This window comes from Gobio gobio, assembly GCF_949357685.1.
Source record: "Gobio gobio genome assembly, chromosome: 24".
NCBI lineage: Eukaryota > Metazoa > Chordata > Actinopteri > Cypriniformes > Gobionidae > Gobio > Gobio gobio.
In genome coordinates, this window is record NC_137120.1 from 7,606,652 (window position 1) to 7,667,310 (window position 60,659).

Here is a 60,659-nt window from a genome sequence, read left to right on the forward strand (position 1 = left end):
TCCCTCATAAAAGGTTCATCATATTCGGGGGTCCTTGGCATCATAAAGTTTGAAAAACCCTGGCCTAGGGCGCCATCAGCTGAAGGGGCGCCAATGAACGCATATCAGGGGTGTGTGTAAAGGGTGTCACGGCCACTCTGAAATATGATTGCCGCCCCCACTGGTTCCCCTAACACTATTGGAATAGAGCAGTGTTTCCCAACCGGGGTGCCGTCTGACGATAGCAGGGGTGCCGTGTAAAAGTCCTTCAAATAATTTTTTTGTTCATATTTTTCAAATGATTCTCTCTTTGTAAACTTTGTTCAATGCATGCGAGAGCTGCCGTATGTTCGAATATCACCAGTCATTTTCGCCGTCATCACCTGGGTGTAGTGCCTGAACACGCGAATGAGAAGTCGCGCGCTATGAAAAAATTTGTCTCTGCACTCATCTGAAAGCGCGCACACGTCTCACAGCGCGCGCATATTGAGTTCTCTTTCAAGCCTTGCTCTTGAATGGACAAACTCACACAAAAAGTATGTCAACATGTCCATCTTGATGAGTATTCTAGCTGACATAGCCTGTATATGCCTTAAAGGTGAACTATGTAGGATTTTTGCAGTAAAATATCCAGAAACCACTAGGCCAGTGTTATATATTTGTTCATTTGAGTACTTAGAATATCCCAAATGTTTCCAACTATTTGTAAATCGTGAGAAATTGCTATTTTAACCAAGGAACCGGGACGTGTGAGCTATGCGTGTGAGGGAGTCGCCTGTCGATTGCGTCATATCTACGTTACCCTCGGTTTCCGGTTTTATTCAGTGAAACACTTTACTCTCACTGCATTGTGAACAAGTGTCATAGCAGCCGCAGAGCGAACGTCATAACTTCCTTTTCAACACACTCAGATATATCTAATACGATAAACAGAGTTGCGTTACCTCATACTCATGACTGGAAAAGAGGAAGTGGCGCCGGCAACCGTGTCATAATAAAAGTCCCGCCGGCGACTATGCCATAATAACAGTCCCGCTCTTCAATCGCTCCTGCGGCCTTGCTCAGCTCCACAACACTCGGTCCTGCTCTGCTTCACTACAGTAATGTTAATAATCGCATCCATCAACATGATTTCTGCCCGAGTCCTATCCTGACTGTTTTCCACCGGCCCATGTCCCAAGATTCTGCGCTCAAACATGGCGTCATCAAACTATGCCTTTGTTTTGAACAGGCGACCTCTAGTGGACGGAAAAGTTACATAGTGTAGCTTTAAGTAAACTTTATACAGTCGAGAAAGACGACGCATATCCGAGCATGAGGTCTTAAAGGGGCAGTAGCCTTTACTGCTGTCTGTTTAATGTCAAACAACAAAAGACAAGGACATCACTCACTGTTCTTGATTGGATTGCTTTTGTAAGTTTAATAGGATTAATCTTTAATTTATACAGTCAAATATGCAATGTTATTTTACATTTGATCAATTTCTGTACCTGAAAACTAATGTTAGACGTACCTGAAAAACCTGAAAAGCATAGTTTATTTTATTAGTATCTTTGCTCAATAGTATTTATTTGTGCTGCTGATTGTATTTAAATTATTTGTTCTTATCATTTTCTTTATTTTTATTTGACAGTAGTCCTTTTTTCCCTGAACATAGCAAATACTGAACCGTACCGAAACCGTGAACCTAAAACCGTGATAGAAACCGAACCGTGAGCAATCTGTACCGTTACACCCCTAGCGTAACATATGTGAGGGGGTGCCACAAAATGGAGAACCTTTTCAAAGGGTGCCATGACTGAAAAAAGGTTGGGAAACACTGGAATAGAGGACTGTCAATCAGACGATTCCTATATTGGATCAGAGTGTACTGTCAATTACTGTCTGAATGTTGCATGTAAAGTTTGCATTTGGAGCACTCAACACCATTAGATCAAGGAGCTTGGTCAAAGCTTTGGCAAGGTAACGCTTTTTTTAACCACACAATAAAGCTAAATTCAAAGGCCAATTAAAAAAACAGGTACAATAAAAAGTGCACAAATCTATATTTTGTTAGGGCCGTATTTGTGGCAGTCAAGAAATCACGCTGTGAAATGGGCAGATAGTGTAATATTGCTCGGTGTGTATTATAGAGGCAAGATATAGGCTAACCACACTCACTTTAGCATTTCATGATATTATTATATTTTGACTCTACGTATGAAGCTTTCTTCTCTTACTTGCACCTCCAAAAGGTGTGGGTTTTTGCGCTAATGCACTGTTAAAGGACCAGTGTGTAATTGTCCCGTATAAAAATTTAACGGCCAATTAAAAAAAATAGTATAATAAAATGTGATAATTCACAATATTTATTACATCTTTTATTAAACCGCTTTGTCGAATTTAATGCATCTTTACGGATGGTTTTGAATGCTGAATCGATTCATTCAGTTCTAATAGGCTAGTGTCGTACAGGGCATAGCGTCGCGTTATTTAAAGGGGAAGTTCAAGCGTCAATGAGAAACAAAGACCGCACTGAATCAATATTTATTCTTGTTACTTTCATGTGACTGGTCAAGCTTTTATACGTAGTTTCCACATTGTATTTGTATATATTTGTTAATAAAGATTACAGTTCCAAAATGGTATGTGTTTATGTATTTATTAATAAGGATTAAAATTAATACCAGTAATACCATTTTGCTTTTTAAGATATGGCCAATAATAAGGATTTCGCCTAGGGCGTCAAAATGGCTAGAAACGGCCCTGTAACTGATGACAATATTACACTAAATAATAAAAGGCCGGATTTGTGCCTAATCTTAACTGTTGCTGATAAGTCTTTGCCGTGGGAAAGGCACCGGCAGCAATAAATGCATTCCCTCTTCTGTACTTTCGAGTGGAGTGGGATCTGAAAGGAAACACATGAGACAGATGACATTAATGAAAATCTTTGCTTTTGTTTGGAGGATGACCAATGAAATGTGCAGCACAAATATATGATTAATATAAAATCTAAACCATCTGAAGTCAGTGTGTTTAAAGAGGACATATTCTGCTTTTTTACATCTTTCTTTAGTGTGTAATGTTGCTGTATGAGCATGAAAAAGCTCTACAAAGTAGCAAAGCACTCGGTCACTCCAGCGTGAGTTCTTCTCTATGTCAGAGTCAGCGTTTCTGAACTTCCTGAAACGCTTCCATTATAGTCTAGAGTTTTCGTCTGGGAACAAACACGTCTCATTCAAATAATTCATACGTCGAATAAAGGGGCGGGCCTGTTTGAGTTAGTTATGCCGCGTTCCAGGCAACCCGTAACCCGTGTTTTTCCAACCTTCTACCCGTGAAAGTGCACTGGAACGGCAGCCAAACCCGTGACTTCCCACCCGTGAACTCGTACTAGATCGATGTACTCCCAGTTACGAGTTTTGACGTCACATAGCCCGCGAAGCAACAATGGCAGCCCCTACAGATGCAGTGTTTATGAAACAAATATACAAATAACGTAAAATAAAAGGTATAACAGCTTTTCTTGCAGTCTGCGCCATTTTTCTCCTCCATTTCCCTCAAATAAGCAAGGAGTAAGCACCTTTGGCGATAGAAATGATTGTAAATGAGCAAACACCCCGTACGGTCCGCTATGCTTTGTTTACATCAAACTACCACACAATTCCTTGCGCTCACGCTCAGGCATTTTGGTGTGACTTTGCATCTTTTCTTACGCATCTAAACCCAAGCCTCCGTTTCTAATTCCAAAACGTAATTTTAGAGATAGTATATGAATATATTAAAGGGTTAGTTCACCCAAAAATGAAAATTCTGTCATTAATTACTCACCCTCATGTCGTTCGACACCCGTAAGACCTCCGTTCATATTCGGAACACAAATTAAGATATTTTAGTTGAAAGCTGATGGCTGAGAAAGGCCTCAGATAGGCCTCCATTGGCATTCAGTACATTTACACTCCCAAGACGCATAAAAGGCACTTAAAACGTCGTTACAAAGTCCATCTCACCACAGTGACTCTACAATAATTTTACGATGCGACGACAATAGTTTTTGTGCGCAAAAGAAAATCAAAATAACACCTTTATCCAACTTGTTATTGTCTTCCGTGTGTGCCTCCGCGACGCATGCGCGAGAATATGACGCAGATCCGGCGTTCGGACACATGACCCAGAAGCGATTTGTTTACGAGCAGAGGAAGACGCGCGTATCTAAGCTGTTGAATTCTACATTGATCGTGCTTTAGGTCTCGGCGTAGTTCTCAAAATCGGGCTAAAGTGTGCATTTTAATGGATTCCCGAACGCTGGCGCTACGTCATATTCTCGCGCATGCGTCGTGGAGGCACACACGGAAGACAAGAACAAGTTGGATAAAGGTGTTATTTTGATTTTTTTTGCGCACAAAAACTATTGTCGTCGCATCGTAAGATTATTGTAGAGTCACAGTGGTGAGATGGACTTTGTAACGATGTTTTAAGTGCCTTTTATGGGTCTTGTGAGTGTAAATGTACTGAATGCCAATGGAGGCCTATCTGAAACCTTTCTCAGCATCAGCTTTCAACTAAAATATCTTCATTTGTGTTCCGAATATGAACGGAGGTCTTACGGGTGTCGAACGACATGAGGGTGAGTAATTAATGACAGAATTTTCATTTTTGGGTGAACTAACCCTTTAATATATAGTATATATTACCAGGGTCTGTGCATCTCAGTGTTCGGCAGCAGCGTCTAATAGCGAAACTGTAAGTTTATCTGCTTCAGGAACAGCACCGTTATACCTCGCTACTGAGAAATGTCATGTAGGTTTTCAGTTGTTTTACTATTTTACTGATACAATCGTCAGAGCAGCGCCGGCAACGCGTTTCTGTGTGAGTGTGTCCATAGTGTGTGTGTGTCTGAGTGGGATATAGAGCGGGAGAAAGAGAGTAGAGTATGGCCCTGTCCCAAATGGCACACTTCATGTGCACTTTCGGTCTTGTGGACTCGCGTGTCCGTTAAGTCCATGAGACCGCAGGGTGTCCCATTTGTCATTTTAGGTCTCGGAAGGGTGCTCGCAAGCGCCCCCTTTGAGGTCGATATGCACCCTCGATGCGCACTTCTGGGACTTTTTCCCGGCAGTCAAAGCGGCATTACGTCGTGAAAGTGCAGACTCAGAGGAAGACCGTGAGGGTTTAGGGTGCCATTTGGGACAGGGCCTATGTGTTGCCCCTACATAATGAAACTTAATTTTGTGGCAAAAAAACATGGAATTATTCTTGTGCCTTCATAACATTAAGTCTGAACCACTGGAGTCACATGGACTATTTTAACAATGTCTTTACTACCTTACTGGGCCTTGAAAGTGTTCATTAAATTGCTGTCTATGGAGGGGTCAGAGAGCTCTCGATTTAATCAGAAATATCTTAATTTGTGTTCTGAAGATTACGGGTTTGGAATGACATGAGGGACACACACACATCTGTCAAAGTGCATGACAGTGTATGTTAAATGTTAATGCATTCGCTTGAAGCTTAAAATAAACAATCCTCATATTTTGGGCACTTGGATTACGTACCTTTTCTGAATCAGCTCACTCTGTTTCCACTCCATGAGAAATGACAATCGGAATGAGAATCGTTGTCAATGATTTTTATTATCGATTATTATAGATTTGATCGACTAGTTGTTGCAGCCCTAGCAGTAATAGTGATATTATGTCGAATTGCCATAATAATCGTAATAGAATTGAATCGTGAGACGAGTGACGATTCACACCCCTATCAGCGAGGCATCAGCATTTCTCTCAGGTTGCGTCTTTGAAACGTACTGGTCTGAGACAGAAGGCTGAGGATCCGAATGCAGCTTTAATGAAAGGGTAATCCACTACCGTAGTCAGCAATACAGGCAAGGTCAAAACACAGGTGGGCTGTCCAAACAAACAATCAAAGCAGGGGACAGAGGCAAAAGGGTAATCCGGGAAACCGACAGACATGAAACCAGGGAAACCGCTCAGAAATGCAGTGTAACACTAAACAAGACTTTGCAAAGAATGCCTGAGATAACCAGGTTTATATAGGGTGAGGTAAACAGGGTAATGAGACATGGGAAATGTAGTTTGTGATGGAGTGACAGTCCAGGGTGGAGTGCCCTCTGGTGGTAACCACGGGCACTCACACTTGTGAATTGTGACAGTAGCTGTGTCTCATTTCATTTAATTTTGAAGGCTGCATCCTCTGGAGGACACATCCTATGAAGGATGCGGTATACGGAGAGTCCTTAATCAGAATAAAACGAGACGTCCTCCGTAGGACACACAGGCAGGAAGTATCACGTTGCTATGCCAACACGTTTACCGTGGAGTTGCGCTCTCACACCAGTTATATGAATGAAAATTATTTATAACTTGAAAATGACTATGAAATGTTTTGCCTTGACAGCAAAGTACTGTTCTAAACGTTTAAAAAAAAAATCACAACACTTTTAATCCTGTTTACCACAACTATCTATTTGAGGTATATATACAGCTTAAAAACAAAAACAAGCTTTAAACTACTTAAGTTTAAACACCACATCTTCGCTTGCATGTATATCTGCCGGCGGCGCCATTTTTTCAAATAATATTTAAAAAACATGACGGTTGTTAATGGCGACGCAAAGAATTGTGGGTTATCTGCAGCAACGAAGGATACATCTCATGCACACTCCGAATTCCTGAAAAGAAGGGCGCATTTGAAGGTAGCATTCGGAGTGTCCTACTTACTTTTTTGAAATGAGACAGCCTTCAGACGCATGCAGCCTTCAAATGCGACCTCCGGAGGATGCAGCCTTTCGAAATGAGACACAGCTAGTCTTTGATAGTTCACACTACACGATTGCCTCTCATGTGAACAAGACTGTCGGTGAGTGAAAATCTGGGCTAAAATCATGATTACATTTCTTTTAAACAACTGGGCCCTAGAGATCTATGGCTGAATCTGAAATCGCCCCCTAAACCCTCATTCCCTATCCCCTACGTTAGTCCACTAATACAGCTCACTTGAAGGATTGAATGAAAACGAGTGCGTGAAGTCGGACAGCCATTGTGTGTACATCAGCTGTACACTTGTTATTGCGGTACAATGTGGGATAGAATGAGTGCACTCAATAACGTCCACTATGGTTTCGGACACCACTACAAATGGCTGTCCCCTCAAACAATGCCCTATTTAAGAGTATAGGGAGCGATTTTGATAATAACAAACAAGAGTGTATTTGATTAGGGCTGAAACTGAACTACGCAGAAAGCTAGATTTTCAGGAACGGGACCGTGCAACCCTGATCTAAGTTTTCACAGTTTTGATCTAAAATAAGGTCATTATTACACTGGAATATATGAGTTACTCACCAGAGAGAGAAACATTGAAAAACTTGACTGATGTTTTTCCACTTCTTATGATCTGTAGTTTATACAGTCCAGTCTGTCTCATTGTGATGTTTGCGATGGACAGAGATCCAGTCTGAGGATCCAGCTTCAGTCTGTCTCTGAATTGCTCATCAGGACCATGATCTGTAGTGGTCTTTCTGGTCCCTCCTTTGGTTTCAGCTATGCAAGTGTCTTTGTCTCCAAACATCCATTGGATCACTTCATCCGTCTGTATTTTTGCATCAGTGTTGAGTGTGACGGATTCTCCCTCCATCACTGTCATTGACTCTGTCACAGAAACAGAAAATACAGAAGGTTTAGTCCAGACTGGCACCGGAGATCCTGAATCAATGCCCAGTACAGCTGAAATCAAACTGTACCTTTATATACAGCTTTTTTTTTTTCAATAATTGTGCTGAATGCTGCTTATATAAGCTATAATTGAACCAAATCAAAGAGGAAGGCCAAAAAACAAGACCAAACGTGAGATCTCATCAGCTTTCTATATGAAAACAATCACAGAGCGTGGATGGGGGGAAAGTATTAAAGGTCACATATTGTACACTTTCTGGAGTTTTATTTGAGGTTTTGATGTCCTTAAGAATATAGTTTTGAGGTATAAGTACCAAAAACCATCTCAATATATTTTTACAGCTCCTCTCTCAGGAGCTCTGCTAAGAACAGGTCAATTTTGGCATGTCTAATTCATATTCATGAGCCTCTCTTCTGATTGGCCTGTTGTTTTCTGAGTGACGCATGGCCAGGCCAACCACAGGTAACTAGGGTCATGTATGCTGTATCCTGCTGTGGCTTGGTGATACTCATGTAAGGTAAATAGAAACACCGGTTATGATGGTCACTGCTGAGGGAAATGTTGTCCGGCCTTACATGTTTGAGCCGAACTCAGACCCCGAATCGGCGACGACTGAAGACAACCAACAACCTCCTTAAACGTGCTTACAACAGGATGTTTCAGAATGGTAATGAATTCAATTTTTTATTTTTTGTTAGGATAAGGAACACGTTATCAACACGTTAGCGTTGCATAACCATTTCAAAACTATAATTTCAGATTATGCTGGCTCGATAATGTAACATAAAATGTGTGAGAAGTTTACTTAAGGCTTGCGGATTTGAGGTCGGACCCAACAATGTAGGGACTGCAGCATCTTTGATAAGTAGCTTCTTTGAAAAAACGGCATTGTGCAGTACAGACGGTTAAAGGGTTAGTTCACCCAAAAATGAAAATTCTGTCATTAATTACTTACCCTCATGTCGTTCGACACCCGTAAGACCTCCGTTCGTCTTCGGAACACAAATGACGATATTTTAGTTGAAATCTGCTGGCTCTGAAAGGCCTCTATTGGCACAATGCACTTTACACTCTCAAGACCCTTAAAAGACACTAAAGACGTCGTTACAAAGTCCATCTCACTACAGTGGTTCTACAATAACTTTATGAATTGGCGAGAATAGTTTTTGTGCGCAAAAAAAACCTAAATAACGCCTTATATAGTGATGACGATTTCAAAAAACGGCCTCATGTAGCTTCGAAGCGTTATGAATCAGTGAGTCGAATCATGATTCGGATCGCGTGTCTAACCGCCAAACTGCTGAAATTTGGCAATCCAAACTGCTGATTCGACTCACTGATTCATAACGCTTCGAAGCTTCATGAGGCCGTGTTTTGAAATCGTCATCACTATATAAGTCGTTATTTAGGGTTTTTTTGCGCACAAAAACTATTCTCGCCGATTCATAAAGTTATTTTAGAACCACTGTAGTGAGATGGACTTTGTAACGACGTCTTTAGTACCTTTTAAGGGTCTTGAGAGTGAACCGCGCATTGTGCCAATGGAGGCCTTTCAGAGCCATCAGATTTCAGGCGTGGTTTAACGAGGTCTACGAGGCACGAGCAGGCACGAGCTGCTGCCAGAGAGACGGATGGACCTGAGTTCACTTCACATCAGTTCTCAGCATGTCTGAACTGTTGTAGTTACAGCATATACTTCAGGTTATTAGTCTATTTCTAGTCGGAGGGACTGTCACTCATGTCAGAAAGTTAGTAACTTTAGTAAATTATGGATCAGCGCTGACTGGAGACGCGAACCCTTTAGAACGATTCAGTCCGATTTGGTGAACTGATTCGGTTCACTAAAAAGAACTGGTTCAAAAGAAAGATCGTTCGCGAACCGGACATCACTAATGTACCAGAGACGGAGCTCAGCGATTGCTAACAAAGTTATTTATAGTAACTACTGAGTTATGAGAGCGCTGTCAGTCAGCGCGAGTTTATTGTGTTTGTATCTGAGAGTTCTGAATAAACACGAGTCCCAGTCACACCGAGTCCGTCTTCATCATTATTACCAACTTTGTAACACATGCAAAGTACCATTACAGCTGTCGAGATGAACGAGTTAAAAGTAAGTGTTGATAATAGCATTATTTTAAAAATAAAATAAAAGCGTCAGTGACGCGCGTTGAGTACACAGCGCAAACAAAGACACAACAGCAGTAATCGAATGTAATCCAGTTTATTGTGGGGCTAGGCTGGCTAGCCCGAATATGCTCACTCTTACCCCCCTTCTGCTTAATGTCACGCCGCGTTTGGTGCCTCCGCTGTGGGCCAGATGCAGTACTGGGGGTCGGGGATGTTGAAGGCCACCGGCCAATGCAGCCCGAGCTTCGGCGTGTGTGAGGCCGATGTTGAGCAGAAACTCATGACTGTATGCACATTTTAGAACAGATAGACGCGACGAGGACGTACAAAAACACTGACTCACAAGATAGAAAACAAGAAGACACCGTTCTGTCGGGAGAGAGAGAAGCCGCAGTGTGTGCACGAATAATAAATAATTAGCTACACATAAGAAATCACTGATCACAGATCAGAAGGAACTGAAAAAAGACTTCTGTTTTCATTTGTACATCCAAACACTGAGAAACTGCCAGTGTTCACTCGTTCACAGCCCATGATCTCGCGAGCGTTTGCATGGGCGTGCCAGATTCTCTGGGTGGAGGAAAGGGAGGTAACCGTTCCTGCTTGGACGTCAAACCAGGAGACTTCAGGATTGGCTCGTCTGGCCTGTCATTTTCTCAAAGGTAGAGAGAGACAGCCAGAACTCGGGTTTACACCGATCAACATTTCTATCCACTTGGGGACAATATTCAGGCTAGGGGAACTCAGATTAATGTTGAAAAACCTCATAAAATGAAAATTTCATGCCATGGGACCTTTAAGGTCGAACCAAATGGCTGTGGTATTTCAGAATAAACAAACATTAGACTCTGGTCTCTTATATTAATGTTGTTCGGAAGCCTGTGCAATGATGTAGTTTACGTGTTGTTGTTGCTCAGCAATGGCATGGACACAATGTTGTTTGGAGGTTTGGCAAAAGGAGGGTGGGCCGGTGGGCAGTGCTCAGGGTGGTGAATAAAGGCGGAGTAGTTCTGACGTCACATTTTTAAAGAAGTCACAACGGCTCGTGAAAAGGCACAGCTACTTTATGCAGGCTGTGTGCATTTGACTGTTTTGAAACATATATGGTAGTTACATAGCCCCTAGACCTGAGTTATCATGAAAAAAGCCAGGAAATTTCAGTTTTGACAATATGGGACTTTTAAATGTGACCGCAAACTGTTGAATGTTTCACTGTTCAGATGTCAATAAAACAGCACTGTGCGTTTCACAGCATCACTGAATTAACAAAAAACAGTTACTGTCAAGGATAACTATTTGAATTCACACGATTATTCTGCGAGTCATTTCATTTAAATGATTAACTATTACATTGAGAGATTTGAGTTACTCACCAAAGACAGAAACACAAAATCTCTTGAATGAGTTTTTTCCACTTCCACTGATCTTCAGTTCATAAATTCCAGAGTCTGTTGTTCTGGCGTTTGTGATGGTCAGAGATCCAGTCCAATGATCCAGCTTCAGTCTGCCTATGAATCTCCAATCAAGACCATCAGATGTGGAGTTTTCTGTGGTCCCTCCTTTGATTTCAGCCATAGGAGTGTTTTCATCTCCAAACTTCCACAGGATCTGATCATCTCTCTGTAGTTCAGCATCAGTGGTTAGAGTGATATCATCTCCTTTAATCAATGATAGTCGCGTCACAGCATCTGAATCGGCAGCACACGGAAACAAGAAATGCAGACATTAGAACAAAAATTGGCAAAATCAGCACTGGCCATTCGTTCCAAATTTCCCGCCTACACTGTGATTGATCATTCAATCCTCTAAACACTAAAACTCATTCACACTCGCGCCACAAGATGGCCTAAGCTTGTTAAAAGTGGTCTTCCAGCCTGAACAGCCCAAAAGTGGCCGAATTGACTAAAACCAGCCCACAGACCAGCTGGGAGACCAGTTAAGACCATGTTACCAGTTTCGACAGAATGGGAAAACTTTTGTGCCCCAGAAGACAACATAATAGTCATAAAGTACACACACACAAACACATATACAGTATCTCACTAAAGTGAGTAGACCCCTCACATTTTTGTAAATATTTTATTATATCTTTTCATGGGACAACACTGAAGAAATTACACACTGCTACAATGTAAAGTAGTGAGTGTACAGCTTGTATAACAGTGTAAATTTGCTGTCCCCTCAAAATGACTCAACACACAGCCAATAAAGGGTTAGTTCACCCAAAAATTAAAATTCTGTCATTAATTCCTTACCCTCATGTCGTTGGACACCCTTAAGACCTCCGTTCATCTTCGGAACACAAAGGAAGATATTTTAGTTGAAATCTGATGGCTCAGAAAGGCCTCTATTGGCACAATGCACTTTACACTCTCAAGACCCATAAAAGGCACTAAAGACGTCGTTACAAAGTCCATCTCACTACAGTGGTTCTACAATAACTTTATGAAGCGACGAGAATAGTTTTTGTACGCCAAAAACCCCACAAATAATAAGTGCTTGTCTTCCGTCTAGGCCTCAGACGTGAACTCACGAAGCACCATGACGCATGCGCGAGAATAGAGCTGGCGTTCTGACACATGACCCGGAAGCGAGGAGCTTTGTTTACAAGCAGAGGAAGACGCGCCCTATCTAAGCTGTTGAATTCTACATTGATCGTGCTTTAGGTCTTGGCGTAGTGCTCAAAATGGGGCTAAAGTGTGCATTTCCTGGATGCCGGAACGTTGGCACTACGTCCTATTCTCGCGCATGCGTCGTGGTGCTTCGTGAGTTCATGTCTGAGGCCTAGACGGAAGACAAGCACTTGTTGAATAAAGTCGTTATTTTTTTTTGCACACAAAAACTATTATCGTCGCTTCATAAAATTATTGTAGAACCTGCACTGTAGTGAGATGGACTTTGTAACGACGTCTTTAGTGCCTTTTATGGCTCTTGTGAGTGAAAAATACATTGCTGCCAATGGAGGCCTTTCTGAGCCATCAGATATCAAGAAAAATATCTTCATTTGTGTTCCGAAGATGAACGGAGGTCTTATGGGTGTCGAACGACATGAGGGTAAGGAATTAAAGACAGAATTTAAATTTTTGGGTGAACTAAGTGAAAATGTCCAAATTGGGCCCAAAGTGTCGATATTTTGTGTGGCCACCATTATTTTCTAGCCCTGCCATTAGATCGTTTATAGAGCTCGATAACACCAAGCTTAACACACCGGTAAGACCTTGTAACACAAATGAGTCACATGATACAGAGGAGGGAAAATGGCTAATTGGGCTCAATTTGGACATTTTCACTTACGGTGTCCTCACTTTTGTTGCCAGCGGTTTGGACATTAATAGCTGTGTGTTGAGTTCTTTTGAGGGGACAGCAAATTTACACTGTTATTGAAGTAATGAGGTGGATTGGTTCTAGGTAGATTTGGTCATCGCCATGGTGTGTCGGTAAGGACACGGAGACAGGAACCCCATTTAAATGACTTTAATGTCCATCAAGTTTACTGGTTACATTGGTGTTTTTGTATCATTGACGCACATAAGGAATTTGGAGGAAACAACACACGGACCATCTCTCTATGGGTTCGCGTGGCGTGATCAGTGCATGATCGCTACGTAAGCTCGTCCTATATGGTTGTTGAATGGATAATGGTGTCCAGCAGAGGGCACTGCTTAACTTACTCTTCTACAGTTATACAAGCTGTACACTCACTACTTTCAACCCTCTACGGACACCTTGGCAATAGCATCGCCATTGGCTAGTAAATTTTTTTGTTTACTCGCCAGACTGATATACTATTTTATTTATATTAGTGCTGTTAAACGATTAATCGCGATTAACCACATCCAAAATAATTTGTTTTACATAATATATGTGTGTACTGTGTATAATTATTATATGTATATAAATATGCACACATGCATGTATATATTTAAGAAATGTTTTCTATATTTCTATATAAAATATTTATATATAATATAAATTATAGGTATATATATACACAGTGTATACATGCAAATATTTCTTAAATATATACACGTGTGTATTCAAATATACATCTATATCGAGATTAGATTTACATCTATATTGTACAACCCCAAATCAGAAAAAGTTGGGACAGTATGGAAAACGCAAAAAAAAAAAAGAAGTGATTTCTAAATTTACTTTGACTTGTATTTCATTGCAGACAATATGAACACAAAATATTTCATGTTTTGTCTGGTCAACTTCATGTCATTTGTAAATATGCATCCTTTCCTGTCATTCAGACCTGCAACACATTTCAAAAAAAGTTGGGACAACCTGCGGTGGTCGCTACCATCACTTCCGCTAGAGCTGAGTCTACGCGACGCCTCTATGCGTTGAAGTGGAACCTCTTCATCACATGGTGTTCTTCCCGCCAAGAAGACCCCTGGAAATGCCCGATCGGGTCCGTGCTATCGTTTCTCCAGGAGGGGGTGGAGCGAAGACTGTCTCCCTCCACCCTTAAAGTTTATGTGGCCGCAATATCTGCCTACCACGATCTCCTGGGAGACAAAAAGGTAAGTCAGCACGACCTGATCATCAGGTTCCTGAGGGGGGCGAGGAGACTGAATCCTCCTCGCTCTCCTCTCGTTCCCTCTTGGGACCTCTCAGTAGTCTTAAGTGCTCTGCAGAGGCCTCCCTTTGAGCCTTTGCGGTCGGCTGAGATTAAGTTCTTGTCTATGAAGACGGCTCTGCTGACCGCATTGGCCTCGCTTAAGAGGGTCGGGGACCTGCAAGCATTTTCGGTTGACGAAGCGTGCCTTGAGTTCGGGCCGGCTAACTCTCACGTGATCCTGAGACCCCGGCCCGGATATGTGCCCAAGGTTCCTACCACTCCGTTCCGAGATCAGGTGGTGAACCTGCAAGCGCTGCCTTTGGAGGAGGCAGACCCAGCCTTGGCATTGCTCTGTCCAGTACGCGCTCTCCGCGCCTATGTAGACAGTACGCGATGTTTCAGGACCTCAGACCAGCTCTTTGTCTGTTATGGTGGAGAGCGGAAGGGAAGTGCTCTCTCAAAGCAGAGGTTGTCTCACTGGATAGTGGACACCATTGTTTTGGCTTACCAGCAGCAAGGTCGACCATGTCCCCTTGGTGTGAGGGCACACTCCACCCGGAGTGTGGCCTCCTCTTGGGCTCTAGCGCATGGCGCCTCGCTAACAGACATCTGCAGAGCTGCAGGCTGGGCGACACCCAACACATTCGCCAGATTCTACAATCTCCGAGTGGAGCCAGTGTCCGACTATGTACTCGCCCCTACGCGTGGCCGGTAATGGGCCAGGCTCAGGTGTCTTCGCTTGCTCGCCATTCCACTCCAAGGACTGGATATGTGCGATATTTTCCCTCAGGTGAGCTCCCCGAGAGCCCTGAGCTCCTCCAGCACTGCTTACGCCGACATCAGTTCAGTCTGCCCTTTCGAGCCCAGACCCTCATGTCCGGCCAGGTGCTCCGTGTGCATGGTTCCCCTCCGGCGACCCCCACACGAGTATTTCCACCGTAAGCCTCCTCAGCGAGCAGGTGTCTTTCCCTTGGCAAGTCCCTGCCACCCCTAGGGTTAAAAATCCACCTTCGGCTGGTACCCTAGTGATCTTCCATATGCAGCCCTCAGCGGGTCATATGTGTATTTTCTAAGCCCTCCCTACGGTAGGCATCTTGGCATTCCCTCACTGGGATATGCTTCCCAGTGTACCTTGGTAATCCTGTGATAAGTGGGAGTCCTTCGTCCGTACTAGTCTTACGACAGGGTACTCACACTTACGCAGGGCACTGGATGACAGCTGAGTGGCGTTGTTGTATTGGAACCCCCATTCGTTAGTCACTAACGTACGTCGTAGTGACTGAACGAAAGGGAACGTCTCGGTTACGTATGTAACCCTCGTTCCCTGAGGAGGGAACGGAGACGTACGTTTCCTTTGCCACGTCAGCTGTGCTGCCTGGAACGCGGAGTTCAGTCTTGGCTCCTGCAGCAGTAACATAATGCGATGTTGCCAGCGTACTTCCTTATATACCCACGAGGTGGGGCGGAGTTACGCATGCAAATTCCGCATGCCCATGGCATTGGCACTGCCATTGGGCGCTGTTGAATTCTCGAAGATGATTGGCTTCTAAGCGAAACCCCCATTCGTTAGTCACTAACGTACGTCTCTGTTCCCTCCTCAGGGAACGAGGGTTACATACGTAACCGAGACGATAATAGTAATTATTAATAAGATAATAATACTACTACTAATCCTACTACTAATAACAATATACAATGCACTAAGGATTGATGAGCTGCTGGGTTCATGAATATTAATCACGTTGTCTGCGTTTGCTCGAACTGATTTGCTGAAATCAAAACAGTGAAGGTAATAGATGAGCACCAGCCATTGAGATTGCCGTTTGCGCATTAGTCCCGCCCACTACCGGAGAAACCGCGTATCTTCTGCTGCTTCTTAAAAGCTGAATAATTCCAAATGAAAATACAACAAAGAATATGGTTTACATGTAGCGTCCCAACCACGATCCTGGAGGCCCACCAACACAGCACATTTTGCATGTCTCCCTAATCAAACACACCTGATTCAAATGATAATCTTATTAGTGAACACTCCAAGACCTGAAATGGGTGTGTCAGATAAAGGAGACATAAAAAATGTGCAGTGTTGGGGGGCCTCCAGGATCGTGGTTTGGGAAACACTGCGAGTTTACGGTACGTCAGATACAGGTGCGCACGCATCCGTTGAGCTGAACTGAAATAGACAGAATGCTTGACGGAGAGCGAAACGGTTTCTCTGAGTGTTGAACGAGTGAAAATGTATCTATGGTAAACTTATTCTTAGCCTCTAACACACAAACTGGCAAGTAAAACCTAAGCATTTATTAGCCAATGGCTAATGATAGATATTAGTTAGTCGCCCAGAGTGAATATTTACTCGCATTGTAGAGGGTTGTACTTTACATTGTAGCAAAGTGTCATTTCTTCGGTGTAGTCCCATGAAAAGATATAATACAATATTTACAAAAATGTGAGGGGTGTACTCACTTTTGTGAGATACTGTATATACTGTATACACACAGTTTGATAAAACTATTTGAAACCTGGGGCCAGGACCGGTTGCACCAGCTGTGTGCAAGTTACAACTCAGCCTAATTATGAAGTAAAGAGGCACCAAGTTACAACTTGCACACTACTAAATATTTTTGAGTGGCACCATTAAACTTTGTTAAAAACGTAGCTCTATGATCAGATATTTAAATTAAATAAAAACGGAAGCCTCCGATCAGGAGTAATGGTTGGAATAAAATGGCAGGCTGACTTCAGACTGCATCAATAAGCTTTTACCTGACAGGCTTTAATCCTTATATACAATAATGCTGACATTTACACTCACTTACACTTTAAGAGAGAAAACATTATCCCCCAGTTTCAAAGACAAGGCTTAAGCTCGTCTCAGACTGAAATGCATGTTTGAGGTGTTTTAACTGAAAGCTACTTGCACTGAGATACCTTAAAATATGTCATTACCATTGATTTGTCTCAAGATGCACACCAGTAATGTTTTTAAGGCACATTTATAAAAGCTATTTAAATGCTCTAATTCTAATCCTGGCTTAATCTAAACCATGTCTGTGGAACCAGGCCTATGTGAATAGATTACTTTGTTAACACGAACCTGTCCTAAACAGACTCTGTGTACTTAGATAACATGAGCATATGCCAATGCTGTTATTCTTTCGCAAAACATTAAACACTACTAAATCTCCCACTTAAAGGGACAGTTCACTCAAAAATGAAAATTAGCCCATGATTTACTCACCCTCAAGTCATCCTAGGTGTATATGACATTCTTCTTTCAGACAAATATAATTAGAGTTATCTTAAAAAAGTATATATGCACTGTATAACATTTCATTTTAGCATTTACAAATTTACCAAAATTAGACCAATCAGCCTTTTTATGTAACTGACCTGTCTTGAAGAAAAAAATAGATGACTAACTTGTAAGACTAATTTAAAGCAGTTTATGCAACCGGCAACCTGAATTTGAACATTTTTACACCTTTAAACATTAATGTAGTCTAGCAAAGGTTGTTGTTTTTCCCTAGCTATTGTATTAGCCATAATATGATATACTTTACGTTTCAGTTTAGATTTCTTGTGGCGATGGTAAATCACAGCAACTACAGCCGCAAACACCAGCAGGACAACAGCAAAACTGATCCCTGCTATTTTACCTGAAGACAGATCTGATACTGCAATGACAAAGAGAGACAGTTATTAGTGAGTCAAAGAGTCTGACTATAACACTAAGAAAAATTGCATTTGGCTAAAACATAGTAAATAGGAATCTGTTTAAGGTGAATCACAAAAAATCTGAAAATTATAAATACCAGTATTATCCCTTAAAAAAAAAGCATACTACACACTACATCAGTGAAATCAAATGTACATTATTAAATAAAACTAAAATATTAATTGTAGTAAAAAAATATTATCGCAAATGCAATTAATTGTTCAGCCCTATTTAAAGGGGCTATATGTGTTTTTCTGAAATTTAAACTCGCGACTGACACCTGTGGCCAAAAAACAGAACTGCTCTTATTTTCTGCTCGCTCTCGCAGCGGTGGTGACGTCACATCTGCAGACAACGCGGGAAAAAAACCACCCGCCAGAACATAGGAAAAATAGGATACAGGCTTATAGGTGCACCCACTGTGAGCGGACAAGGTGTCAGTATGCTCATCAGGAGATGTTTGAGTCATAAATGGTAAAATAAAAAGGCTATTGTTACGTTTATTTTTGGGAAAAAGTTGCATATAGCCCCTTTAACAGTTCAAATGAATTTTAAATTGTTCATTTAACTTTAGGATTGTTTATAGAGTTCTTGATCGACTCACCACTGACAGTAACAGTGAATCTCAAGTGCATGGCATGTCTGTTGATCTTCAGTTCATAGAGTCCAGAGTTTGAGGTTTTGCATTGTGTTATAGTGAGAGATCCAGTCTGGTTATTAAGCTGCAGTCTGTCTCTGAATCTCTCATCAGCACCGTCATATTTATAGAAGACCAGCGAGGACTGTTTTTTAAAGATTTCAGCTAGGACAGTGTCTCCAAACATCCACAGTATGAAATCATAACTCTGTATTTCAGTCAGACCAGTGTCTAGAGTGACAGGCTCTCCTTCAGTCACTGGCACTATCCTCTTTTCACCTGTAACAAACAGATGAAGAACAGAGAATGAAATGCATACAGGAAGATTAAACAAATATTGTAGTTAAAAACGCTCACTAAGCCCTCTCTGTGAAACCAGGCCTGAAAGACGTGAGCTATACTCACCGCTGACAGTCACACTGAATGACTTGTGTATGGTGTGTTTGCTGCTGCTGGTACTGATGTCAACTTCATAGAGTCCAGATTGATTCATTCCGATGTTCCTGATGGTCAGAGATCCAGTCAAAAAGTCCAGCTTCAGTCGGTCTCTGAATCTCCCATCAGCACCATCGTGTTTAGAGACTTTTCTGGCCTTTCTATTGATTTCAGCTATAGGAGAGTTTTGATGTTCAAACCTCCACCGTATCACATCATCTAGCTGTATTTCAGTAACATCAGTGTTTAAAGTGACAGGATCTCCCTCCAGCACTGACACAGACTTCACCTCATCTAAAGGTACTGACACACCTGAAGAAGAAACAGGAATTGTTACTGCAACTGTTCAGATCATCACTAGTCCAAAACCATATTTCAACTCTAGGGCCCTGATGCCAGATTTAATAAACAGGGCGAATTAGCGTGAACGCAATTCCAAAAAAGCGCAGATGGGAGTGGAAAGTTCAGCGCGTGATCTACAGACGACATGCAAATGAAAGAAAAGAGACGCAGCCGGATCATTTCCATAATGAACAACACAATCTATTAGCGTCTGGTTTAAGACATGCTTTTATTTGGGCTGTAAATAATGGCGCAAACACCAGTAAATTGACGAGCGCAAACCTTAGTAAATCATCTCACGTGATTCATTTAAGTACTCTCCTCCCATAAATTTTGCATCTGAAACTCATACAAATAAATATGCAATAAGGTCAGCCGCAAAATAACCCTGTCCACGCCTTTTCAGCGCTAATTTTTCACTGCGTGTCTTCAGTCAATCCTGACAGTAGTTTTTTTTAACACCAATAGAGGGTTTGTGCTGGTGCACGCTGTTAGTCAGATCACAAGTAGACAAGGGAGACACATTCCCGTTTACAATTGGGGTTTTAATCCGTCTCTTATGACCACTTTCAAACACTTCTGTCCTGCTTTCTACGAGGGGAGGGTCTTTTTCCATAGACTGTAAAAAAATATGGTCACCCATAGGATTCTGAAGAGCAGTTTTGAAGCGTAAAGTAGGGACGAGCTGGCCATTGCCATCTTGTCAGCATGTCATCGCGTGTCACTCCCGGATAACAGAAAATGGGCAAAGAGGCGGGATGTGGGCGGAGCTGAAGTGATGACTAACAGACAGCAGACAAACGGCTATCCACCTGTCACTCAAAGTGGCCATGCCCTTAATTATGCAGAACTTTAAGGCTTTATATAATGTAAACGAATGAGTTATAAAAAATTCACCCCCTCACAGTTGTCATGAAGGGCAAAATTAGATATATAGACCAAAACCACAATTTGTACCAGGCTTTAAACATGTTTTTTTCTGCTGTAAAGTTGGGCATTTTAACATGGGGGAGATACAGATTTGACTCCCTTTTGGAGCCTGTCTCTAGTGGCCAGTCGATGAATTGCAGTTTAATTCACTTCCATATTGGCTTCAAGAGAAACTGGGGGAGATTTGTCAATCTAATGGACGAAATAAGCTTGCGCAATTTAAATATGAACATGCAAGGACACAACGGAAAAACACACAGAGAGCCTCAAATTTATTTTCTGCTCTGACAGCTTTCTGAAAACTTTATCACGATATAAGTGTTTCATATCGGTCGATATCGATAATTATTTATATGTTCCCTTTCGAAAGGGAACTCGCGCTGCGTCAGCTTGACGCTACGGGGAACGCCTCCAGCGTGACTGGTGCCTGAAATCACAATGAAAAAACTTCAATCCTATTGACCGGCGACAGCCTATGATGTCATCAAGGTGCGACCAGGAAGTATATAAGGGCGCCTTGCCAGCATGACAGTATCTCTTCGTCTTCAGGGACTGTTTTGCCTGTCTTCACGTGAAACGTCTACAAGAAGGATAACAATGAAGTGTGCTGAGGCCACTTCTGCAGAAGTGTGTTTTGAACGTGTAGCTTGCGCTTTGGATACACACACACTTTGTGTTTACTGTCTGGGAGAAGAGCATGCAACTCGGCTGGACCTCTTCTCGAGGGGAGAGGTTTCAGCATCTGGGAAAGACCACGCTCGAGCTGAGGCTGAGCGGCGTCTGAAATGCGCTTCCCAGATGGATCTGGCTCGTCGCTTGGAGACAGTTATGGTTCTTGAGGACGATCCAGATTGCGAGAGGCTCGAGCAGAGGATGGGTGAGTCAGTTAAAGATGCTGAAGCTTTTCAAACCATCCTGTCCCATGTACGGGGAGTTGCTGGAAGTCATGGAACGCGCTGCGGGTAGACTGCAGCTGCCTTTGCGGCGCGTGAGGAGAGAGGCTGAGCGTCCAAACAGTTTGGACGATCGGTTTCTCTCCGCCCATGACCTCCCAACTCCTGGGAGTCTTCCATTCCTTCCAGGTCTCCATCAGCAGATCTCGAGGGGATGGAAGAAACCATACTCAGCCCTGCATCTGTCGACATCGGCGAGCTAAATTTCGCTGATGTCGAGGGATTGCCTGGCTGGGTATGTGTCGGGGCTGCCCGTGGACAAGATGTTATGTTTATCTCGCCTCTGGGCGGCCTGCGACACTGTGGCTCCCACCCTGCCGGTCTAATGCTTGAATGGCAGGGCGTACATGTCAGTGGGTCACGCTGCGGCGGCTTTGCACACCACAGCTGTGTTGCAGGCGTACCAGGCAGACCTGCTGAGGGACCTCGATCAGGGGGAGGGACCCCCTGAGGCGGAAGTCGAGTCGCGCCGGACCGCGGTTTTCGCTCTCCGGGCCACCGTACAGATTGCGCCGATGGCGGCGACGGTGGCCACGGAGAGACATCTGTGACAAAGGCGTGCTCGGCAGCATTTAGAACATGCATCCCGCTGAGGTCCGGGACCGCGCCCAGGCAGTCGGGTGTCCCCGGCCCGTTCCAGTCTGAGGGCTGGAGACGGGAACAGCAAGCCAGCGTCGCCTCTCGAGCGCCCCGCCGCGGAGGACTGGGGCGCAGGGGAGGCGGGACACCCGCAACAGGAAGAGGAAGGAAGCCGGGGCTGGTAACCGGAACCAGCGCAGGCAGCGGACTCCGCCCTCGAGGACGTGGAGATGAACGCTGCCTTTTTCCCTTCCTCTGGCTTTCCCCCGGGCGCTTTACATCAGGCCGGTGGGCCTATGATGAGCAGAAAATGTAAGACTCTGCCGGCCCGCCTGGTTTGTTTGTTAAAAGCGCCCCCCTCAGGATGGCGGGCGGATACTAGCTCGATGGCTGGGTTGAAGCACCGCGAGGAGCGATTGGTAAGTCCCCCTCTATGAGGGCGAAACATTTTCAAAACTATGTTTTTCAGGACTTTTTGACCGTCGCTCCCCTGGGGGGTTGCTTGGGGAGATTTTGGATCATCGAGGGATTTCGCAGGGCCTGCAGCTCCCCGTGAGTAAGCTAAGAACGATCTTCTTTGCAACATTATGTGGTTGTGTGTGTATGCCTCACTTTTGCTAGTTGAGTCTTGCTGCCTCTCCGTGTTATTTTTCCCACTATGTGGGTGATTAATTCGCGCTCTTGCCCGAGGGCTTGTAGTGTAGAGGGCTAGCTGTGTTTTCCTAGCGTAAAAGTGGGAAGTAGCTGAAGACCGGGTACGCGCTAATGCGCGAGCTGTAGTAAGATCTGCGCCCAGCTCTGCGGGGCTTTGGGAAAAGGGGTTCGGGGCCTCAATGTGTAATATTAGAGGTGATAATATTTCTTTCCCGAGCCCTGAGTAGATCTAGTGCGTTCTTATGTCGCACTACTTGGCCTAGGCTTTGTCAAGGATGGGGGCGTTCCCTTTTAATGAAGGTTGTTCGCCCCTGGCCTGTCCTTTGATATGAGAACATGGCGTGGTTTATGCATCCTTGTTTCAGCCTCCTCTTGTTACAGAGTCGTCCGGCCAAGGCCCGCCCCCTTCTCTGCGTTCTGGGGTTACGAGTAACGCAGTCGGGGTGTTGCAGCAGACAGCGACTTTGCCAGTGGTCGTGGGGCGGAGTGAAGCGTCTTTCGCTGGTTTTGCGATCAGACTTTATCTGCCGTTTCCGCCTTTCAGAGCTTGGTGGCCGCCATCTTTTGGCGGCCCCCGGCCTCTTCCTGGAGGATGTTCGGCCGGTGGGTTCTATATTTTCTAAAAAGAAAAGGTATTGTTTCACCCTTGCTCTATGTCTCTGCTCCACCTCCTTTAGGGCTCGGGTTGAACTGAACATCGGATAAACCTCTGTGAAGGTTCTGGTCGGATGCTCCCCTGAGGCCCGAGCATTACCAATGGCTGACGCCCTCGCACTTATGGTTGGCCGCTGCATGGAAAGTAAGACAGCCGCCCCGAGGCAGGTGACGTAAGTTGTACTCCCCTCGCTTTAGAGGGTCTTTGTTTAAGCACTTTCGCTGAGTACACCGCTGTTGGCAATGTGATTAGGTCCATGTTTGTAGGCGCTGCCCGAGAGACTGCGCCGTCCTAGGGGCCCTAGGACACGGCGATGCAAGTTGTCCCTAGCTGCCTCTGGGATGGAGCCAGCCCAGGTGCGGGCATAGGAGCCAGCTGGTTGTTAGTAGCCAGCTTCGGCAGTCTGGGCAGTTGGACTTCAGAACAGGTAGTAGGCATCAACCGGCCTCCCTGCAAGGAAGTCTCGACGCCGTGGCCCACGAGTGGGCCCTGGAGGCTCTTCTCCACTGGTGTCGACGTCAGCAGTAACCTCGTCAGCTACTCTCCTTGGGGATGAGTTCCCAGGTGTGAACTGGATTTCCAGGCTTTGTCAGCAGCAGACAGCTGCCGCCAGCCCAGGCGCAGCAGCCAGCCTTCTTAAGGCCGCCCTGAGGGGTAGGCTCCTGGTTTGGTTTACCTTTACTCAGATGGTAGGCCCGATTGGCCTCCCTGAGGGCCTGCTGTGGTCAGCAGGCACTGCCTGGTCTCCCCCGAGGGGGCACGACTGGCATTGAGTCCCTCGATGGCTGGTATAAGCTGCTAGTAGGCGCTGTATGGCTAGCACGAGTGCTAGTAGGTAGTAGGCCTCAACCGGCCTCCCCTAATGCAGCCGCTGGGGCGGTGACCATGAAGTGCCATGAGTAGCACATTATGGCTTGGGCGGCTCGCTCTGCTATCAGGTAGAGGCATTGCGCCTTCCTGAAATCGTTCCCCGGTCCCCAGGTTTGGTAACGGATCGTAGCACGGGATGCTATCAGGCAAAGCTGCACGGGGCTTCCCTGTGGGATTCGCTTGGAGTAGTAGGCCCCACGTGGCCTCCTCTGAGGGCACGCTCCTGTCTCGTGGTCTCTGGATAGGTCCAGTCACTGAGCAGAGGGCTGTGATGGAGAAATGCCCGGCATTGTTGCAGGTGGTAGGCCCGTTAGGCCTCCCTGATGATGCGAGTCCCTATCTTCCCTGCTACCTCGAGGGCTAGCACGACTGCGATCAGGTTTCAGGCCCGTTTGGCCTTCCTGAGGGCGAGCTCCGCTGTTGGACACGCGAGCAGTCGGCAAGGGTTACCAGGTGTAGGCTCCTCTCGGCCTCCATGGGGAACGAGTTCCCCTGGCGGGAACGCACAACTGGCTTTACGCTGACAGCTAGTGGTCACCCGCTATCAGGCGCCGGTCTCTGGCCGTTCGCGAGACCTGGAGGCGGTGTTCTTACCCTAGCACGACGAACTTACTGCTGCTATGCGGTCCCCACGGGAGGGGACTTTCATAGTTTGCCTACTGCATGGTTACCTACCAGGCAGGCTTATGAGCTCCTCTCGAATGAGGGTCTACTATGAGCTTACGGCCGCTTGGCGCTGGTTAAGGGTTGTAGGCCCCTCGGGGCCTCCCTGGCATAATCAGCCTGTAAGGCCTCTGGCCTCCTAAGCACGTTTTAAAGTAGGTGCTTGGTAGATCCGAGGATCGAGCGGCTAAACTCCCCTCGCTAGCAAGGGTTATATAGCACTTCGCTGAGAGCTGCTCTCCGGGATAACCCGTCTCTGAGATCTGGCTAGTGGATGTCACTGCCTTTTTTGCAGCACCCTAGCGGGATGCCTCTTCGGAGGCGAGTACCAGAGGCTCTGTACTGTACAGACAGGGTTGACCGTATTACGTGTCCCATAACAGACTGGGTCACCTGGTCAGGTCTCCCTGGTGGCATTCGGTGAGAACCTCCCGAATAGTGACTGGCATAGGGTTCCCTCGTAGTTCCCTTGCCACGTTCCCTTAAAGGAACCCCTTCTAAGTCGAATGGGCTGGTTCCAGGCCTTCGAGCAGGGCCTGGGAAGGACCTCATGTGTGTGAAGGTTCCTTCTTGGGCGATAGCTTGGGCTATGACCGTAGGGAGCGCTGTCACTGACAGCCTAATGTGACCAGAAGGGGAGTGGTTCAGGCATCTCAGTAGAATTTGCTTGTCTTGACAGTTGTCACTGCCAGTGGGCATGCACTCCCGTCGGCATGGCGGCGTTGGTATATCGTTCCCCGTAGCGTCAAGCTGACGCAGCGCGAGTTCCCTTTCGAAAGGGAACGTCTCAGGTTACGAATGTAACCATTGTTCCCTGAGAACAGGGAACGAGACGCTGCGTCGCTGTGCCATGCCGCAGGGCCTGCCTGCCGAAAACAGTCCCTTCAGACGATTAGATACTGTCATGCTGGCAAGGCGCCCTTATATACTTCCTGGTCGCACCTTGATGACATCATAGGCTGTCGCCGGTCAATAGGATTGAAGTTTTTTCATTGTGATTTCAGGCACCAGTCACGCTGGAGGCGTTCCCCGTAGCGTCAAGCTGACGCAGCGTCTCGTTCCCTGTTCTCAGGGAACAATGGTTACATTCGTAACCTGAGACGTTTTATGACCCATTTTAAAAAAAGGACCAGGAGAAACATATTTTACATTTAAAATTTTTTATTTTAAACTTAACCTTAATCTGATTATAATCCCCTCCGTTATAAAGGCATAAATATCAACACAACCATGGAAAACACTCAAATAATTAAAATATAAACACAAGTCTTAAATCACAATGAACACTTAACAATTATCTCTTAACATTAAGGTGCAGTGCCTCCGTTATTTCTTTGTAACTGTTACCGTTTAGATGCTTTGTCATTAGGCACTGATGCAGAGTAACATTACCTCTCCATGTAGTTTCAAAGGCTGAATCTGAAATCGCCCCTATACCCTTAAATAGGGCACTATTTGAGGGGACAGCCATTTGTAGTGGAGTACATAACGATAGTAGACGTTATTGAGTGCACTCATTCTATTCCACTTTGCACCGCAATAACAAGTGTACAGCTGATGTACACACAGCGGCTGTCCGAATTCACTCACTTGTTTTCATTCAATCCTTCAAGTGAGCTGTATTAGTGGAATAACGTAGGGAATAGTGATTGAAGGTTAAAGGCCTGTTCACACCGGAACGATTTTCGCGCGCGTTTATCGCCGACGTTTAACGCCACGTGAATAAACAATGGGCGCCAATGTGAGTGTGCACACCGACGCGTAAAACGGCAGGCGTAAAAGCGTCATTTAAAAAAAAACGCCTCGGGTTCGTTTTTTTATTTTGACGCGGCGCGTTAAAAACTGGCCGACCAATGAGATCAGCGCTTTTGTTCACGTGCCTGGAGCTGCTGAAGTGACAGTAAAACACGACTTGGTGGCGCTCAAGCACAAAAACGGTCTTGCCGAGCACACATTGATACGACGAAGAAGTAGTAAGTAGACAAAGAAGAAGATGGGCTGCTAATGCTGCTTGCCATTTAGCAAAAAGTGTGTGAATGGTTTTGCCATAGACATAATATATCTGTGGTTTTGGCAAGCACGTAAATACTGTCTCTCCTTTTCATCTGTGTGACAAGCGAGTGTCAGAAGCGTAAAGTGCCGCAGCACCACCTTGTGTACCGGGAGCGCATCTACTGAATGTGCACGTTCACTCGGCGCATCACCAGTGGAAATCGCTTGGGTGTGAACACTCAAGACGCGCCGAAAAACGTCACGAAAAACGCTGGCGATAAGCGCGTGCGATATTCGTCCCGGTGTGTACAGGCCTTTAGGGGGCGATTTCGGATTCAGCCAAAGTCAAGAAAAGCACAATGGCGAGCGTGTCGAGTATAAGCACGTCCCCAAACGAACGAGGCGCGCGCACTGTCAGCGGAGGCTCGCACTACGGAGCCAGATGAAAGTAAACAAGGCTGGTAAAACAAGTTTGTGGTATTACCAGTCTTGGTGGGGTCGACAGTCAGACTTATAAAATCCAAAAAACGGTCATACTGGCAAGCTGACTTGTTTTCCTGTTTTATCAACAATTTCCTTGCTCGCTGCGGCACTCATTTTCCACTGGTCACTCCAAGCCGTTCTGTTTACGTAAGAATGAATTCAACACGAGACAACGATATGGCGCAATCAAAATTGATACAGTTACATGATTGGCTGTTAGCCTGTCACTCCCTACGTTGCTTGGTTACCACAGAGTGAGTGCCTCTGTTCATGCAACCAAACTTGCTTCGCAACCTCTGGTTTCTTCCGACGAAGAAAATTTGTTTTTTATCAAACGCATTTTTTATTGATATCAATTACGTGTCTATCGCGATACATATCGTTATCGTTTTATCGCCCAGCCCTAGGAAAAAGTGATTAAAAAACACTTGAAACAGAAGAAAGAAAAGTCAGTAGGCGGAGAGAAGACAGTTTTTTATATTGTTCGACCACATGAACGTTTACACTACTAAAGCAATCCAGTCGAATGCGCTTTCGACTACCTCTGGAAGTGGTCGAAATTGGACAAGGCTCAAATCTTAATACCAGGTGTAAACAGGGCCTAGAAGATCTCCTGGATAAAGCAACAAAACTTGCGACCCTAGTACAGAGGATAAGTAGTTTGGAGAGTGCTGTACAAAGACAAAAATAAATAAAACAGGAATACAGAAATAGCACATTCAAAGTAAACGCAGAATTCAATTAAAAACATGCCTCAATCCCCGGCTAAATTAAAAGCCAGTTAGTTAACCGACTTTTAAAATTACATTTATTTGGAGCCACTCTGTGCCGATCCTACACTTCTGGGGGCCCTAAGCAAAACTTTGTGAATGGGCCCCTGTCAGTGCATTCTGAAAAACCCCAACATTTCCAAAAACCTAAGTAATAATTACAATGGTTTCCAGTATGCAAGGTACATTGACAGTTTTCTATATAATGGAATTAAAAAACTGCAAGGAAACAAACTGCAAGTTATGAAAAATGCATAATAATATGTAAAGGGAAACCGTTAATACCAGTAAATTGGCAGTAAGAACAATTAAGTAAAATTAAAACAAATTTTAGTTGACAGCTAAATAAATGTTTGTTTGTTTTTTTAAATAATGTTCTGGCACCATCTAGCTGTCAGAAACGTAACAAAAAAATATGTTTTTTTAAATAATTTTTTTTAACATGTTATTATAACAATTATTGAATAAATATAAATCATTATTAAAAATATTTCCACAGGACTTCCACAGCAAATGTTTATATACACTATATTGCCATAAGAATTGGGAAACTCCTCAAAATCATTGAATTCAATCACTTCCATGGCCACAGGTGTATAAAATCAAGCACAAGGCATGCAGATGCTTGTACAAACATTTGTGAAAGAATGGGTTGCTCTCAGGAGCTCAGTGAACTCACGCATGGTATCGTGATTGGTTGCCACCTGTGCAATAAGTCCATTCGTGAAATTTCCTCACTACTAAATATTCCACGTCAACTGTTAGTGCTATTATAACAAAGTGGAAGCAATTGGGAACAACAGCCACTCAGTCATGAAGTGGTAGGCCACGTAAAATCACAGAGCGGGGTCAGCACATGCTGAGGTGCAGAAGTCGGCAACTTTCTGCAGAGTCAATAGCTACAGATCTCCAAACTTCATGTGGCCTTCAGATGAGCTCAAGAACAGTGTGTAGAGCTTCAAGGAATGAGTTTCCATGGCCGAGCAGCTCATCCAAGCCTTACATCACCAAGTGCAATGCAAAGTGTGGGATGCAAAGCACGCCGCCACTGGACTCTAGTGCAGTGACACGTGTCTGGCAATCCCATGGACGAGTCTGGGTTTGGCGGTTGCCAGGAGAATGGCACTTGCCTGACTGTATTGTGCCAAGTGTAAAGTTTGGTGGAGGGTCGATTATGGTGTTGGGTTGTTTTTCAGGGTTTGGGCTTGATCCCTTAGTTCCAGTGAAAGGAACACTAAATGCTTCAGCATACCAAGACATTTTGGACAATTTCATGCTCCCAACTTTGTGGGAACACTTTGGGGACGGCCCTTTCCTGTTCCAACATGACTGCGCACCAGTGCACAAAGAGTCGTCCAATAAAGACACAGATGAGGGAGTTAGGTGTGGAGGAATTTGACTGGCTTAGAGCGGAGACTGCGAGCCAGGCCTTCTCGTCCAACATCAGTGCCTGACCTCACAAATGCGCTTCTAGAAGAATGGTCAAAAATTCCCATAAACACACTCCTAAACCTTGTGGAAAGCCTTCCCAGAAGAGTTGAAGCTGTTATAGCTGCAAAAGATGGGCCAACTCCATATTAAACCCTACAGATTAAGAATGGGATGTCATAAAAGTTCATGTGCATGTAGAGGCGGGTGTCCCAAAACTTTTGGCAATATAGTGTATTTGCATGTTATAAAGACATATTCACATTATGGTAAATTACCTTCATGTTTATATTACATAGTGATGAGCAAGGGTCATCATTACATCATCATTACATAGTGATGATCAAGCATATGATCCTATCATATGCACGTACAAAGTATTTTGCTGTATAAATTGTATAATTGTATAAATAATATAAAAAATTTTTTTTTAAATTATTATAATAGAGCAGACACGTAAATTAAAGCTGGGCGAGCTGCAGGAGGCCAAAATGAGTAACACTGATCTAGACCTAGGAACAGTTAAAAGCAGCTGATTCATATTTGACTTGTCTGTCACTGATGTGAATTTGGTTAATGCACATGTATGTGTTGTGATCATAAAGAAACAGTTCTACGACTAAATAATCACAACTGTTAGGCTGCATCTCATGGGCATTTCTAAGCATAGAAGAATCGCAGAATCGAATTACAACATTTAAAAACGTTATACTCACCACTGACATTGAATATCTGTGTATGTTTGCTGTTGGTTACTTCATAAAGTCCAGAGTGTTCAGTTCTGATGTTTCTGATGGTGAGATCTCCAGTTTGATTGTCCAGTTTCAGCCTGCCTCTGAATCTCCCATCAACAGCTTCATCATATGTTAAGCTCTTATTGGCTCCTCTGTTGATTTGAGCTATGAGGGCGCCTTCAGCTCCAAACCTCCACTCTAACACTTCATCTCTTTGTATTTCAGAAAGACCGTTATGTAAAGTGACCGCATCGCCCTCCTTCACTGCAACTGACTCACCAAACACACCTGCAGTTAAAAAAACAGGAACAGTTAGACAAGAAATTAAATAAATATATTTATAAACAGACTTATGCACCCTCCAGAAGCTTGTGTTCTGTTCCATCAACACTTGACCCATTAATGCTAATGCTTACTATTCTATTTAATATATATATATATATATTTTTTTTTTATTATTTATTATTTTTTTTTATTAAAAAAATATGCAAAAAAATACTACACATTTTATGATGGATATACAACCCCAAATCAGAAAAAGTTGGGACAGTATGGAAAACGCAAAAAAAAAAAAAAAAGAAGTGATTTCTAAATTTACTTTGACTTGTATTTCATTGCAGACAATATGAATACAAAATATTCCATGTTTTGTCTGGCCAACTTCATGTCATTTGTAAATATGCATCCTTTCCTGTCATTCAGACCTGCAACACATTTCAAAAAAAGTTGGGACAGGAGAAATTTAGGGCTAGTAATGAGGTAAAATGGTTAAATAATGATGTGATTTGAAACAGGTGATGTCAACAGGTGATTGTAATTATGATTTGGTACAAAAGCAGCATCCAAGAAAGGTCTAATCCTTTAGGAGCAAAGATGGGCCGAGGATCGCCAGTTTGCCAACAAATACGTGAGAAAATTATTGAAATGTTTAAAAACAATGTTCCTCAAAGAAAGATAGGAAGAGATTTGGATATTTCACATTCAACAGTGCATAACATAATTAAAAGATTCAAGGAATCTGGAGGAATTTCAGTGCGTAAAGGACAAGGGCGCAAGCCTAAGCTGAACAACCGTGATCTCCGATCCCTCAGGCGGCACTGCATCAAGAATCGTCATTCATCTATAAGCGATATCACCACATGGGCTCAGGACTACTTTGGCAAACCTTTGTCAAGTACCACAATACGTAGTTACATCCACAAATGCCAGTTAAAACTGTACTGTGCCAAAAGGAAGCCCTATGTTAACAGTGTCCAGAAGCGCCGTCGACTTCTCTGGGTTCGGAGGCATCTGGGATGGACCATCACACAGTGGAAACGTGTACTGTGGTCAGATGAATCAGTATTTCAGGTATTTTTTGTGAGGAATGGACGCCGTGTGCTCCGGACCAAAGAAGAAAAGGATCATCCAGACTGTTACCAGCAACAAGTCCAAAAGCCAGGGTCTGTCATGGTATGAGGTTGTGTCAGTGCCCTTGGCAAAGGTAACTTGCACTTCTGTGAAGGCACCATTAATGCTGAAAAGTACATAGAGATTTTGGAGCATAATATGCTGCCTTCAAGAAGACATCTTTTCCAGGGACGTCCATGCATATTTCAACAAGACAATGCAAAACCACATTCTGCACACAATACAAAGTCCTGGCTGCGGAGGAAGAGGGTATGGGTACTTGACTGGCCTGCCTGCAGTCCCGACCTGTCTCCAATAGAGAATGTGTGGCTCATTTTGAAGCGCAAAATGCGACAATGAAGACCCCGTACTGTTGCCCACCTTAAGACTTGTTTGCAGGAAGAATGGGACAAAATGACACCTGAAACACTTCATCACTTGGTGTCTTCAGTCCCTAAACGTCTTTTAAGTGTTGTGAAAAGGAATGGCAACATTACAAAGTGGTAAATGCTTTACTGTCCCAACTTTTTTTGAAATGTGTTGCAGGTCTGAATGACAGGAAAGGATGCATATTTACAAATGACATGAAGTTGACCAGACAAAACATGAAATATTTTGTGTTCATATTGTCTGCAATGAAATACAAGTCAAAGTAAATTTAGAAATCACTTCTTTTTTTTTTTTTGCATTTTCCATACTGTCCCAACTTTTTCTGATTTGGGGTTGTATTATCAGGTACTCCCAAAAAAAGGAATTAAATATTTTTCCCCAAAAAAAATAAAAATTCATGCCATAGAGGGCTGAATGATTAAATGTAAACGGTTAGCATACAGACAGATTTAATGTGATTTAGTATTGCTTAAAAAAACAAATTTCATAGTTTACATTAAATTTAAATATAAATTATAGATTTAATTAAATAATAGGTGAACAATAATATAATTTTGTAATTCTCATTCTGTGCTCATGAATTGTATAAAACTCAAAAACATAATACAAAACTCATAAATACTGTCAGCAGGACAAATGTGTACTTGTTGTGATAAATGTTCGTCAATCTGCACATGGTGCAGGATCTTTCAAAAATAACAGGAAACAATAAATGTTAGCAGACAGCAAGGTTGTTGTATTACTTTCCCCATTACATACTCTTTGTTTGTGGCATTAATTTAGATAGTTTGTGATGTGTAGTTCAATGAGCAGATCGAATTCAATTCTGTGTCAGACTAATATGGAAACAATTATATTCATAGGCTAGGCTATAAGTTTACTTGTTAACATTAGCTCATGTATAAGCTAACATGAACTAACAGTGAACAATACATTTATTACTTTTTATTCATCTTCGTTAATGTTAATTATTAAAATACAGTCGTTCATTGTTCATGTTATTTCATAGGCTAAATGTTGAAAGACGTCACAGCAAAGGTCTCCCCTACTAAAAAACACACAAATAAACCAGCTAGCCTATCTCAACAAAGATTAACACAGTAATAATACTTTGATAAGGTAAAGTTAAATGTAGCCTACATTAAGGCAACTAGTTACCTTATCAAAGTAAGTAGCCTATCAGGGCCAGAAACCGTTCTTACTTTTATACTAAAATATTAGGCTACGCAGATCATTACAGTTCATTGATTAAAAAACTGCGTGAATAAGAATATAAAATGAAGGGAAATAAATTTGGGATTGGGATTTTACAAAGTGAAACTAAAGTGTTTAATAAATAAACATAAACCTTACCGTCCACGACAACATAGAATAGAATAAACAATAACATGTTCTTCATGTTGGTCTAGATGTCAGTCAGTAAAATCCGAGTTTACGAAGATGATCAGAGGATACGTTATTATTTGCCTCCGCTGTGTCCCCAGCTAACAAGGAACGTTTCCATAACTTTCACTTACGTTATGTAAAAGTTATGTAAATGTTAGAAGAAAAAAAAACATTCCTAAATAACGTTCATAACTTAAAGGGAATGTTAACAAAACGTTCTAACAACAACGTTATGTTTGCTGGGTCGTCAGTCACTCCCGAAATTCACTGTCAACTCGACTGAAGATCGACTGAAATCCATGCACTTATTTGATTAGCCAATCTGTTAGGCCGACTGAAAAATTGAGACTTTAAAGCAAATAGTAAAAGCAAAAAATGGCGTAATCTTCTCCGTGACTTTCGATTTATAGGTAAAGGGGTGGTTCTCGGTGGATATTCCCATTCCCAACTTGTATTCATAGCTTGTATTATGACACTATCATAAACTATAACAAACACGTGACGTTATATTCGGAGCTGATTGGCTCAATCGTCTTTCATAGGCATTCATGATAGAAAATGTTCATACTCGGTGTAGGGCGGAGGGCAAACCCAATATAGGCTATTCTAAAACATACTGCTTTTCTAAATGTTAGTATGGCTGCTGCCTAAAAAATATTGCATAACAAATGAAGGTGAGAGAAGTACATTTGAAAATACTACCCTGTTAAAACCCTTTTTCTTAGGTTTTGTACTAATGCAGATGTTAAATGTGAAACTGAGAATGTTGTCCACTTAATTTTTTAATTGCATTTATAGCTAAATGTTTTGCATATATTTGGAATGTTTCCTTTGTAAATGCTTAGGTATGAAAGTTTACTTTTCTATTATTATTATTATTATTATTATTATTATTATTATTATTTTAATAGACAAAGTTTACCACCAATTGTGGCCTTTATTATGAATCTTTTTTCTTCGTTTTATTATGGGGAAATACCATATACATAAACAGAAATGGGATAAAGGAAAACCCAACTATTGTTAGTATTTACAGAAGATATGAACTATATATAGTTATAGTTAGTCAATAGTTACTATATATACTTGGGTTGAAAAATAGTAAAGCAAAATGCACTAGGCCTCTATATGAAGCTCGCTATTTGTATGATGATCTCTTTCTTTCTTTTACTTCTATTATTATTTTATACACAGATCAGGTATAACATTATGACCACTGACAGGTGAAGTGAATAACACTGATGATCTCTTCATCACAGCTCCTGTTAGTGGGTGGGATATATTAGGCAGCAAGTGAACATTTTGTCCTCAAAGTTGATGTGTAAGAAGCAGGAAAAATGGGCAAGCGTAAGGATTTGAGCGAGTTTGACAAGGACCAAATTGTGATGGCTAGACGACTGGGTCAAAGCATCTCCAAAACTGCAGCTCTTGTGGGGTGTTCCCGGTCTGCAGTGGTCAGTCTCTATCAAAAGTGCTCCAAGGAAGGAACAGTGGAGAACCGGCCACAGGGTCATGGCTCATTGATGCACGTGTGGAGCGAAGGCTGGCCCGTGTGGTCCGATCAAAAAGACGAGCTACTGGAGCTCAAATTGCTCGGGAAGTTAATGCTGGTTCTGATAGAAAGGTGTCAGAATACACAGTGCATCACAGACCAGTCAGGATGCCCATGCTGACCCCTGTCCACCGCTGAAAGCACCAACAGTGGCACGTGAGCATCAGAACTGGACTACGGAGCAATGGAAGAAGGTGGCCTGGTCTGATGAATCAAATTCTCTTACATCATGTGGATGGCCGAGTGTGTGTGCATGGCTTACCTGAGGAACACATGGCACCAGGTGCACTATGGGAAGAAGGCAAGCCGGCGGAGGCAGTGATGCTTTGGGCAATGTTCTGCTGGGAAACCTTGGGTCCTACCATCCATGTGGATGTGACATATACCACCTACCTAAGCATTGTTGAGACCATGTACACCCTTTCATGGAAATGGTTTTCCCTGGTGGCTGTGGCTCTTTCAGCAGATAATGCGCCGCCACAAAGCAAAAATGGTTCAGGAATAGTTTGAGGAGCACGAGTTTGAGGTGTTGACTTGGCCTCCAAATTCCCCAGATCTCAATCCAATCGAGCATCTATGGGATGTGCTGAACAAACAAGTCCGATCAAGGGGGCCCCACCTCCCAACTTACAGGACTTAAAGGATCTGCTGCTAACATCTTGGTGCTAGATACCACAACACAACTTCAGGGGTCTAGTGGAGTCCATGCCTCGACGGGTCAGGGCTGCTTTGGCAGCAAAAGGGGGACCAACACAATATTAGTTCATAATTTTACGCCTAATCGGTGTATACTATTTTTTACTAGTCTATATTTGTAATATATTTTACACGATATGTTGGAAATGACTATTGTCACGTTCATTATATGTGACTGACATTTAATAAAAAAAATTAAGAAAAAAAGGGCACACTTTAAAATGTATCTTAATGTGATAGTAGTTGACCTAAAAATGAAACAAATTTAAAATAAAAATGGAAGTCCAGTCCAGAAAATTCTCTGTCCCTGCGTTGTTTTTTATCTTTCAAAAACTAAAAGCTTGGTTTAATGAAGGAACAGAGACATAAATATCAGTATCAGTATCGTAATTTTACATTTGTACTGTAAAATAAAAATTACTATTATTATTATTATTATTATTATTATTATTATTATTATTATAAGTAAGTAGTAGTAGTAGTAGTATGCCTTAAAACAGATCATGCAGGAGTGAGCCCTAACCCTAAAGCTAGATGTCTCAATGGAATCATTGGCTCAAGATGAACAAACCTACTTTTAACTTTATTGAAATCTCCTTCAGGGCAATTTGGTTGCAGTATAATAGACTGACAAATAGACAACAACGCATAGCACATAACAACAAAAAAGGGAATAAAAAGAAAATTAATACATAAAAAGTCCTACGGTTTCACCCGCTCTGAACCAACAAGGGTATAGCCAGATTCTCTGAAGACTGAATGTCAATAATTATCATAAATAATAAAGTATTAAAGGTCCCATGGCATGGCATTTTTCTATTATTTTATAATGTTTCCTGAGCTGTACTTATATTGTTAGTATGACTTTTACATCATAAAATGTCATAATTTAGAAATAAAAGGCATTTTTTCTATACTGCTGTTTGCCCTGTGGCTGAATGCCCTGCTTCAAGAGGCGTGTCTGCTGTGAGACTTCAGTAAAAACACCCACTGTTGTGATTGGCTGACATCTTTGCATTTTATATGAGCGGAGGGGGCGTGGTTTATCGAGGCACGAGCAGGCACGAGTCTGCCAGGGAGACGGATGGACCTGAGTTCACTTCACATCAGTTCTCAGCATGTCTGAACTGTTTTAGTTACAGCATATACTTTAGGTTATTAGTCTATTTCTAGTCGGAGGGACTGTCACTCATGTCAGAAAGTTAGTAACTTTAGTAAATTATGGATCAGCGCTGACTGGAGACGCGAACCGTTTAGAACGATTCAGTCCGATTTGGTGAACTGATTCGGTTCACTAAAAAGAACTGGTTCAAAAGAAAGATCGTTCGCGAACCGGACATCACTAATGTATCAGAGACTGAGCTCAGCGATTGCTAACAAAGTTATTTATAGTAACTACTGAGTTATGAGAGCGCTGTCAGTCAGCGCGAGTTTATTGTGTTTGTATCTGAGAGTTCTGAATAAACAGTCACACCGAGTCCGTCTCTTCATCATTATTCTACCAACTTTGTAACACATGCAAAGTACCATTACAGCTGTCGAGATGAACGAGTTAAAAGTAAGTGTTGATAATAGCATTATTTTTAAAATAAAATAAAAGCGTCAGTGACGCGCGTTGAGTACACAGCGCAAACAAAGACACAACAGCAGTAATCGGATGTAATCCAGTTTATTGTGGGGCTAGGCTGGCTAGCCCGGATATGCTCAAGCTTACCCCCCTTCTGCTTAATCTCACGCCGCGTTTGGTGCCTCCGCTGTGGGCCAGATGCAGTACTGTGGGTCGGGGATGTTGAAGGCCGAGCTTCGGCGTGTGTGAGGTTTATCTCTGCTGATGTTGAGCAGAAACTCATGACTGTATGCACATTTTAGAACCGATAGACGCGACGAGGACGTACAAAAACACTGACTCACAAGATATAAAACACGAAAACACCGTTCTGTCTGGAGAGAGAGAAGCCGCATTGTGTGCACGAATAATAAATAATTAGCTACACATCAGAAATCACTGATCACAGATCAGAAGGAACTGAAAAAAGACTTCTGTTTTCATTTGTACATCCAAACACTGAGAAACTGCCAGCGTTCACTCGTTCACAAGCAATGATGCAATGATCTCTCGACGAGCGTTTGCATGGGCGTGCCAGATTCTCTGGGCGGAGGAAAGGGAGGAAACCGTGCCTGCTTGGACGTCAAACCAGGAGACTTCAGGATTGGCTAGTCTGGCCTGTCATTTTCTCAAAGGCAGAGAAAGACAGCCACAACTCGGTTTTACACCGATCAACATTTCTATCCACTTGGGGACAATATTCAGGCTAGGGGAACTCATATTAATGTTGAAAAACCTCATAAAATGAAAATTTCATGCCATGGGACCTTTAAACAATAAATCAGCTCCATAGCAGATTCCAGTTGATCAAGGTAGATTCTGTCAGTAGTAGGCGCTAAAATGCCAACTTCAATTTTATTTTCATAAAGATATTTCATACAAATATATTTCTAATAACTTTACAAAACTTTGAAGCTTATTATAGTTATTTTTGATTATGAAAATAATTATAATTTTGAATTTACAGTAAACTGCCAAGTGTCTGCTTTCAAATGACGCCATACTTATGATTTTAGTGCAAAGGAATCATTAACTGTAACGGTTTTAGTCTGATTATGCCATTTCTTAGGATTTTTTTCAAAAGCGGGGGTGCAGGCTAACAGGTTAAAAAACAAACACTGACCCTGTTTAGTTTCCTAATAGGGCTTATGAGAAACATTTCACCCCAAAGTAAAAGAAACTCGCTATACACACACACACATGTACCTAGGGTGACCACCATCAAACAAACCAAATGTGGGACAATTACTAAGTTTGCGTGGGACAATGTGGGACATGTTACCAACACTAAAACATAACCTGAAACTGTTACACAATGTCTATCTAACTTAATAAAAACATATGTATTCTGCCTTTCAGGTGATAAAAATACTTTGTTCTTTAGTCCCTTCCAGAAAACACCATTACATCAATGTAACATTTTACATGTCATTTAAATTTAACATCACTGAGCCCAAAGGCAGCAGGCATCAGATCTGACCAAGTCCAAAAATGAACAAATAAAATATAAAGCAACATGAAATTAGTTCATTGACAGTCTTATATATTATATTATATTATATATTAAGAATATAACCAATTTACCGAATTATCCATTCGTTTACATTAGTGTTTCTCAACGGGGGCGTTCAGAGCACAATGGGCGGCGTTGGAAGCAAGATTCTTGAAAGGGGGGCGTTCAGGTGTTCCTGGGGGGCGTTCACAAGTTTATACCAAAGATCCTATGCAAAGATCCAGGCAAGACAAAATTAAACATGTATGCTAATTACTTGCAAAATAATGCCTACCACATTATAAAATCTGCCTGTTTAATGCGACGTAAACTATATCGTTTATTTTACAATGACTAAAGCGCTCAATCCGGTGGTGGCTAGAATCCAGCGCTGACTGGAATCACGCAGCGGAGGAATGGGAAGTTGACAAGCCATTAAAAAAGTATTGACTTAAGAACCACAATAAATCATGTTCATATTCACTCCGGTGATGAATTTTATTTGTATAAAGGTAAAACTTTTACATTTTTAGGCATTAATCAATGCAATGCCTAATGCCAAAATGTTTTCTTAAAAGCCCTATTCGCACGGGATGTATTGCCTGGTGACCTCTAGCCATTTGTAATAATTGCGGAGGTTGTTTGTGATCTTAATCCAGTGCAAATCGGCCATGTCTGTAATTTATAAAATTACCCCGCGAATGACCTACCATATTCCGCCGAACACACCCTGTGATAATATTAGTCCTATGCGAATCGCCATCTCTGTGATTTGGCCAGGATTTGGAGGGTCGTATATAACTTTTGCAAGGTTTTTGTTTCCTGTGCGCATTTGTATCCACATTTCGCGAAGAACGAAGGCTGCATTCATAACGCACACCGTTATAAATCCCTGTGCGGCTGTGCACATTATACTTTCACTTTAGAATTAGAGCCAATTTGGGAGCGAATTGCTTGAAAGGTGTGTTCAATATTATTATTAATGAAAAACACAAAAACAGAACAATACAATGACAAGCTCGCTTAAATGGGTGCTTTTACATTTAGCTTTAATCTTCTGCATTCATATTGTCAGTTCCTCACTCTTGTGATAAATGAAATCTCCTGCTGCTGGTCTGTGCTCAGTTCAGTTTTTAATTGTAACTTCTGTTCTCTAACTGAACTATTTTTATTACTAGCTTATACAAAATCAAAACGACGGTGGAAAAGTGATGTAACCGGTGTAACACCGACTATCGCAACCAGAGGCAAACCAACATTGAGTGGGGGCCCCAGGCAAAATTAATCAATGAGGCCCTATTTAAATTTTTTTTTAATACAGCCTATCTTCGTTATCTAATTTTACAACATACAAAAAGTAGTCAAAACACATAAAACCAATATATATATATATATATATATATATATATATATAAAAACTAAATAAAGTGCTTTTGTTTAATTAACAAAATGTCAATCTTCATCTTCATAAGAGAAGATACAATACAATATCTTCAAAATACAGTACAACCTTCATATTTATAACCAATTGTCACCTTAAAAACGGTGCTTTGTGTGGTGGTGACAGGAACAAGAAATTATCCGACATATAGAAATATGGTTATCATTTTAATCACTTTATTTTATTAGTTTATCAACTAGCCTATGTTAACTCAAACTAATTTAATGTAGAAGAGCTGGATATACTTATTAGCCTACTAATTAAATAGTGCACATTTATATTAGACTAATTTAATTAGGCTGCTTAAATATATAAGCTGGGTGCATGGAAGCGGCGCACACGCTTAAAGCTTGAGAAAAAACACTGGCAAAAGTAATGATTATAAATGTGTCAGAAAAAAATAACAAGGAGCCATTTTATTTGTTTATTATTAAACTAGTATTTTCTGAGTTAATGTCGGCTGGAGAGATGAAGTTGACGATGCCGCCTCTCCGCTGCGCCTTGTGGACGCGCCTTTAGAGAGAAATGCACTTTTCATACGGATTACAACCAGAGAATATTTGTTTTCGATTTGAATTTGTTTGTTTAAAAGTAGACATTTCAAGCTTTCAGGCTAGATATATTTCTCATATATATGTGAGGCAAGAAGCCTGATACACTTAGTTTCGGTTCATTTATGAGATGCGCTGCAGACGAAAGAAAGCACGCGTCCTGTTTGCTTTCTTTATTTTATCTATTTTAACTATTTGTTGGAGCGAGCGGCCAAGCCAAACGGATAAGTTCTCTTCATGCTTAAAAAATCAAATCATGCATTTTATACAGTTTGAAGAAGGAGAGGAGGTGGCGAAAGCATTGCCTCAAAAGGCGGGGCCCCAGGCAAGTGCCTGCCTTGCCTGCCCTATTGCGACGCCTCTGATCGCAACAAGCCTAGATAACATAACAGCACGCGGTAAGGAACTGTTGTTTTATGATACATCATATGATACAGCTAAATCTATAACGAAAAAAAAACATTTACAAGTATTGACATCATATCCGGGAGATAAGTCAGTAAATACGAATAAAATCACACACTTTGCTTATCCTGTGCGAATGCATCCTGTGCGTAATTTCTAAATCACACGAGGTCCCCAGAAATACTAATCCCGTGCGAAGGGGCTAGTTCACCAAGTAGCCTAATTCACTGGTCAGGCATTATTGTTAACTCGCAAGACTGTAAGGAGAAAATGACAGTTTGACACTGTAATAACATTTAGGTAATGTATTAATTCCACCGTCACATCTGAGCGCAAAACGCTGCGTGGATAGTAGCTTATCAAGATAGTTAAAAAATAATTAATACTACAATAATTTAACGGTTCCTGTGTGTTTATTCTTGCTAGAAGCTTTTGTTTTTATTTTACTGATCATGAACACGAATTAATCATGACAAACCAAATTAGTTTTAATTTGTAGACTATTAATTAGGCTATAGCCTACCATTGATGAAAGCTGATACCAAGGAATTTAGGCCTATAATTATAATATTTATTTTATTCATGAAAAATCATGATTATATAATTTTTTTATTGAAAGTAGGCCTAAGGTTAATGATTAGAACCCTGTGAAATCCATTAATAAATAAATACAAATATATATATATATATACAAAAATTACATCTTTAGAGCCTTATGAAATAGCTTGTTTTCCCCCATCCAATTCCGTTTCATTTTTCAAATTCTGTTTTCAAATCAAATGAAGACATGAAATATTAATTTAATTTAAATTTTATTCATATGAAATTAAACAGTTTTTTGTCAACGTGAGCTTTATTGATAAAATTAAAACATGGAAGAGAACGTGATAATTCCTTAAAAATATAAGTTTTGATAATATTTTATTAGTAGTATTATTGCATTGAGACTTGTCTAAATTTTACTGTACAACAGTAATATATTTCTGTCAAATTAAACCGAACTTTTATTTTGACGGGTGGCCGTTTTCTCAAATGAACGGTAAAACGGGAAAAATGTTCAAGAAGTTCCTCTCAGAGCGGCTTGAAGATGAAGTTCATGTCAGGCTACAGAGGCTGAAAACACAGCGAGTGCTTCAGTGTGTGTGAGAACCCGCGTAATAAAACCTAAGTGCAAACATTACCGCTTTGTACACACACATATGTTGGTGCAACAACATTATGGGGACTCTCCATAGGCGTAATGATTTTTATACCGTACAAACTGTATTTTCTATCCCCCCACCCATAAACCCAACCATCACAGGAAACATTCTGCATTTTTACATTTTTAATAAAACATTGTTTAGTATGTTTTTAAAGCGATTTGATTTACAGGGACATTTAGAATGTCCTCATAAACCACTTTGATGTTGTAATACCAGTGTAATTGGTAAATGTCATTATACAAATTTGTGTCCTCATAAATCACATAAACAAGCACACACCGACACACACACACACACCATGTCCCCCCACCAGTAATAATGGTGGTAGATATTTCATTTACAGTGAGTATGACAAACGAGAAGAAAGCAAGAATAGAGGAGAGAGGGAGAAGGAAAACGATGGTTTTGGGAAACGAAGCCCAGTTCAGTTCGACAAAGGTCATTGGACAGGTTGGCCAACCATGTATGGAGGTGTGTGCAGGAGAGAAGGGGGAGACAACGACTTGTCTGGCAGCATTCAATGCAGAAGGCAGAAGTTTGTTTAATGCAGCTTAAATTTATGTGGCTACATAAAATTAAAATTGATGATAAATCACTATTTCCCTTTGCAGTTTGACTGGCCCATTGGTTACCTGAAACAGCGGCCCATTTTACCTGAAACAGCGGCCCATTTTACCTGAAACAGCGGCCCATTTTACCTGAAATAGTGGCCCATTTTACCTGAAACAGCGGCCCATTTTACCTGAAACAGCGGCCCATTTTACCTGAAATAGTGGCCCATTTTACCTGAAACAGCGGCCCATTTTACCTGAAACAGCGGCCCATTTTACCTGAAATAGTGGCCCATTTTACCTGAAACTGCTTATGCAAAAAAAAGTTGGCACAGCTGATGTTTTAAGAACTGTAGGGCTTAAATAATTATATATTTTTTACATAATTTCAACACAACATTATCAAAAACAGTGATTAATAATCATAAAAACACATGGAAAAGGCATATATGGTATTGTATTATTGTCCCAAGCGATTTACCAAAAAGTGGCCCAATTTAGCTGATATCACCCTACAAAAAAAAGTTACGGATTTAATAATAATATTAATAATAAGGACAAAAATATTGTGAATAATATACATATTATTATTATTACAACAGAATAATAATTAGCACACATAGCTCTTTTTTGGTTGGTGTGTGTGTGTGTGTGTGTGTGTGTGTGTGTGTGGAGAGGTGGGGGGGGGGGGGGGGCGTTAAGGGACCTGGATAATGGATAGGGGGCGCTGGCCCAAAAAAGGTTGAGAACCACTGGTTTACATCATGGAACAAATCCGCTCCACATTTTGATTGACAGCCGTCAGAACCTACTAGTGACTGTGTTTACTCCTTTCTTTTCAACCATTGGATAGGATTTTAAAAACGGCTGTTGTTGTATTTGTGAAAGGCGGAATGTAGGCTACTTCTGACGAAGCGCTGTTAAATATGTCTTGGTTAAAAACGATGCCGCAAAAAGAATAAATGAAATGCTTTCTTAAAAAGGCAAAATAACGCATGCATGTCTTCTTATGATAATTAAAAACCAACAGACTGATGAAAATGCGGGACATTTTCTCAATATGCGACGTGCGGGACAAGGGGTGAAAATGCTGTGCGGTACAACGCAAAGCGGGACGGGTGGTCACCCTACATGTACCTCTTGTGTACCTCTTTCACTCAGCATGAAAACAAATGTATGCACTTTGACACACATTTTGTGATGTTAATTGCATTATATAAGTTGCTTTGCTGCAAGTTTCCGGTTATTAAAAGACGTGGCTTATATTCTGGAAAATACGCTATTTACTCAAGAGTCATGCAGATGGAGGAAAGTAATATTAACCATTAATGGCGCTCTGAGTGAGGGAAGGGATTTGACGTCACACGAATGCCCTTTGCCTTGGGTCATAGCTGCAATGGAAGGAAACAAAGCGTTCAATTTTTCTAACTTCCTGTCTGGTGGCATAATTGTCTCCTCAGCAAGAACGTCCCTGGCAACAGCAAATGAAATTAAAAAATATATAATATTACTATTCTTATTCTGCATGACCATTTTCTACATCATCCCTGGCCCAGTATTACAGATCATTAACTAAAAAAAGTTGGTTTAGGGTTTAGTTACCCTTTAATGCTACCCAATACCTAAACTTAACAACTACCATATATACTATTAATAAGCAGTAAATTAGGAGATTAGTGAATATGTGTTCCCTATACTAAAGTGCTAGCTTTACAATGTTATTTGTTTCAGAAACGCATCATCAGTCTTTTGAAAGGATCCGCCAATCCCGAACAGCCTGTTTTTTCCCCTGCCTGTTATGCTCTATCTGTGACCAGCTCAGTTTGTGAAACCTGCTGTGGTTTTAGTCATTGACATCTGTGCAGAGATGAGGTTTGACCTATTATTTGATGGATGTGGCATGCATGCGCATGTAGACTTACTAAACCATGATATGAAACTATCAAAAACACCATGATAATAGACTATCCAGAGGAGGAATTTACTAGTAGGCCTATATTTGTGTGTTGTCTTTTAGTAACCAGCTTCCACTGTCTTGTATAACAGCTGTAAATTAGATAATTTCATTAGTGTGTTTGGTTTAGGGTGGTCAGTGGTTGATCCAGATTAGATGGTGAACATAAGTGTATTAAATGAAAAAGGTAGAGAGATGACTGAAATGTGTTAATAAATGCATGCATATGTTCCTGTACTCAGTATTATGCAATCCAGTCCAGAATGGACTATGTCAACATCATTATTCACACACACTCTTTGAGAAACCCAACCTCCCTTCTCTCTCTCTCTCTCTCTCTCTCTCTCTCACACACACACGCAAACACACACACACAGACTCGCACTCGGTCAAATCTGAAATAGTATTACTCCTGTGTGTTTGTTTCTACAAGATTTTCCTTCAAACCACAACATTTTTGGATAATCTTTGCAGACATCCTGAGTGAGGCTATTTCAGGAAATGCTCCACTCGATTTTTTTTTGCTTTTGGTGTTTGGCTGGTAAGTTATAAACATGTTTTTACGGTTTTAATTCTGGAATACTTTTTATCACTGTAAGATCTAATCTGGATTCAGGTTTGTGATATCACATTAAACACCTACTGTTGTATGAATGTTATACTTACTCAAACTGTTTGAATAGCTGAATATAAACTGCTGCAATCGTTCTAAAATTGATGTTACTGAAAGCTCAAAATCATGTAGGTTTAATCAAGTGTGCATGGGCTTGAAAATTACATTCGTATATTAAAGGATCAGCAGATAAAGGCCCTGTTTACACCTGGTATTAAGATACATTTTGGTTGATTGGATCAAGTAGACGAGGGAGTTTAAATCAGTGGTGGAGGAAGTACTGAATCTCAGTACTTAAGTAATAGTACAAACCCAGAGATATATTTACTTTTGTAAAAGTAGAAGTACCACAATGACAATCCTACTTAAGTAAAAAAGTACCTGATTTTAAATGTACTTTAAGTATTAAAAGTAAAAGTACTTCTCTTAATGTCTATATTCTAATAATTAAGAACATTGGGCTGTGTCATTTTAGTTAGTTTTGGGTTAATGTAATTGTGCTTACCATCTGTGGCCCAGTTTACATTCTGTCTTACAATTCTGGTTATTGGGTGATCTGCAGAGAACAGCTTTGACGTATTTAAATCTGCATATTTATGATATTTTTACCTTTTATAAAGAGCATTTTCCCCCTAATTTTATTAAATAAATGATATGCTTCAGCTTTCCTTTTATATTCTTAAATTGTATCAATACATTAAATCAGAATAAGACAATATAGGGTTGTTACCAATCAAATTAAATAATTTACACTTAACTTAATTAAAACTTAATTAAATTATATGAGATTGTTTTAAATATTTTTTGAATACAAATAAGAAATGTTGGAAAGAATGTTTTAACATGAAACTAAAATGCCAGTAGGGGCCGGCAGGTATTAATGAGCGAGTCATTGAGTCGATTCGTTCAAACGGCTGATTCGTTCAAAAAGGCAGTCGTTTGTGAACAGGTCATTGAATCTTTGATTCAAGCGATTCATTCAAATATATTCAATATATTGCATCTAAAATGTAAGTAACTTTTTGTTAATTAATTGCTTATGGAACTGTCAGTGTCATATGAAATCAGTGACACATTTTCAGTCGTGATAGCATTCAGGAAAACAGCATTCTTGGTTGTTTGATGTTTTTAACTGTATTATATGTTATAAATATACACATTTTGAATCATTATACTGCAGTATGTGACGGAGTTTCTCTGTGTGAGCAGCGCTGATTTGTTTCCATTTCTCCTCATGAGGCTGCGCGAGCCTCAACAGCACAACCTCAGTTCACGTCACACGTCACACGTCAGTTCTTTACAAGAGTACAAGCGTTAATGTCGAGCCCTGAAATTGATCAGAAAATGTAACGAAACGTTGTACAACCCAAATCAGAAAAAGTTGGGACAGTATGGAAAATGCAAAAAAAAAAAAAAAGAAGTGATTTCTAAATTTACTTTGACTTGAATTTCATTGCAGACAATATGAACACAAAATATTTCATGTTTTGTCTGGTCAACTTCATGTCATTTGTAAATATGCATCCTTTCCTGTCATTCAGACCTGCAACACATTTAAAAAAAAGTTGGGACAGGAGCAATTTAGGGCTAGTAATGAGGTAAAATGGTTAAATAATGATGTGATTTGAAACAGGTGATGTCAACAGGTGATTGTAATTATGATTTGGTACAAAAGCAGCATCCAAGAAAGGTCTAATCTTTTAGGAGCAAAGATGGGCCGAGGATCGCCAGTTTGCCAACAAATACTTGAGAAAATTATTGAAATGTTTAAAAACAATGTTCTTCAAAGAAAGATAGGAAGAGATTTGGATATTTCACATTCAACAGTGCATAACATAATTAAAAGATTCAAGGAATCTGGAGGAATTTCAGTGCGTAAAGGACAAGGGCGCAAGCCTAAGCTGAACAACCGTGATCTCCGATCCCTCAGGCGGCACTGCATCAAGAATCGTCATTCATCTATAAGCGATATCACCACATGGGCTCAGGACTACTTTGGCAAACCTTTGTCAAGTACCACAATACGTAGTTACATCCACAAATGCCAGTTAAAACTGTACTGTGCCAAAAGGAAGCCCTATGTTAACTGTGTCCAGAAGCGCCGTCGACTTCTCTGGGCTCGGAGGCATCTGGGATGGACCATCACACAGTTGAAACGTGTACTGTGGTCAGATGAATCAGTATTTTAGGTATTTTTTGGGAGGTATGGATGCCGTGTGCTCCGGACCAAAGAAGAAAAGGATCATCCAGACTGTTACCAGCAACAAGTCCAAAAGCCAGGGTCTGTCATGGTATGGGGTTGTGTCAGTGCCCTTGGCAAAGGTAACTTGCACTTCTGCGAAGGCACCATTAATGCTGAAAAGTACATAGAGATTTTGGAGCATAATATGCTGCCATCAAGAAGACATCTTTTCCAGGGACGTCCATGCATATTTCAACAAGACAATGCAAAACCACATTCTGCACACATTACAAAGTCCTGGCTGCGGAGGAAGAGGGTACAGGTACTTGACTGGCCTGCCTGCAGTCCCGACCTGTCTCCAATAGAGAATGTGTGGCTCATTTTGAAGTGCAAAATGCGACAACGAAGACCCCGTACTGTTGCCCACCTTAAGACTTGTTTGCAGGAAGAATGGGACAAAATTACACCTGAAACACTTCATCACTTGGTGTCTTCAGTCCCTAAACGTCTTTTAAGTGTTGTGAAAAGGAATGGCAACATTACGAAGTGGTAAATGCTTTACTGTCCCAACTTTTTTTGAAATGTGTTGCAGGTCTGAATGACAGGAAAGGATGCATATTTACAAATGACATGAAGTTGACCAGAAAAAACATGAAATATTTTGTGTTCATATTGTCTGCAATGAAATACAAGTCAAAAGTAAATTTAGAAATCACTTCTTCACGTTTTCCATACTGTCCCAACTTTTTCTGATTTGGGGTTGTAGAAATGTAGTAGAGTAGAAAGTATAATAATTGCTGCAAAATGTAACGAAGTAAAAGTAAAAAGTATGCACTATTTATTCTACTTAAGTAAAGTAACGAAGTATTTGTACTTCGTTACATTCCACCACTGGTTTTAATCCATATCTTTTGTCCACTTTCAACCACTTCTGACCTGTTTTCTTTGAGGGGATACGCTATGAGCGGTTAAATGTATAGCTTTTTTCAGATTTTTCGATCGAATGGACAAACAAAGCTCACGCAAATTACATTTGAACACAACTGGAGACAACATCAAAACAAACAGAGAGCATAAGCTTTCATTTCTGCTCTGATAGCTGCAAGACCACTGCAAGTGTGTTAGAAATAAGGAATGGTGAGAGAACATTGTGCTTGGTACGTTTTTCATTTTCAAACCAAACTTGGGTCGCCTGTCGCCAGAAGTAAAATGTTAAAGGTAGGCTATAAACGGACTACACCACAGTCCCGCGATTTCAACATCATCACTAAAGCTTTTGACAACCTTTTCAGTTTTTATCTCAAAACATTTTCTCAGAACGTTTGAGTTAAAGTCGTCTATAAGAGCACAATTATAAGCATAATGAGGCAGTAAAAGCGGACTGAGCTTACCTGTTCGGCTGATGACTTTTAATCTCCTCGACAGCCTCTCTAGTCAATTTAGCCACTTGTTAGCAACCATCTTTTTCAAGACACATAACAGCTTCAAGTGGGAAAAACGAGAACAGAACGAGTGGGGTAATACTGATGTATTTTATGTTGTCGAATAAAACGTGAAAGTCTCATGAGCTTGTGTTCCAAGACCTTATATAAGCCATTTAAGAACCCCAGTCAAAAAACCCATCGATTTCGGGACTAGGGAGCCGGAAGTGCTAAAATGCTAACTCGCTTCCGCGTTTTGGCCTACAAAGTGATGTCATACCTGCACCACTCTATAGTGAGGACTTTTATATTGAAAGGACTAAAACTTGTTGTGTGAACACGGGAACAAGGCACAACTGACAAATGAGCGCTGTCACCGCCAGGACACGGGAAAACCCCTTTACTGTTAAAAGGAGATATCGCAACGGACATTCAAGGGATTTTAATTATGAACATAGGACAGACATTAAGGAATATGCTAAATCTGAATGCAGGTAATACACTTGGTCATTCAACGGCTTCGTCCAAAAACTGGAAAATGCTGCCTTCGGAAGACACATTCCAAGGCAGGAAGGCACCAAGGCACGTCCGAATCTGTTAGCTTCACTTCCTGTTTCACGAGAGACCTTCATCTGATCGATTTTTGAAGGCAGCATATCTGTAACCTTCACTGCATTTGATATCCCACAATCCTGTGCTTTCCATTCTGTGACAGTTGAGCTGGAAAAGAAAGATGGCGTCTGAAAGTTGTGTTTGCTGCACAGTTTGTGTGTAAATGTAAGTTTTACATTTTCTGATGTCATTTCTAATGAGAAATGACTAATATAGAAGTTAAATATTTGTTTAGTTCTCACCGAAGCTTTCTCTATTTTGCTGTAGATCATTAAACGGTTACACTGCCTAAGAAGTCTGTCCGAAATCCGTTTCGTGAGGTGCCTTCATGCACAAACGCTGCCTTACAAGCCATTGTCTGATAAGGCAGCGAGGCAACGAGTCACTGCCTAGGTTTTCGGACGCATTAAACCTCTCTCTCACAATAATGCAAGCTTCAATGAAAAAAATCTATAAGAACAAATTATGTTTATGTTGCTAAGAGTGGTTGCTAAGGGTGTTGTGCAGTGATAAGCAGAGCCGTTGGGTAAAGAAGCGGTCATACCCCGTTTACACTTGTATTAAAGGAGTTCACCCAAAAACGAAAATTTGATGTTTTTCTGCTTACCCCTAAGGCATCCAAGATGTAGGTGTCTTTGTTTCTTCAGTAGAACACAAATGAAGATTTTTAACTCCAACCGTTGCTGTGTGTCACTCATATAATGCATGTCAATGGGGTCTAATTCTATTAGAGTAAAAAAAACATGGACAGACAACTTCCAATAAAAGTCTGCGGCTCGTGACGACACATTGATGTCTTAAGACACGAAACGATCGGTTTCTGAGAGAAACTGAACGGTATTTATGCAATTATATCACCTCATTTCAGACGAATGTCTTCAGCTCTCTAGACTGCCATCACTTCCCGTGAGTGAGGTCAAAATTCCGGCCGGGTCATAGATATATACATAGATCCCTCATTAGTGCCTGTGTGGATCGCTCGAATGAGGTATTTATGTATATATATATATCTATGACCCGGCCGGAATTTTGACATAATTGATTTTGATATAATTGCATAAATACCATTCGGTTTCTCTCAGAAACGATCGTTTCGTGTCTTAAGACATCAATGTGTCGTCACGAGCCGCAGAGTTTAATTTGAAGTTGTCTGTCCATGTTTTTTTTTAAACAAAGACACCTACATCTTGGATGCCTTGGGGGTAAGCAGATAAACATCAAATTTTCGTTTTTGGGTGAACTATCCCTTTAAGCTTCGTCCACTTGTGATCCGATCGACCAAAACGCATCTTCTTACGCATCTTCTTAAACAGGGCCTCAGTGTTCAAATGTTCAAAATAGGTGTAAAGCCAAAAGGGTATTTCTGAAGTTTCAGTTAAAGCTTTATTAAACCAACATTACGAATAATTTTTACTTCAACAAGAACAGTGTGTGACCGAGAAACTGTCTCTGTTCTTCAGGTGTGTTTGGAGATGATGCAGTGAAGTCAGTGTCAGTGATGGAGGGAGATTCAGTCACTCTAAACTCTGATACTGAACTACAGGCAGATGATGTGATACAATGGCGGTTTGGATCAGAAAACTCTCCTATAGCTACAATCAACAGAGGGACTGGAATCATCTCCACACATGATGGTGCTGATGGGAGATTCAGAGACAGACTGGAGCTGGATCATCAAACTGGATCTCTGACCATCACAAACACCAGAACCACAGACTCTGGACTCTATCAAATCAGGGCAAAGATCATATACAGATTCAGTGTTGCTGTCTATGGTGAGTATACACTATATTAGTGTGTCAGGCACTTTATTTGTCATAATTGTCTTACAATAATACTACAAATGTATTGTATTTGCATTCATTTGAATATGATCATCAGTGGGTTGTTGAACTCAGCCTTTAGGTTTAGGTCTTACGTCTGTTTTGTGCATAAGGGTCAGATTTATTTTGGCACTCATATTAGTGAGAAGAAAAACAGGGTTGACATCAGGTTCGAAGTTTTCAGTTTAGCAATCACAAGCTACATGAAGCTTGTCTGGCTATCACCAGACCAAGCTCAATTTAAGATTGAACATTGGTCTGGGGAGTCTGCTCTGTATTTTCTACTGCACAAGAGGCGTGATCAACGGGCATAAATTAAATGATTCTGTACGCAATTGGATAGTCCTTCAACCAATCAGACCACAAAAGGCGTGATAAATGGTTAACGACCCATCGCTTCTCTATCCGTCATCGTGTTAAACCCGCCAATAGCGCGCCTGGTGGATAAGCCAGTCTGTGATTGGTTCCTGCAAAAGTGTAACAGAAGCAGTAGAAATTAATGTACAGGTTTCCAGACTGAGCTGCAGGGCGAAATCAAATTGCCGGCAGATCAGGCTGGGTTTACCCAGTCTAACGTGAAGCACCTTGAATGTAAATTTAAAGAAGAAAAAAAATAGCCTAGAAATCTAGATGCACCTTAGCGGCAGCAAATCTGATTTGCAGCCACGGTCGTCTAGCAACTCTCCGTTGGCTTGCGAGCTGGAAAAACCAAACTCTGGTCAGGCCAATCACATCGTGTATAGAGTCGGTGGGCGGGCTTTACATAATGAATAAGTTGGCAAACAGCGGCCTTTCGACTCTGGAAGACTTGGAGTTAAGCTTTTCTTTGAGAAAAGAACAAAGAACGGCACTGAAGTCATTCTTAAGAAAAGAAGTTGTGTTTGGAGTTTGGCCTACCGGATACGGCGAAAGTTTAATTTATCAACTAGCTCTGCTTCACCTTCTTCGTTGCTCTGGTTGGTTGTAGCGCTATCCTATTGCGTGCAGAGGGAATTTGAAAGACGTGTATCCCACCCCTCGGATTGAGCCCTGCCACTGGTGTGTCCCCAGAGCCAACGTCTTGATGTGGGTCTGGCGTGTCAGGCTAGAAAAAAAAATATTTCAGACACAAATAAATGCAAGAATAGTTAAACCCAAAAAGAGATGTTTTGTGCAATGTTCACACTGCTTTTTTCCATATCAAAAGCATAAAGTGACCAGGAGCCAAAACTAGAACGCTATAAAACTAGTCCAAAAGTCTTGTGAACTCTATTCAAAGGTAATATTATATATCTAGTGTGAGGCATAAAATGATTGGGCATAATTGAGTTTTTACAGCTACAGATTTACACTGAATTTTTTTTTTTAACATCTAACTGTTTTCTTTTTTTTTTTCAAATCTAAAACTATTTAACATCACTGATTCTACCTGAATATATTAATTTATACCAACTTTAAACTGGACAGCCACTAGTCACTGTGTTTTCATTGTTTTTTTATTTTTATTCTCTTGTGTTTTTCAGCTCGTCTGCCTGTTCCTGTCATCAGCAACAACTCATCATCATCATCATCATCATCATCATCATGTTCACTGGTGTGTTCAGTGGTGAATGTGAGTCATGTGACTCTCTCCTGGTACAAAGGAAACAGTTTATTGTCCAACATCAGTGTGTCTGATCTCAGCATCAGTCTCTCTCTACCTCTGGAGATCGAGTGTCTGGATGATTCCTACAGCTGTGTGGTGGCTTATTCATTCAGCAACTTGACTACACATCTCAACAACACTGAGCTCTGTCAGCCATGCTCAGGTAGGCTATCAGAAGTGATATTAATGATTGACCGAGCTGAGCTTTTGTTGATCGTCTTCAGATTCTTTCTTTCATGTTTTCCTTATTTGTTGTGTATTCTTTAAATACTGTCATTTTCATGACAGTCAAACATTTTGTTTGTGTTGTTCTTACCTTCCCTCAGAATGTATCCATTGTTGTGGATCCACTGAAGCTGTGATCCGATTGGCTCTCTCTGCTCTGGTGGGCGTGGCTACTGTCGCTGTTCTGGTTTATGACATCAGATCCAGAAAAGAAGAACAGCAGATGAGATCAAACTCTCACGCTGATTAATCTCATACCAAACACCAGGGTGATATTAACTAAATTCATGTGAAACATGTAATCAATGCAATAAATAAACGTAAAGTCAGCCAGTCATTATCACAAAATAAACCTTGACAGACGGACACTTATTATGACCAAGTTAATATAGATACACATAAAATGTTGGTCTGGAGTTTAAATGACTTTGTTAGCTACAATGTAGAAACTGGTGAAACAGAACACAAAAATGTATTTCAATTGAGGAGACAGACTCCTTTGAGCCTGTTTAGTTTAATTTGCTACTGACTGATTGTTCATAAAATACACAGAATTCTGTAGGAAGCACTGGGAAATATAGGTCTCCTGATAAGAGGTCAGTAATAAAATGTAGGCATATGCTATATTTAAAAATTCATGCTTGAGATTGCTATAGACTATAGTATTGATGAAGCAGTGCGCTTACTGTGCTATTTGTAAGTATTGAATGTAACATGTAAGGAATAATATACGAAAGGCTTTTGAATGAGTGAAGATCAATTATTCTGCTTAACACCTTAAGATATTGTTCCGATATTTAATGTCAAGACATTTGTCGTGTGCAAGAGGGATTCCTGCATTCTGCAAACACATTCTCAAAATCAACAGAATACGGCTAATTCGTACGAATTTGTACGTCCTCACTTATTTTTACGAATTAGCCATCTCGTAAAATATGTACGAATAACCGTGAGATCGGGTTGCAACGCTATCTCACGACCAATTTGTATGCATTTTACGAGGTGGCTAATTCATACGAATTTGTATGACCTCACTCGTACGAATTTGTAAGTTTTGTCTAAACCCCAGTGACGGGTAGGTTTAGGGGCGGGGTTTGAGGTAGGTAATTCGTACTAATTCATACGAATTTGTCAACTATTGGCAACTCGTCAAATACCTACGATTTAGCAAAAATCGTACACATTCGTACGAGTGAGATCGGACAAATTCGTACGAATTAGCCATCTCGTAAAATATGTACGGATAACCGTGAGATCGGGTTGCAACGCTATCTCATGACCAATTCGTACGTATTTTACGAGGTGGCTAATTCGTACGAATTTGTACGTTTTGTCTAAACCCCAGTGACGGGTAGGTTTAGGGGCGGGGTTTGAGGTAGGTAATTTGTACGAATTCATACGAATTTGTCAACTACTGGCGACTCGTCAAATACGTACGATTTAGCAAAAATCGAACACATTTTGTACGAGTTCGTACAAATTTGTACGAATTAGCCATCTCTTAAAATATGTACGAATAACCGTGAGATCGGGTTGGGATGTCAGTCCTGTTTTGAGTCATTACTTGTGTTCACACACATGGGTGTGAGTTTAGTTTCACTTCCGTAAAACAACCAAACTGTGTGTGTCAACGTAACCATATTAGAGACTGACAACCGTATTCTGCTGCAGTGTGAATGTGGCCTAAGGGATTTCGGTCCGTTCAATAGGTTGTAAGCTTTTCTATTGATTGTTGTGCTGTGACAACATCTTTCCATAAATTTTTTTTTTCCATAAGGTTTTCAATAAAATTGCATATTTGTATATTGTGTGATGTGCTTTCTGTTTCATAAAGGTAAAGAGGAGGATTAGAGGAAGCATGAAAGTACATTCATCTGTGCATAATGGTTCCTTGGTCTTGGGGTGATATCATATGAACAGAGGCAAGAAAAAGTATGTGAACCCCTTGCAGAATCTGTGAAAATGTGACTAATTGGAACAAAATAAGAGAGATCATATAAATACATGTTTTTTTTATTTAGTATAAGATAATTATAAATAAGATATTTTAGATACAAGATGTTTATAGTCCACAAGACAAAAAAATGCAATATAATATACATAACTATGTTTTCAGTGGAGTATAAAGACCTTACATAATGTATCGTTATGTTTTTATTACCTTAGAATGAGCCGTTTCTATACACACACCGCGGGTCACCTTACAGTGAAGTCGCCATTTCGCACCGCCATGTTTCTACAGTAGCCCTAAACGGACAAACTTCTCTACAGAGCGCTAGTCACTCTGCTCTCTTCGACAACAACATTTTTGTCCTGTGTCGGACATCGTAGCTTCTCTATGTGCTTCGAAAGGGAGGGGTGAGCGGTGGGTGGTTGCAATTCACAACCTCACCACTAGATGCCGCTAGTGCACCTTTAATACTGGGTGTCGTTCCCTGGATGATCCACGGCTGTGTGTGCCTTGTTTGTCCTGAGCAGTTAAACTGCCCAATGTTCTTCAGAAAAAACCTCCAGGTCCTGCACATTCTTCAGTTTTTCAGCATCTTTTGCACATTTGAACCCTCTCCAGCATCTTTTCACACTAAGGACGATTGAAGGACTTAAACACAACTATTAAAAAAGGTTCAAATGAAACTCGATGCATTGAGACGGGGGGTGAAAACATTTGAATTTGAGGCAAGTTCAAGGTATATTGTACTTAATTTGTCTTCCAGGAAACGTGAGCATCTTCTGTTGCTTCCGAAGGGCAGTACTAAATGAAAAAAAAAAAAAAAACGAAGCAAGAAAAATTGGATTTTCATGTGCGTTGGGTCAGAGGTCACTCTTCCACCGAAACTAGACTTGCGTACAACCATTACCGGAAGCAAGTGATTATAGTTTACAAAGTTATAAATACACATATTTTTCTTACACAACTGCATAGCTTCACTTCAGAAGGCCTTCATTAACCCCCTGAAGCCGTATGGATTTCTTTTATGATGCATTTTCACTGCTTGTGATCTCGGGCAGCTCTGTTTGTGAGTCAAACTGAAACCTGCTGCGGTCTAATGTCTTTAGTTTTGGAAAGAAATGTGGTTTGATCTGTTGGTGGACAGCTTGTGCATGAAAGTGTGTCTGGACGTTGTTGTTCACGTGCCTCAGTGAGGTGTATGTTCCTCTTGATGTGTAATAGTGTGTTTGTCTTTTTATGTTCTGCTATTATTAATCTCAAAATGACTGTTTACACAAAACAGTTTCAACTGTGAAATTAAGAACTGAATCCAATGTGGAGGCTTGACAAAAAAAGGATCTCAAATCAAACAGATCTCAGTGAAGGAGAAATGTTCTTGTCTCATGTCTGTGAAATATGAATTGATTAAACTGGTAAACGCAGCTCAATGTATATGACCTGATATAATCATGCTGTGAGAGTGCTAGTGTCTAGAGATTTTCACACCTAGCCTATTCTCACACCCACATATCCTGTTTTAGTCAGTCAACATCTGGGAGTAGTTTTGCAATTAATTGCTGTGTATCATTTACTGTTGCAACATTTATGGTACCATGCAGGTGACTAGTGTTTGTATATTTATTTCGATTTTTTTTTAGTTTAAATTTATTTTGTTTCCATCAATTTTGGGGAGTTACAGAGAGTAGCAAAGTAGTGTATCAGTGCTGCCATCCAAAGGCTAAACGCAGTTACTACACATTTAATCAAAACGTACAGACTGATCTGTTTTGATATTGATGAGTTTTGCGTGTAATTTGATAATGGAGGAGATATAATGTCATGTGACTGATCACTCTTTATTGAAACGACTACCAGCAGACAAGGTAAAACCCTTTAAGAGCTTCCAAAAGAAAATCTGTTATAGGGTAAATCTACAAAATTACTATAAATGAATGATTAACCTTGCTATTGCCCACATAATGGTTTAGTTACAACATTCAACAGCAGTGATTAGCTGGTCATGTTACCGGACAAACCTTTTCTTCACGCATTTCAGCAGTTCTTTAAAGGTGCTGTATGTAAGTTTTTCACTTTATTAAAGCATAGAAATACCATAATAGGTTTGCAGATATTTACGAAACATGCAAAGTTCACATACTTGTTTCTCAGAATACCAATACCACAGCCAGTTATTCTACTTTGAAATGTGCGTTATGTGTCAGAATGTCTGTTTTTGTTTTGGTCTGAGTGATATCGCTCGTTGCCAGTTTACCCAATAGTATTTCGACCCCACAGGTTGCCAGTTGGTGGAAAACACAGTGTATTCCAGCCATGGAAGCCAGCAAACAAACTGGGTCAGAGATCGCAGATTACCGACCTAAAAATCTCTATGAATGAGAGCATATTAAAATGCGGATAAATCGACTCATCAACTTACAGTGTGGCTTTCATTGTCAATTGTGCTCACTCCGTTGTGTGTCCTCATGCTGGCAACCTGCATGAGCGTCGAGTCTGAGGAGTTGGGGTCGGGGGAAACAATGGCTGCGTCCGGAAACATAGGCAGGTGACTCGTTGCCTCACTGCCTTATCAGACACCTCACGAAACAAATTTCGGACAGACTTCTAAGGCAGTGTAACGTTTAATGCTCTACAGCAAACTAGAGAGCACTTTGGTGAGAACTAAACAAATATTTAATTACTACACTATAGGGCTGTCAAAATTGCTCAAAAATGACGTTCGAATATTCCCTCTAAAAAAAGCACGAATATTCGAACTATTCGAACATGGTTGCGCATTTTATCAATGACGCGCATTACGTCAATAACAGGACAAATAAATACAAAGAAACATAACTACTTATATAGGTAGTCTATTAAAGTTTAAACATATTTGACAACGTATTATCTACACAAAAACAAGTAAATCAACTAATGGCTAAAGACCGCAGACCTCACTCTCTCTCGCCCTCACCCTCTCTGCGCATAACGGTTTAAATGAACAAACACATTTTGAGAGCTGATCAAGAGTTTTGTGCAAGCAATTTAAGGTCGCGACTCTTGTCCCAAATATAGGAGGCTTCAATCAGTGATTGAAACAAATATTCCTATAAGTTTTACAGCATATTATTGAACGCTCCGAGCGAGCTGTGCTGTGGTAAACATGGAACTTTTCCTTGACATGAAACAGAAAATAATCAAACCAGTGAAAGCAGTGCATTTATCCTTCATTCATGCAATATCTATTCAGTCAGTACCTCGGTTCCATTGCTTGACAGAACTCCAGCTGCCCCATCCACGACACTGATCGCTGTCATGTCCTTACAAATTAACAAAATTAATTTCTCCGTTATGGCCTCTTGTCGTGTTGCAGACAGAGAGCTTGTGGCGGGCGATGCAAAGTAAGGGTTGTCCAGTTTGCACATACAAATTAGTTGCTTATATTTACAAAACGAGACTACAAAAGCATAAAAAAGCCCGTTTAATAAAGAAAAGAAAACTAAGTGAAAACTCACTAAAGTGTTTAGTGAAATTAGGAAACATTTAGATAATGAGTTGAATAAGTTAACGTTACATTTCTACATACATTTTGTTCTCATGTCACAAGTAATATCCAGGTTTATTTTGATCCGTTTTACATGATTCTTTGTAGTGTGGTTTTCGGTGAAGTGTACTAAAATAAATATTGTCACCTGTGTACATTAGCCCACTTATTCTCAACGCTTTTTCCTGATAGTTTATAGAACAATTACTTTGAGTCGCCATCTGTCGTTTCAAAGAAAAGCACAACGGCGAGCGCGTCAAGTATAAACACCTTGTCCGTTTGGGGAGGAGCGCGCGCAGTCAGTGGAGGCTCGCGCTGCGGAGACAGGCCAAAGTACACAAGGCTTCAGCGCGCTAGCGCCCACTCGCAAAGCAGATATCCACGCCTCTACTACCGCGGGCGTTTCTTTCCCCACCTTTTTTTTATTTATTCGAATATTAATATTCAACTTCGAAATTCATTTTTTAAAAACTATTCGAATATTTGAATTTAGAATATTCGTTGACAGCCCTACTACACTAGTAATTTCTCACTGGAAATGTTGGTTAAAAAAATTACATTTACACACAAACTGACCAGCAAACGCAACTTTTGGACGCCATCTTTTTTCCCCACCTCAACTGTCACAGAATGGAAAGCACAGGATTGTGGGATATCAAAGGCAGTGAAGGATACATGTATGCTGCCTTCAAAACTCGATCAGATGAAGATATCTCAGGAGACAGGAAGTGAAGCTAATATTAGTTTCGGACATGCCTTGATGCCTTCCTACTTTGAAATATGTCCACCGAAGGCAGCATTTTCCAGGTTTCGGACGCATACAATGATCTCCAATATTTAGAATTTGGACTGCAGTACCAATTTCAACCACTAGCTCTCAATCCTTCATACTGCACCTTTAAACAAACTGTTCACACCACAGCATAGAGCGCCATCCATTGTCCAAAATAAAACTCTAACCACTTGCATTTAAAGGGATCATTCACACTAAAATCTAAATTAAGTCATCATTTACTCACCATGGTGTTGTTCTAATGCTGTATGCCCTTCTTTCTTTTATGGACCATAAAAGAGGATTTAAAAATAAAAAAAAATCCAGCTCGCGCTCATCCATCATATAATGGCAGTGAATAGAGATCAGCATCAAGCTTTAAAAAAAGATGCAAAGTATATCAGAATGATCCCATGAGACACATGTTGTATATTCCCAAATGTTCTGGGGGTGTACGATAGGGTTTGGTGAAAAACAAACTGAAATGTAATGTATTATTTTACGAAAAAACCTGATTAAAGAGTTGGATTCTCATGCTAAACAGTAGAGCCTTGCATTTCAGCCCGAGCCCAACCGGCCCGACTTATTTATCCCCCTAGGGCCGGACTTCGGGCCAATTTTCACATCATACCTCACACGCGGGCCGGGCTTTGGGCCTCTTTTAGGCTTCTCCTTCTTTTTATATTTTAGACATTCATTCATTAAAAGAAACTATGAGATGTGCTGCGCTGCTGGAAACAACACGAGACCATGCTACCGCGACTGTCAAGACTGGCTCGCAGTGTTCAGAGTTCCCACCAGCAGCAGTAGCTTTATTCTGTACTGGTATCTATTTATTTTAATTTCTAGAACTGAATAGCACCTACTGAATTGATATTCTATTACATCATATATAATATAAATATAAAGCTTTATATAATATATAAAGCATCACTGCTTTATGTCCAGGATATACAAGAGGCATACACTCGGACAGGTCTCAGATGTGTGTACAAGTTTTTTTTAATTTTTTTTTATTAAAATTAAATAAATTACATAAAAACTAATTTGAGAAAAGTATGTAATATAACATATGAACAGACTCAAACCAAGATATCCCTAT

At 41.1% G+C, this 60,659-nt stretch overlaps 2 protein-coding genes across 2 annotated transcripts; one reads left to right on the forward strand and one right to left on the reverse strand.

Moving 5' to 3' along the window:
* Positions 1-274: 274 nt before the first annotated feature.
* Positions 275-33,843, reverse strand: LOC307120437 (uncharacterized protein). Its single transcript, XM_079807469.1, has 8 exons — positions 33,329-33,843; positions 30,179-30,484; positions 19,114-19,455; positions 18,676-18,987; positions 17,917-18,030; positions 11,157-11,471; positions 7,326-7,631; positions 275-2,869 (listed from the first exon to the last, which is right to left on the reverse strand). Exons 1-8 carry the CDS (start codon positions 33,372-33,374, stop codon positions 2,781-2,783), a joined length of 1,830 nt encoding a protein of 609 aa, XP_079663595.1. The 5' UTR covers positions 33,375-33,843; the 3' UTR covers positions 275-2,780.
* Positions 33,844-45,183: 11,340 nt separating this feature from the next.
* Positions 45,184-55,116, forward strand: LOC307120302 (uncharacterized protein). The gene is made up of 4 exons (XM_079807282.1): positions 45,184-45,355; positions 51,103-51,417; positions 52,968-53,252; positions 53,416-55,116. The coding sequence occupies exons 1-4, from the start codon at positions 45,316-45,318 to the stop codon at positions 53,562-53,564; spliced, it is 789 nt and encodes a 262-aa protein (XP_079663408.1). The 5' UTR covers positions 45,184-45,315; the 3' UTR covers positions 53,565-55,116.
* Positions 55,117-60,659: the final 5,543 nt, after the last annotated feature.

Coding starts and splice junctions, on each gene's coding strand:
- LOC307120302 (XM_079807282.1), top strand. CDS start 45,316: ATGCTCCACTCGATTTTTTTTTGCTTTTGGTGTTTGGCTG. Junction 45,356..51,102: donor TTGCTTTTGGTGTTTGGCTG/GTAAGTTATAAA, acceptor TCTGTTCTTCAG/GTGTGTTTGGAGATGATGCA. Junction 53,253..53,415: donor GCTCTGTCAGCCATGCTCAG/GTAGGCTATCAG, acceptor ACCTTCCCTCAG/AATGTATCCATTGTTGTGGA.
- LOC307120437 (XM_079807469.1), bottom strand. CDS start 33,374: ATGAAGAACATGTTATTGTTTATTCTATTCTATGTTGTCGTGGACG. Junction 18,988..19,113: donor ATTCAGTGTGACTGTCAGCG/GTGAGTATAGCT, acceptor TGTTTGTTACAG/GTGAAAAGAGGATAGTGCCA. Junction 18,031..18,675: donor ATTCACTGTTACTGTCAGTG/GTGAGTCGATCA, acceptor TTGTCATTGCAG/TATCAGATCTGTCTTCAGGT.